The 72,089-nt window shown below is 33.7% G+C and overlaps 1 long non-coding RNA gene and 1 other non-coding gene across 2 annotated transcripts; one reads left to right on the forward strand and one right to left on the reverse strand.

Moving 5' to 3' along the window:
- Positions 1-14,882: 14,882 nt before the first annotated feature.
- Positions 14,883-18,920, reverse strand: LOC105785709 (uncharacterized). The gene is made up of 3 exons (XR_001131141.2): positions 18,339-18,920; positions 15,293-15,422; positions 14,883-15,191 (listed from the first exon to the last, which is right to left on the reverse strand). It is a non-coding gene; the product is annotated as an uncharacterized LOC105785709 (long non-coding RNA).
- Positions 18,921-27,241: 8,321 nt separating this feature from the next.
- On the forward strand, positions 27,242-27,348 carry LOC128032648 (small nucleolar RNA R71). Its single transcript, XR_008188898.1, has one exon. It is a non-coding gene; the product is annotated as a small nucleolar RNA R71 (small nucleolar RNA).
- The last annotated feature ends 44,741 nt before the right edge of the window (positions 27,349-72,089 follow it).

A 72,089-nucleotide genomic window follows, 5' to 3' on the forward strand; every position in this document is an offset into this window, starting at 1 on the left:
TAATGAAATTGATAAAGATTCATTATGATTAAAAATAATTCAATAATATAAATAGTACAAAATGTGAAATTTAATTCAATAATATAAAGAATAGATATATATTTGAAAAAAATTTGGGGTTTAAGAGGAACTAAAAATTCTGGGGGAAAGCAAAAGGAAATTTTTTTTGGAGGTTTGAAAGAAGTAAAAATTTTGGGAGGAAAGTAAAAAGAAACAGGTTTTGGGGGTTTTTAAGAAGTAAAAATTTTGGAGGGAAAATAAAAGGAAAAAAATTTGGGGGGTTTGAGGAAAAGTAAATTTTTTTGGGAAAATAAAAGGGTTTGAGATGGGAAGGGAAGTAAAAAGAGTTTGATATTTAGTTTATTCGAATTATTAAAATTCAAAAATTTAATTCGATTTGAACTCGAAATTCGAAAAAAAATCGAGTTGATTCGATTAACTCGGTTAATTCAATTCGAATAATTCGAAAGTCCACTTCATTTTTGATTTTTTTAAAAGATGAATCAAATTTTGTTCACCCTATTTACTTTGATATTGTGCTATAAGAAAAAAAGTAGTGTAGGTAATAAGGGAAGAACAGCCAAAGATACCAAAACTTTGGCTTTGTATCATTGAAAAAATATTAAGACATTGGCCAGACACTCCTAACTGGACATTAAAAGACGACTCAAAGTTATTATTGCTCATTGTCTGCTAATGTTTTATTATTATTATTATTATTATTATTATTATTATTATTATTATGAGTTTGGGGAAAATCCTTATGAGTCATAAAGGATTATGAAGTATAATTAAAGTTTTTGCTCATCTAATATCTATCTCAGCTTAATTAGGGCTGGTTTTGAGTGTGATGGAAAGGAAAAAGCACTGACAAGGTTTAGGTGTGGAGAAACAAATATTTGGCTTTCCACCCAAGTAATGGAGGTTGGTGTTCCACATGCATATATGACGGAATAACTCAGCTACACCAACTTAGTCTTAGAGGACGATCAGTTGGCCATAAACGTATATCAGTAGCATCTCCCTTGCCCTTGACTTAGGCATGTCTCCTTCCTTGGTAATTGTAGTCCATTAGCTCATTTTTGGAGATAAGCAAAATTTACGAGTTCATAGCACGCAGACATGTTAATTACAGCATTTAGAAGTTGGATTCAGGCATTCAAATTTTCAGGTCTGCTTCATTGTTTAGCTTTGAATTCGATTGTCCTCCTACTAAAGTGGGGACTGTGGGAGAGCATGATTTGTTTGTTTCTGGTGTGGGAGAATGTTAAACGCATGGGGTTAGTCATTCTTGGTAAAAGGTGAAGGATTAAGCTTCTTTTTCATTTTTAAATTCTCTATTATTATTATTATCGATAGCAATACATTATTATAAACAAAGCTCGCGTTGCATGAGCTGCATAGAAGAAACAATAAGGTTTAACCAAAGAAAAATTAATTTTTAATTGTTTCAAAATTAAATAAATTAAGGAGAGGAGGAGGAGGATTTGTGTTGAGGGGGGTCCACATGTTAGGAAGAAGAGTTGGAAGACAAGAAGACAAGTGGGGGCCCACACCTGGTTCCCCACCCAATCATCAAAGGTAGGGACCACTTGGTTTCCATGTTCCGTGTGTTGTTCCCATTCACCTAATCATCATCAATGTCGGCCCCACCCTACCACCCCACACGCACGCTTTTCCCATTTATTTTCTCAATTCCCTCTATATGTCATCATCCATCACATGACTTTATAATTAATTAATTAATTAATTCAATTGGTATGTATAATCGGTAAATTTTGTTGTTGAAGTTTCAAAAGATGGGGCAGGCCTTGCTTCCTTCATAGTCCATCTTTAAATGAAGTTCTCAAAATGTGATTACATTTGTTTACCACCACTATGATTCCATGTCTTTCCATATTTACCTTGGTTTTGAATTACTTTGTATTATTTAAAATATAAATTATTATTACTATTATTATTAAATATGATTTTAAATAAGTCAATCTGAATTCATGAAAATCGTGTTAAAGATCTGGTAATGTGCTTTTAGCTTACCCACTGGAAAGGTAATTTGACCTTAGGAGTCTGGGTTCAACAACTCAATTCAAGTTTTTTTTTTTTTTGGGGTGATGTTATTCAAAATGTAAATGATTGACAAGATGAGTCAAAAAAATTGAATGATTTTCCTTATTATTTATCTACACAAAGATATTTGATTCACCTAACGAAAAAAATTAAGGAGAAAGAAGCTTATTTCTTTGTCAAGAAATATTTTTTTTTAAAAATTGAAATTTGGTTTATGTTTGTTTGTCTCTCTCTCTCTCTCAACTTCTAATCCCATTCAAACCAAATATGTTCGTATCATTTTACATCTGATTTGAAAATCAATTAGATACAATAGAAGTGAGTAAAACTCAATTCAATTCAAAAAAATATTTTTTTTCTAATTTAGAGTTAATCGAATCGAGTTATTCAAGTAAACTCAAATAATTCGAATAACAGACTGGTGTAAATACCCTTTTGGTCCCTGTCAATTTTGAAAACAAGCAAACGGTCTCTCTCTCAACAAAAAATACAAAAAATTCCAAAATTTTCAAAATTCAAAATAATTTTAAAATTAAAATATTTATAAAAACTCCAAAATTTATATATATATATTTAAAGATTATAAAAGTTTTAAAAATCTAAAGAATATACAAAGTTAAAAATTTAAAAGTTTTTAAAAATAATAAATTTGGGATCTAAATAAATAAATAAATAATTCAAGTTTATCATACTAAAGTATCACTTTTTATTATTTTGCTTTGAAAAAGATTTGAAATGTATATGGTTTCAAATTTATGTTGTCTAACATGAAATTATTTATATTGTAGCAAGATTTTAATTTGACATGTTTAATTTTTTATTTAAACTTGAACAGTTTCACTCGATTCAACTCGACTTGATTTTCATTTCAGTCGATTTGAAATTTTTTCAAATCGAGTTAGAATGATAAAATAGGATTCGTCAACTTGATTAATTCGAATTTTTTTCACTTGATTCGATTGAATGCTCACCATTAAGATATAAGACGTTACATTCATTACTGAAGGAACTCAAATAAATATTTAAAACAAGCATCAAAGCTAAAAATAAATTAAGTGTGACAAGTCCAACTAAATGATGTTGTGAGTATTAAATAAAAATAAATGCACTCAAATGGGCTCACATATATTAATTCAAGATCAAATATGGTTAGACACAGAGCTAGGTTACGAATCATGGGTCAATCTTGCAAAACGCATGGTAATGCCTTGAGTCAGTGAAGTCATGCCACTGTATCGACAAATGCCTCCCCTATTTTCATGATTTTTGGGTTCAAATCTTGAAGTCTCGAGACAATCCCCTATATCTCGAGACAGTGGACCATATCTCGAGATCCTAGTCTAAGAGATCCTAGTCTAAATTTTCACTAATTTAGCTTCGATGTTTTATGTCTCAAGACTTGACACCTTATGTCTCAAGGCAAGTACCTAGAATTCATGAAATTCAAGCTTTTGTTCTTGAGGTCTCAAGATATTTTCTTGATGTCTCGAGACATTAGCCTAGAAACTCATAAATTTAGCAATGTGAGTCATATAATTGGACCCCTACAAGCACCTAAACACATACAACATGAATTCAAACCAATTTCAACACATTTGACATGCCAAATGAAAAATAAAACATACAATATCCAGACAATTAACATGATAGATCATGATTTCACTAGCCAAGTTAAAGTATAAGCTAAAAGTCATTCATTCAACAGAAAGAATTTGCGTTCAAATTTCAATTCAAAAGTATCCAAGGGTTCCAAAATATACTATACCATTTATACCAAATATATCAAAATTATATAGAAATGTACTCAAGACATGGAAATTTACCTAGAGACTTAGGTACATACCCAAAACTAGGTAAAAAAAGTAATTACCGTTGGATTTGGTGTCCTAAGTGTAGTATTTTTGTCTAAGTACACTTGTAATTTTTCGAACATATTGTTTAATAGTATTATTCATACTTTTTCTATTGTCCTCACATGGTATTTGCACGCAAAGCAAAATGGAAGCAAATGTTGCTCACTAGTTGTCTAATGTTTAACTAATATTAAGCAGTATTATATGATTGAATTGTAATACATAAAAACAACTTATATTAGTAGACGAACCTAAATATGTCCTTAGTCTAACCGGAAATGAGCAAATCGATTGAAAGACTAATATGTCGTCTATCAAGTCTATTTGGGGAGATGCTTTGTCTTGGACATCGAAGCAGATGACTCCCAAAAGATAGAGACATAGATGTCACTGACTGGACTGATAATACATCGGACTGAACCCAAGAAGAATAGATCGTGAATCCATTTATGGATTTATTCACTTGTGATGTTCATAGCATGGTATACCTAAATCCTGAGTGGATGACGGACTATGTATGCTTAACTCGTACATTTCTATGTAAGTAAAAAGCTTGAGTTTGAATCAATAAAGAACCGAAAGCTGGTGTATTAGGTGTACGACTTCTGCAGTATGTAGCGTCATTCACAACAATGGAATTTATATCCTGAGATATGGCTAAATGATATCTTTTCATTGGCATTACATGGTTGATGAAAAGTAAACATGGTCATGAGTCGTTCGTCTTTGTGATGGATGTCTTGATCATTATTTGATAGTAATTGACTTTACATGAAGGAAGATGTAATAGTTACCATGAGATAAAGTAAGATCATATTGGGAGAATGAATATTATCTTAAAAAGAATAAGGATATCCTATGAGGGTAACACACTTATGGCAAGGTCATTGGATGAGCACTAAGTAGTTGCTTTTGTAATGGTGTGTCGTTAGGGAAAGCTCAATCACGATATTATAGTAGAATAACTTCGTGACTAAATGAGTTTATAATTAATAGGCGATAAGTAGTAATTTAATTATAAATCATTTGAGCCCTAATTACATATGTCTACCCGGCTCCTCCGCTAGCTTGTTGAAACCAAAAATGAATTGGCGTGTTTGAATCAAAATGAACAGAATGAATAGAATTAAAGCAATGGAAAACATTCAAAAATGAATATGGTTTTCTTTAAAATGGAGAAATGAAATTATTTGGAAATGAATGTGGTTTTCTCAAAATGGAAATGAAAATTAAAACGAAAAATGATTCATTTGCAAATGTAGATGAATTAGTTAAAAATGATCGAGAGAATGAGTTTATGTTTTTGGGCTATTTGAAATCTCAAAAATGAAAATAAACCATTCGGTCATAGTGAATATGTTGAGTGGTAAAATATTAAACATATTTTTTCGAAAATTTTACCAAGGGTAAAATCATCATAATTTTATTGGGAGTAAATTTAGGATGAGAAAATTATTTAATATAGAATATTAAAGTTTATTTTGGAAAATAGAAATACAGAATCAGTTTGGATCAAATTAAAAAGTACTTGGTCAAAAAGTCCGGGAAGCACTCGTAATTGGACCCGATGTGAGAGAGGCCAAAAAACCCCTCATGGATATGAAGGGGGTGGCAACCCTAGTAGAAATACTAGGAGATGTTGTCCACCCTACACCTACTCTAAGCAGGAAGTTTTTCTATTTGAAATAAACCTCTACAACTCAACAAGGGTTCAACCTTCTTTTCCTATAAATAGATGGTACCAATAGAGCTATTAACACAACTTTGAAAGATTGTTACCCTATCAAAAAATAGAGAGAATTTATTCTCAAATATTAATTTTTTTTTTCAAAATAACAACTATACCAGTTTTCATTAAAGAAGAGAGAATTTTTGTTTTCACCCTAAAAAGGAAAAGAAAACTTTTTCTAGTCTTGTGTTTTGATTCAATTGGTTTGAGCCCAAACTTAAAGCAATTCGTGGTGCGAGAATAGCGAAGAAGATCGTTTGGTTGAAAGTAGGAAAACATCAAGAATTCGCTTATCCGAAAACACAAGTACAATTTCGATATAAGGTTTATTGTTATAAATATCACAAACGATTTGCTTTTCATAATTTTAATTTTTTGATGTGCTATAAAACCTTTTCAAATAGAATTTTTTCCAACAATTAGTATCTGAGCACCAGGTTGTGCTATGTTTATAGTGTAAGTCGATACCAAATCTCTCTCTTTATCTTGTTTGATTAATATTAGATAAGATATGACATACTTGTAATTATTCGCATGTTTAGGAGAATGTATGTGAATGAATGTACATATTTATTTTATTGTTATGGATGCTAAAGTAATTTTGCCAAATTTGTGATTCCTAGAAATTTATTTCTAATTTAATTTGTTTTTCGGGCATAAATATTTTAGACCGTGGACTATCATTTCCACGTATGATTTTAATTTTATTATTTTAGAACAAAATATGTGAGCCGGAAACAGACGTAGGAATTTTTGTAAAATTATTTTTCAACAAAACATAAGAACCGAGATAACACAACACGAAGGGTAGCCAATGGTGGTTCAACAGTAGGAGGTTACTAGTGGTCCAACGGTGGCCGACGATGGTTTGACAATGGCCGGCTATAAACCAATTTTTCTTAGTGATGGCCGACGATGGTTGGTGACAGCTTGATGGTGGCCAAAGGTGGCTGGTGGTGGCCGATGGTAGTGATGACACATAAAAATGGTGAAAAGACAATAGAAACACGAACCAGCACTACAACAGAAGTTCGTGGTGGTAAAATTAAAGACCCGATGTATGCTTTGAGGTGAATTTTGTAATTTTATAATTTTATTACTTTTCTAGGATGGAATCATGGAAAATTTGGCTGGTCAGAGTCATTTAAATTTTATGTTTTTATATTTATGAGATAAGCATGATGATATTATATGATTATGAATGTATGTTCATGCATATATAAGATAAGCATGCCATATAGATTAGTTAAGAATGCCACATGTACTTATCATGCATATACTGATCATTCATGATTGAAACTAGACTTAAAAACCTTGCATATTTTTTAAAATATTGAGTGGGAGAAGGTCCCTAAACAAGACTTACAACCTCCATCAATGGTCTCTTGTGATGGCATGTCTTGCACTACTCTATGGTAGGATTTCCATGTGGATCTCACTGAGGAGATTCCTTGAAAGTAAAAAGAACTATCTTCCATTCATATGATAATTGGACTGACCTATATGGTAGGTATTGTCATATGAAACATCTAGAAATTTTATCTTCGAAGAGGATAACTAGTCAAAGCATGTTACACGATGTGATTTTCCCACGACGACTCATTTGTTGTGCATGATGCAATAAGTGTTGAGTTGATGGTCATACATTCAAGATTTTCTAGTTAAGTAACTCCCCACAAAGCTCTACTTAAGTTAGAATGATGGCCAAATGTTACACGATTATTAGTATGTGCGAATGCCTAAGGAATTAGGTTCATGTACTAATTGGATGGAAATCCATGTTCTTACTAGTTGATCATGATCACCCCATGGTGTCTTGATTCAATGGGTGTGGGAATCATCATTGCAACGACTTACAAATCTTTCCAAGGTTTAATGTAAGGCGCATGAATCATCTTAATGCATATCATAATGTTGCAAAAAATGTTCAAACATTAGTTTATACAAAGATATTAATAATTGAATGTTTTGTTTTAGTTCGAAAATGACTCCCACTCCTTTATTGAACATACTCAATGAAAACAAGCTAAACGAAAATAAATATACGAGATGGAAAAGAAACCTATTAATTGTCCTAAGCTGTGAGAAACTTAAAATGGTTCATGACAATAAGTGTCGCCCATCATCGTCTTGGGATACACAGAGAACCCCATTGGGTAACCACCATCCTTTAATTCATTTCAGATGGTGCCATGGCCATGGGCTTTTCCTTCAGAGTTTCACTTCAGAGTTCGTGTCTAAAGTCTCGACGGACCCCTTTTAGACAAATCCACGGATAACAGACACATATTAACTTTACAAACCTTTTATGCATCGAAAGAAACTAAACACAATCATCTGGATTTATTAATATCCAAACAACATAACACACATCTTATATCATACATTCTAGACGCTCAGATATAACCATACTTCATTCTACATTACTCATACATCATCCATCTCATATTACATCTTTCATGATCTCAACATCACCATTCAATAAATTTTCCTCATATATCATGGTATGAACAGTACCCATGCAAGATTCAGAATAGAGACTCACTTGACCCCCTTGGACAGCAGCTTGAACTCCATATTCAACTTTCAACAAGTAACTACAGCCACCACTGCTTATAAAACATGGGAACACCATTAAAGCTCATTCAAATACTATAGATCATCATCATATTAAGCATAAATGACCCCATGAAAAGCTTTATTTCTTCATTTTACCATTCAATCACATAAAATAGGCTTACTCTATTAGAGGTTAACATGTAAGACTATAATGGTTACCTAGGATATGAAACAACCTTATCAATGAACTCAGATCCTTAATTTCAGCTTAATAAGAGAGAACTATACTCATCTTTAAGGAAATCACAACAATATATTTATTTTCTTAAAATGGAAGAAAAAAGAGAGAGAAACTCCCTTTTTTCTCAAGTCCATATCAAAATATATATTTATGACCCATGTTCTCATAGTGGAACCTAACATGCGTGAAATCTTTATTGAATTGTGTTTTCCAAGGGTTTACAACTTTCAAGAAACCTAATTGAGTACCCAGATTTAGATCCAGTCGATTCTTAACCAACTTACCTTGTAACTTAACTTGTATAGTGCTACAGATAAAAGAGCACACTACCCCTTAGGCATGAACTTATTCCATAATACCTTTTTACTTGTCTGGCATCCTACTAAAAAAAATAGAAATTTGATATCAAACCACTATTATCTTACACGTATATAATGGAATACACTCGCTCTATGTGCCAAAAAGATGTACTTGGGCGAATACCACCTCGCCAAACAAGCTATTTTAGGACTACATGCCAAACCTTTTACTTGTCAAAACTAGGATACTTGTTAAGAGTGGATGGAATACTTGGCTAACAAATGAAAAGAGATTCGAGGAGACGAGAGTGATCTACTGTAATTCGGTGTTGCAGATTAAACTAATTTTCGTACTTTAGAAGCTTGAAAGCAAGCATTTCCATTTGGTTTTACTTATGTTTTCGTAAGTTTTCATTAATTTAATAAAATGTGCAAATTGAATCTTTTATTGACCTTAGAGGCTGAATGAGTCTTGGTGTGTTGCGATATCAACTCTGGACGAGAATTAAACACAAGCCAAGGGCGTTTTGGTTTGCACAATATTACTTATTTTAGAATTTCACTTTTAAATTTCAGTTTAGTTTTCTTTCTTCTTAGATTTTATGTTTATTTTTAGTTTGTTCTTGTTTTACCTCGAGAGATCTGATTTGTGGAGATAATCAAACTCTATAGATTATTTTCATCTTTAATACAAATAAGGCATTTTCTTAAACTCTACAATTCAATTCATTTATAATGTTTTCTCTTTACACCAATTCCATATTGTTTATGAAATTCACGAGGAACTAATACTTCTATAGGGGATTAGCAAGTGGAGGTATGACCTATTAACTATTTTGTAGGGTTGCTCAACGGATCAATTGTTTGGGAAAGGAATAACTTAAAACCCTAGGCCTGAAAACCCCAGGAAGTCATCAAGGTGGGAATTAACCCAAAATTGGTATGGCCTATCCGTGAACACCTTCACCCCAAGTCGATTTGGACTGTGAGGTCAGAAGATAAGTAGTCCTTACTGACTTATTATTTGAGTGGAAGATCGAAAGATCTTGTTGAGATAGCGACTAGTTAAATGATGAGGAACTCGAAGCAAAAGTTATTGAGAATTACCGAAGCGAGCTAATCTTCCATAATCAGATTTTATTTATTCTAAATTTTGATCTCTTGAATTTTTATTTCCTTATGTTATTTTATTATCATAAAAATCTTTAAAATTTCCTTTTATTTTACTATCGTACTATAACTAAATCAAAGTACTAATTAGATGTTTTGGTGTTTAGGTTAAAATTGACCTAGTACTAGCCTCCCTTAGGTACTATCTTCGAAGTACTCACCCACTCCGTTGTAACTATATTACAAATGGACCTGTATACTTGCGGATACCACCTTATTGATATATCTGTCACTGTAGTATTCACACTCTGGACATTTGTACGTCTGGAGGCAATCAGGGAGATCTTAGAGATAACAACTTATCGTTGGGGACTGGGAACAGGACAAATGTCACAACTGAAGTAGTGGGAGATGTACATATTTATTTTGATAATTTTAGGAAGATTATTTTAATAGACGTTTTCTGTGTACCAAGTTTCAAGAGAAACTTAATTTCAGTTGTATGTTTATATAAAGACGGCTTGACCGTAAATTTGAATAATGATTTTGCAATATTTAGAAATTGCAATCTTACCTATAATAGATGGATGTCAAATAATCTCTATCTTATCAAACCAAAGATGTACACATTGCTTGAGACTAAAATATCGAATAAAAGACTTAAAACTTCTCACTCTAATGAGCTGTTCCTTTGACATTTGAGACTTAGTCATATTAACAGAGAAAGAATCACTAGACTTGTGAAAGATGACATCTTAAGTTCGCTTAAAAAAATTTGATCTTCCATAATGTGAATCTTTGTTGAAAGTTAAGATGACTAAGCGATCTTTTAATGCAAAAGGAACGAGGACTGTAAAACCCCTAGAACTTCTGCACACTGACGTATGTGGCCTTATAAGCTTCAGTGCAAGAGGAGGTTATGAGTATTATGTAATCTTTATTGATGACTATTCCAGATATGGGTATGTATACCTGTAACGCTCGGGTTTGTACAAGTGTACGCAGTCGTTATGAAGTAATAAGTAAGTATCGAGTTATTATCTCCACAGGGATTGTGCTTGTGCTAAGCCATTTAACTTGTAAAATTATATTAAAAATTTGAAAAAAAAACTAAAAACACAATATAATTGAGAAGTGGTGTCTAAATTAAATTAAATGTAATGATCCCTAATGCAAGTTTTCCAAAGTATGTAGACTATATGAATGAAGTAGATTTTAGCAAAATTAAACACAATTTGCAACAATTATAACATAAATAAACTAGGACAATTACTTTAATTAAACTCAATTTATTATCATCATGCTTAATAATATTCGGAAAAATATTCCATCGCAACTCGATCTTTCATGAGTTTGGAAACAAAATTAGGTCCTTTCGGAATCTTTTACTTAGTAAATACGCATTTTACTGATCATTATTTACTAAGGGTTTCTTAGCATTCGTGTGAGGTAACAGGGGCGTGTTAGGTTTGAAACAATTTAAGCACACAAATCTAAAAATTATCCAGATAACACAGCCTGGTTAGGGTTGTTATGCAACCTACAATTTAATCGGGTTAGGATCTAAATTGAGCATGCACATTTCAATTATGCGTCCATTAGCCATCGTCTGGTTAGGATCGCTCAGCTAATTCTGGTGCATTTCAATCACATATGAATGAAATACATACTTGATTTTAATTAAAAACATGATCGATTGAGGCACAAACATTATAAGCATGAATAAAATAAATATTATTTATTTAAAATAATCATCCTAGCTTAAATAAAATTAAGCTATCATTGTTGTAAACAAGAACAAAGAACACATAGCAAACATCTTTATATTAAATTAAAGAAAAGAAAGATTAAACCCAATTTAGAGTGGCTGTCACCCAAGATTCTGACTGTCGAGGCTCCTTCGCTCTTTTACTTTGCTCCTTTGCTGATGGCTCTCAAAGGTGGCCGACCAAGGGCTCTTTAAGAGGCTAATTTGCTAAAATCCTTTATGCAAGGATGGTGATAGGCGTGAGAGCTAAGAGAGTTGAGAGAATTGAGAGAGGAGAGAATAATGAGAAGTGAGGGATGATGGGATGAGGGATGATTGAAGAATGAATGAGAGGGTCTTATTTATAGGTGAGGAGAGGGGGATAGTTTACTAAAAATAGGGGTGTTCATCCTTTGAAGAATCTCCCATGGTTGGCTGGCCATAAATCAAGCAAATCAAGCTGATTTTTCCTTGATTTTTGGTCAGTTTTGATGCCACAAAAATTCAGGAGTAAGACCCGGTCAAGTGCAAATCTTCAGGTAAATCTCTAATTTCTTCAATTCTTCGAGGACCTTGTATAATTAAACCAAAAGTTAATTTATAATCAGCCATGTGCAGTCAAAAATTGGGTTGACTTGGTCCCCACTTGGACAGTTTTGCAATTAGAAGAAAATCCTTAGACCTGTCAAAAATAGCCGATAGTTTAGAGGACCAATAAATTAATTTAACAACTTTAATTAATCAATTTACTTAATTAATTAAACCTAATTTTTATTAATGAAATATTTAAAATGAATTATTAAAATATAACATTATATTTTATTATTTAATTTAATCATGCATGGCCCATTTCATAGCTTAAAAATATAATATGCTTAAATTAATATAAAATAAGCCATTTTATGCATGAAAACTATATAATAAAACATAAAATCACATTTTAATAATTTCTATGTCCTAATTTCATATTTTCACATATTTCATTAATTTATTAAACAATTACTTGGTTTTAACAACAATTTTAAGTAAAAAGGTGATGAATTATATAGGAAAAATCCTATATATTTTTTCGTTTACACACCCCCAAAGTTAAATCATTGCTCGTCCCGTATGATGTTCATATGCAACACAAGGTCTTGCTAAGGCAAATTTTGCTAACAGTGTAAACATCATCAATCTTCGTCTCATAATCATGCATCAATAAATTCATGCTCATAGATCTTCTTCATTAACAAGTAACTCGTATACAAACATTTTAAAAGTTTTATTCTAAGTTTCAAGATATGCCAACATGAATCATAGTTTGCCTGTATGTCATAGCCATAGATAATATTCTTCATTCAACACAATTTCTCATCAATCAAGCAAAACAATCATATCTATGATCTTCATATGTTGAACTTAATACTTTCTCTCCACTAATGTAGGTGACATAATCATCAAATCAATAGGTCTTTTACAAGGTTGTAATGGGGCTAGGTAAAAGGTAGGGATTTTAAGAGATGGGACATTTCGGTTTCAAAAATCTTAACTTTTAACTTTGTCTTGGATTTCTCAAAATTCAACCTTTTTCTTCAAGTGAACCTTTGGAACACCCCCAAACTTATTTTGAACTCAAGCTCATACATTTTTCCTTTTTGAAGACAAAGAGAACTTTTCTTCGCTTTTTTTTAAGCATGAGCACATACATATTTATGAAAAATTTCCTCAAATGTTGATTCCCAAGACACTTAAGTTAAGATAGGTGCACAAAATTAGGATAATTTAAAAAAAAATGGTAATTGGCTTATAATGTAGGTTCATTGCAAACACAGGCCTTAAAGCTCAAAATTATGGTTTCAAGGGTCTAATATAGTAAGGTGGGCTTGAAAATGCTCAAACGATCCAAAGAAAAATGGTGTCTAGAAATATAAACCTTCATGTATGCCTGATCTCTAGAGAAACTAAGTTTTCATGGCAAACATTACCTAAGACCAAGATCATAAAAACATTCCATTCTTCACGATAACATACAATCACTCAGATAAAATCGTCATTACACTTGCATACAAGCTATCTTATTAAAAAGAATTTCTCTAATAATTCATTTATTAAAACATTCTTATGAAAGAAACGATTGAAACATACTTGAAAATTTTAAAATTTGAGCAATTTATTTGCCTTACCCCCCTTAAAAATAAGTAATGTCCTCATTGAAAGAAAAAAGTAATGAATGAAAACTGAACACTGGGTAGGGTTGTAAAGAAAGAGAGGTGAGTCATTAAGACTGCTTAAATACCAAGTCTTTCCTAATAACCCAATCCTAGACATGTTCATTCCCATTACTACATCACTTAGTCTTATTCTTATAAAGAAGTATTTATTCATGCTTGCTATGTTTTATTTTGCAAAGATTAAATCCTAATTACTAAAGAAATAAATTCCTAAAGTCCTAAAAAAATAATTAAATAAATAACAAGAAGAATCCCCCATTTTATTTTTCTAACTCATTCCCCTTGTCTTCTTTAGTTCCATCTCCACTTGTATCGTCAGTATCTTCTGTCCATGTCTCAAAGATAGCATCTGGGAACTCAAGAACAAAAGTGTTAGAGATATCACCACACTAAAACAGGCTTTTAGCGGTGGTTTTTTTGCCTTTAGCGACACTTTTTAACGCCGCTAAAAGTATTTATGGCACTTTCAGTAGCGCCGCAAAAAATGCCGCTAATGACACCATCGCTAACTTTTGCGGCGTTTTTAGAAATAAACACCGCTATAGAACAAGATCTTTAGCGGCGCTTTTCACACAAATGCCGCTACAAAACAAGACCTTTAACGACGTTTTTCCCACAAACGCCGCTAAAGATCATGACTTTTAGCGGCGCTTTTCCCAAAAACGCCACTATAGAACAAGACCTTTAGCGGCGCTTTTCCCACAAACGCCGCTAAAGATCATGACTTTTAGCGGTACTTTTCCCAAAAATGCCGCTATAGGTCATGACTTTTAGCGGCGTTTTTCCTACAAACGCCGCTATAGGTCATGACTTTTAGTGGTGCTTTTTCCACAAACGCCGCTATAGATCATCACTTTTAGCGATGCTTTCCCACAAACGCCACTATAGAATAGACCTTTAGCTGCGCTCTTCCCACAAACGCCGCTAAAAACATATCTTTAAAAAAATATATTTTTTAAATAATATTTATTTCTATGATAAATATTATATTATGTTTTAAGGATAAATAAAAAATATTATTTAAATTAAATTTTCTACAAAAATTTTAACTTTAAAACTAAATATAAAAATTAATGAATTTAAATTTAGAATTTAAAATAATAAATTAATAACACAATTAAAATCCAAAAGTTAGAACTCTTAAGTAAAAATAAAAATTTAGAATCAAAACTAAAATAAATAATACATATGCAACGTAATAAAACATAAAATGCATTTTCTTAATCAAGTAAATCTTGGTAATAAAAGATATAATACATTTACTTAATCAAGGAAATCTTGTACATCATTGAAGTCACACCATCAAATTTGTACCCATCAAACTTATACTCCTCCAGCCACCATCTTGCATTTGAAAGAAGATACCTCAGTACCTAAAGCAACAATTAAGAAATAATATTTACAATTGGAAGGGAGGAAGCCAAAATCTTTAAACGAGCTATTCATTAAGAAATGTTTAGGTAGAATTACATACTTCTCAGCTTCCATAATTAAAAAGACGAGAATCCCAAACCGAGTGGTGACCCCTTGACCCCGTGTGAAAGTAATGACCATCAGTTCCATCAAACATGTTCAACCCATCTAACATATTATTGAAAGCATGGCTGTATTCATAAGACATCATTCAGATACACAGGTAGATAAGAAAATAAAATTAGCAACTTAACTTAACTATAGAATAAAAATGAACGGGGAAATAGCAAACAAATGCTTTCACAACAAGCTGGTCGTGAACAATCATACTAGAAATTTTATAGTATTCTAGTCATTTATATATTCTCAATTAATTACGACTTTGCTTCTCTCTTTAGATTTATTTTTAGAAACCTTTTAGGAAGCAAAAATCAACTAGAGAAACGAAGGAGTAAAAGTGACAACCAATAAGAGCCTAAATTCTCATGGCCATATTTGCATCAAATCTCTTTGGAAAAATGAGCATAAAGCCAAAGCGGAAAAGAATAAGAGTTCAAGTTCTCATTTCTGTATAAACAATCCAGAAATTTTGTTTGCACAAAAATCTAACAACAAACATAGAAGAGTTTAAGTTTTCATTTTATTTACAAAACAATCGGGAAAATGTTTTCACAAAAGTATAACATCAAATATAGCTGAAGGGCATGTTTCTAGGAATTATATTCTCCTGTAGACATAACTATATAGTGAAGATGAAACAATTATAAAGAAAATTATAGCTTTAGTACCTTTAATATCTAATGAGCCTTGCAAATGGTTGGCGTACAAAGACGCAGGAAAATTATAGCTTTAGTACCTTTAATGTCTAATGTTTCATAATTGCCCAAACATAAACATGAGATTTTAAGATGTTTCTTTTTATGTATAATAATGATTTGGACTCAAGAAAAAGTGAACACTCAATCAATAGACAATAATTTAAAGTTTCTAATATTAGTATTTATTTGTAATAATTATATTTAGTTATATTAAATAAAATTATTGATAAATTTTATTTTATTTAATAATGATGATGTATAATATTATTATTTATTAATGATAACTGAGACCCATGCATCCATATATTATAACCTAAAAATCAAGCATTAATTTAGTTTTCTATGTTAAAAGATAGAACTTGTTTTAAAAGGTATTAATTTGAAATAAGATAATTGACTAATATTTTATATTAACTTCTTTACTTGTATTTAATATTTTTAGTCATTCTTCAAAACAAGGTTAGTTTTCCAAAATTTAAGATTTTATTTTACTTTTCAATAATTTAATTATGTTTATTAACTCTTATAAATTAAATCTTGTAATTGGATAAAGATTGGGATTGATACCCACTCCACTAAAACAAATATGAAAATATGGAAAGAACATAGGAAAATATGTAGAAATAGAACAACGATGAAACTGTGAAGATAAATATAAAGAAAGAAAACAACAAATCACAGTTAATTGGTCTCTTATATTAGAAAATAGAAACTAAAATATTTAATCCAGCACAGTTCCAGTTTAAGCAACTCAGTAAATGCATTGGACCTAAACGTGTTACTTGAGCATAAAACATACAGGCATAGTAAACTGAATCCTCCTCTTCTACATGCCTCTATTAGGAAAAAGGTAATTTTTGGTTTGACATATCACATATAATGAGAGAATAAACATTTATCATTTTGCGGATGTCTAAAAACCGTAGGGAACAGGGATTTAGATTTATACCTGCCTATAATTTGTTTCTTTTGAAGTAACATGTAGCAAACAATTAGTCTATATGAATAAAAGAAATAAGAGTATATAATAAAAAGGCCGAACAAAGCAAAGCGAAGAGCATGTGGAATTTGGATTATTATAAGCTCACTCAATCATCTCTACTTCACAATCCAAACTCAAACAAAATGCAAATCTCTACTGTTCTGAAACGCCATATATGTCTACAATTTTCTTATATATATATATATATCAGTCAAAGTGTCTTGACCATGTAATCGCCACCCTAAATTACCCGCAAAATAAATCACTACCATAAGAAGCGTGACATAACTCAAGCAAGCAAGTTGTAAACATGAAAAAATGATATAAACCCACGCATCAAAGTATCATAATACCACTGTCTTATGCTGAACAGACCCTGGGTTAGTTTTTTAATAGACCTTACACACAAATCATGCATTTGGGGTGACACTCGCAGTCAGTAGAGGCCAAAAAAACTGAGAACTATTATGTATTCCAGTTTTGTGTTAGAGAAGAAGTGGGTATGAGCCTTTCAAATGCATGATTTAAAACATGGCGAAGTATTTAAAATGCATAACCACCTAAGAGCACGATCCACAAACACAATAGCAAAAAATAGAGCATTTCCAAAGGAACAGGATGCCCAACAGATAAAGATTTATGATGTCCATGCCACACAAATGGAAAGCAAATCATATAAAATCACAAATATTACAAAAAAGGAAAAGCAATTGCTGTAACTTGGACAATAAAAACAAGACACTTAAGATAGTTGAATGGTTCATGAAATTGGTTACAATGAAGTATATGAAACCAATATGGGAATCAATCTTTGATACAAGTGGAACATCCGAAGGATACAACAAACAATTTGATGAGCCAAATTCCAGAGAAAGCAAAATCCAGAAACAACCCGAAGCAGTAATTTCCATGTTAAGTCTCTAGCTTCAACATATAATACTTAAAACTGAACTTGAGAAATCTTTATACCAACTAGAGATCATTGATGGAAAGAAACAATTATATGAGCCAAAATCTAGGGAAAGTGAAATCCAGAAACAACCAGAGGAAGTAGTTTCCATGTTAGATCCAGCTCCAGCATACAACAATCAAAACTAAACTAAAAAAGGAAACAATTATATAAAAAACTTAGCCTTTTAGTATAAAGCTAAAATAAGTAAATAACTAACATACCCAAAAGGTTCTTTGTTTCTATTTAGCTGAATTGCCAGATTTGCATCAAACTCAACAAGCCATTTTGCACTATCAATCCTATTCAACAAAATCAAGGGGGTTGAACCCTAAAAAGAGAAGAAAAGAGGGTTTACCAACAAGAAGAACAAGTCGTTTAGCAGGAGGAGAGAAGCGATATGAGACAAGATCCAGGCCATGAACAAAGGGGGTCGTGAAGTAGATGTCGAAAATGCTTAACATGTAAACGGCATTGAGGATGACACCAAGTATAACCAGTCATGTTTCTCTTCTTTTAACCCATTGTCGTCTCCTGGGTATGCTTGATTTGCCTAGCTTCGAATCTCGGTTACCCAATATCCCATCTATATCCACCTTTTTTGTTACTTTGGTTTCTCTGTTGTAACCCAAAATTACTTGGTCTCACCTCTCTATAAACTATTGCAAGAAAACCTCAAAGTGAAGAAGAAATTGGGAGAGACGCAGTTTAGGGTTTGTATTTGGTTGAAAAATGACAACTTTTTAACTATAAGAGAAGAAGAATCTGTACCCTTTGAGGAGATGTAGAGGGCTGCCAATTTGGGGAAATTGGGGGGAAAAATAAAGGGAATCGGGGTATGGAAGAAATGGTTTGGGAAAAATAAAATGGGGAAAAAAGAAAGATTTTTGGGGATGGGGGGAATCGATTTTGGGAAAAAGAAGGGGAAAAAAAGAATATTTCATTTGCAATTTTGGGATAAAAAAAATATAAACACAAAACGACGTTGTTTTGAAAAATATTAGTGGCGTTTGGAAGAAAAAAACCGCTATTGCTCTTTTTTACGGCGTTTTTCCATAAACGCCGCTATTTTTTACCTTTTATTTTTTTTACAATTTTTTTATTAAATTATTGTATCTTTTATATAAATTTTAAATAAATTATTTTTGGAAATTTTAAGTAATATTTAAAAGAATTAGATAAAATTATAATTTTTAGTTTTGTATTCCATTTTATTTGTTATAATTTGGTCTTATCCAAAATAGATAGTTACTTATCCATATCAATCATTACTTTTTTATTTATTTATCAATTTTTTATAATCTAATATTTAAATATATCAAATGGTTTAGATTAAATATTTTAAATATAAAATCATCAATTGATTGTATAAAATTTCATCATTTAATAAATCTCAAGTAAACCTTAAATCCTAATCCATTTAATATATATAAAGTTTATCTATTATCTCTTAAATAATTTAAACTATAATCATAATGTTAATATAATAAAATTAATATTATCTCTTTTACAATTATATAAGAAATTATTTAATATATAAATTAAAAAACACTAATTAATCTAAACCCTAAACCCTTAACCCCTATCCCCTAAACCCTAAATCATAAACCCTAACCCTGAAGTACTCTTAACCCTTAAACCTTAAACCCTAACCCTTAAACCCCTAAAACCTAAATCCCTAACTATTAACCCCTAACATTTAACACCTAAACCCCTAAACCTTAAATCCAAGCCCTAAAACCATAATCCCTAAATCCATATTGATCCCTAAATTAACCTTAAAATAGTAACTCCTAAACCGACTTTAAATCTTAAATTAATCATATAACCTAAACAAAAACCCTAAACTATAGTGATAATTAATTTAATATTTTAAAATTAATACTATATCTTTTACGATTATATAAGAAATTTCTTAATATATAAATTAAAACACAACCAAGAATTATGTACCCAAAAACTTTATTTTAAATAATAGTATTTTTATTTTTCCATGTGTTTATTTCAAATTATTTCTACGTGTCACTATTTTTTTAAGATTTTAAATATTCAATTAGAAATAAATTGAATTTTATTTAATTAATATAAATAAACCAATTAAGATAAAATACTTTTTGCGGCGTTTTCTAAAAACGCCGCTAAAGACTGAGCATTAGCGACGCTTTTTCAAAAACGCCGCTAAAGACCAGAGCATTAGCGGCGCTTCTTCAAAATCGCTGCTAAAGACCAGAGCATTAGCGGCACTTTTCCAAAAACGTCACTAAAGACCAGAGCATTAGTGGCGCTTTTCCAAAAACGCCGCTAAAGACTAGAGAATTAGCGGCGCATTTCCAAAAACGCCACTAAAGACCCGAGCATTAGCGACGCTTCTTGAAAAACGCCGCTAAATCCCCGAAAAATCCAAAAAAAGACATTGTTGGGCTTAGGTTTTTTGTGGAGATTTTTGGGAAACGCCGCTAATGCTCATTTTTAGCAGCATCTTTAAAAAAGCTAATACTCTATCTTTAGCGGCGTTTTTTTAAAAGCACCGGTAATGCTTGATTTTTAGCGGTGTTTTTTTATATAAACGCCACTAAAGATGTTGCTAAAAGCCTGTTTTGGTGTAGTGTATTCTTAAAAGTATTTCGAATTGAATCATCCTTAATTTTTGCATATTTCCAGTAAGTTTGTTGTTGATTGTGCATGAACTTGCACATATCCATCAAAATTGACAGCTCTGATTTCTTTAAAGTACTTGCAGGAGTCGGTATTGGAGTTTTAAATTCTATTCAATACTTAGCTTGACTAGTTCTTCTTCTAGCTCAACCCTTGGTTCAGAGTTTTTAGCTTCTTTAGCTAGTTGAGGACTATTTGGTTCCTTATCAGATTCTCCTTCTTCAGTGTCTGTAACTGAATCAGCTTCAGTTTTAGTTTTATTTGTTGACTCTTCAATTTCTCGCTCTGTTGGTTCCTCTTGCTCGCCTTGGTTCAGCTCATGCACTCTCTCTACTAAGCTTTCAAGATCATGACTTGTAATGCACCCTTGAACGTACTACTCTTCAGATTGCTTGTGTTTTAACACGGGCCCTTAAGCAAAGTGAAGTAATTAATGATGGGAAATAAGCACTTCCTGTCTTTTTTTTAGCACAATCATGAATCTCCTTGAGGATAATTTTCCCAACATTAATGGACTTTTCTGTCAAAATTGCATATAATAAGAGCATTCGTTCCATCGAGATGGTGGAACTATGTGACATAGGCATAAAACTATAGCGAACAAAATAGAACATACCTTCGCTATTGGTTTTAAGAATTCTTTTCGACAAGAATGGCTTCCATTCTTTCTTATAATCTAATGGGATCCTGAATTTGGCACAATATCAAGCACTTGTTGAAGAAAATCCCAGTTGATATTGTTCATCATTTGGTAATACTCATCTTCCTCAACATCAGGTAAATTAAACAAATCATTGATGGATTTAGAAGTAAGAGGTACCATTTTTTTTCAAACAATGACTTCAGTAGCATCTTGTGTAGTCAAACTAGCATAGAATTCTCGAACTAGTTCATCATCGGGGAGTGAACGAGCATCACAAAATCATTCCCACTTGAGAGCATTTATTATCTTTCTAATTGGCACAGGGACACAAATCACATCATTGCTCTTCAGGTTAAAACCTTTTTCCAGCATCATAGGTTAATGCTTGAAGATTGAATCAAAATGCTCTTTCACTTCTTCATCGATTAAAATTGGATTTTTAGGAGTAGTCTTTGATGATCTAGTTCTCTTGCGAGACATGGTTTTTTCCCAAAAATTCGGCAAAGTTTTTGCTTGCAGAGGCAGAAGAGAAATCAACAAGAGAGGGTGGAACTTGCTTCGGAAAAGCTTGAGAAGGCGAAGGAGTTACGGCAGCGGCAGTAACTTGCGACAGCAATAGTACTGTGCAGCGGTGGCGTCGATGCTCCGGCGATTCTCTTGCTGTGACACTAAGTAGTTTCGGCAAAAGAAAAGAAAGAGGCTAGGGATTTCTTTCGAGATTTGAGGCTTGCAGCACAAAAAAAGAGATTTTAAGAAATTTTAGGATGTAAGCATATTGCTTTGAGGGATATGAAAATTAGTAGAATGAAGAGGGGTTTATATAGGGAAAAATTAGGGCAACATGTAGCAAAAAATTAGCTATATTAAAGTTACTTGGGTAGCAAGTAATGGGTGTAACGGCAAGGGTAAAAATTTTTTTTCCTCATTTTTTCTGACTTGGATCTCAAACTCAGACTGTATCTTAAAAGAAAACTAATTAGTACTTGGGCCAAACTTGACCCCCTTTATTAACATAAAAGTTTGAAATTAAACAAAATAAATTAAACTAGTAAAAACATTTTAAAACTTAATTAGAAAATTTCTTCTTAACAAATTACATTAAATTAATTCCTAGGAAAGGTTGGAGGGGTCACAACGGTCCCACTTGAGTTTCAATCTTCTTAGACAGAATGAATTAAATGTACTTAATTAAGAAAAAAAATTCTAATTATTTATTTATTTTCAAGACAAGTTTATGAAAAATCAAGGGTCTGTTAATTTGAATGAGGATTCAACTCGCTCAACTTCACCATCCCAATAGTGTTTGAGACGTTGATCATTGACTTTAAACGTACATCCATAATTGTTGTACAATTCAATAGCTCCATAAGGATAAACTCAGTGGATGGTATAAGGTCCTTTCCATCGAGATTTTAGCTTCCTAGGAAATAACTTCAGCCTTGAATTAAACAACAACACCTTCTGACCTTCTTTAAACTCGCGAGGTTGTATATAACTATCATGCCATCTCTTTGATATTTCTTTACACATTTTGGCATTCTCATAGGAAAACAACCTCAACTCATCAAGTTGTAACATCCTTCTCTCACCGGCTCGCTTAAGATCAAAGTTCAATTGCTTCAAAGCCCAGTGAGCTCTATTCTCCAATTCTAATGGCAAATGACATGCCTTTCCAAAGATTAACCGATAAGGAGTCATTCCTAACAGAGTCTTAAATGCTGTTCGATAGGCCCGTAATGTATCATCGAGCCTTCGAGACTAATCTTTTCTATTAGGGCGTACTACATTTTTAAGGATACCTTTGATTTCACAATTGACTCTTTCAACTTGTCCATTAGACTAGGGGTGATAGGCAATAGCAATCTTGTGCTTCACATCATATTTGTCAAGCAACCACTTAAGCCATTTGTTTACAAAGTGAGAACCTTCATCACTAATAATAGCTCTTGGTGTCCCAAATCGTGTAAACACATGCTTATGTAGGAATCGCATGACTACCTTAGCATCATTTGTAGGGTATGCTTTATCTTCAACCCACTTGGATACATAGTCCACAACAACTAAGATGTATTTGTTCCGATATGAAGAAGGAAACGGGCCTAAGAAGTCAATGCCCCATATGTCGAACAATTCAATATCCAAAATGTTTGTCAAGGCCATCTCATTCCTCCTTGATATATTTCCAGTCCTTTGGCATTTATCACAGTTCTTCACATAAGCATAAGCATCTTTAAATAGTGTAGGCCCAAAGAAACCTGCTTGCAAAATCTTTGTTGCAGTATGTGAACCACTAAAGTGTCCCCCACTTGGAGATGAATGTCAATGATATAAGATCTCAGCAATCTCACTTTCAGCTACACACTTTCGGACTATATTATCTGCACACTATTTAAACAAAAACGGATCCTCCCAAAAATAATACCGACTATCATGAAGGAATTTCTTCCTTTGCTGGTATGTCATTTCTCGAGGAATTATTCCATATGCAAGATAATTGGAATAATCAGCAAACCAGGGTATTTCATGAATGCACTTACCTCAAATAAATGCTCATCTGGGAAATTCTCATTGATAGGCACACCAGATTGGGTTACCTCATCTTGCTTCAATCTTGACAGATGATCAACTACTTAATTTTCAACACCTTTTTTGTCTTAGACCTCAAGGTCAAATTCTTGGAGTAAAAGTATCCAATGAATTAGCCTTGTTTTTGCATCTTTCTTCGTGAGCAAGTATTTAATGGCCGCATGGTCAGTAAATACTATAACTTTGGTACCTATAAGATATGAATGGAATTTGTCAAAAGCAAAAACTATAGCAAATAGTTCCTTTTCAATTACCATATAATTGAGTTGGGCTCTCGTCAAGGTTCTACTTGCATAGTAAATGGGGTGGAATACTTTATTTCTTCTTTGACCCATCACAAATCCAACAGCATAATCTCTTGCATCACACATCAACTTAAAGAGTGAGTTCGAATTAGGTGTAACAATTATTGGGGCCATAATTAACCGATTCTTTAGATTTTCAAAAGCTTTGAAACATGCTTTGTTGAAATTGAACACTGTATCTTTCTCTAACAACAAACACAGCAGCTTAGAAATTTTTGAGAAATACTTGACAAACCTTCGGTAAAAACCGGCATGGCCTAAGAAATTCTGACTCCTTTCACATTAATTGGGCTCGGTAATCTTTCAATTACATCCACCTTTGCTTTAACGACTTCAATTCCTTTCTTTGAGATCTTATGACCTAAGAAAACCCCTTCCTTGACCGAATTACTCAAACAGATATCACAAGTGTTACCAAAAATAAAAAAATCATCCATGAAAACCTCAACAAAATTTTCGACCATATCAGTAAATATTGCCATCATGCATCGTTGAAAAGTTGCAGGTGCACTGCATAAACCAAAAGGCATTCGCCTAAAAGCAAACGTACCATATGGACAAGTAAGGTTGTTTTATGTTGGTCCTCCGGGGCTACAACTATTTGGTTATATCCCGAATAGCCATCTAAAAAATAATAGAATTCATTACCTGCCAGACGATCTAACATCTGATCCATAAAAGGCAACGAAAAATGGTCCTTCCGAGTGACTTTGTTCAACTTTCTGTAATCAATATAGATTCTCCAACCGAAAACAGTTCTTGTTGGAATTAAGTCATTACGCTCATTTTAAACAATCGTGATTCCACCTTTCTTCGGTACACATTGCACCGGACTTACCCACGAACTATCTGAAATATGATAGATAATTCCTACATCTAACCAGTTGATCACTTTCTTTCTCACAAATTCTTTCTTAATAGGATTGAGCCTTCTTTTCCTATCAATTCGAGCTCTTTCACCTTCTTCTAAAATAATTTTGTTCATGCAAAATGAAGGGCTTATACCTCGAATATCAACTATGGTCCAACCAATTGCTTTCTTAAATTTCTTCAGAACAACAACTAGTTGCTCCTCTTGATCTTTCGTTAGTTTTGCTGAAGTAACACAGGCAAAGTAGAATAATCACCTAAATACACATATTTCAAATGGGAATGAAGTACCTTTAGTTCAAGTTTTGGTGGTTCTTCGATTGACAACTTGGGTTGAACAAATTTTCTGACTTCCAACTCCAATGGTTCAAACTGTGTGGATTGAATATAATTTCTCAGATTGGCTTCCATCAAAGCCATGTTTTCTTCACTTCTTCATCCTCCAAAGGGTCAAGGTCTAAAGTTTTCTCCAATGGATCTTCTTCAAAATTACTTTCCAAAGAAACCAAGGTTTCTATCTCTTCCATAATTGAACACTCCTCTGTCGGGTCGGGAAATTTCATTGCTTTAAGAATGTTAAAAGTTACCTGATCGTCTTGAACTCGCATGGTGAGTTCACCTTTCTGCACATCAATTAATGTTCTTCCCGTGGCTAGGAAAGGTCTCCCAAGGATAATTGTTACTTCCTTATCTGCTTCAAAATCTAAAATAATGAAATCAGCAGGAAAAATAAATTTATCGACTCTGACCAAAACATCCTCGATCTTTCCTTCGGGATATGCTAAAGATCGATCCGCTAGCTGAAGCGTCACAATTGTAGGTCTTACTTCACCTATTAAAATAGGCTTAGGCATAAAGTTGATACTCTCTTCTAAGTCACACAAAGCTTTACCACAGTAAGATTCACCAATGTTATAGGGTATAGTAAAGCTTCCTGGGTCTTTCAATTTCGGTGTCAGTTTGTTTTACAGGAATGCACTGCACTCTTTTGTCAAAGCAACATTCTCATCCTCATTCAGTCATTTCTTCTTGGACAGTATATCCTTCATAAACTTCACATAATTTGACATTTGTTCTAAAGCCTCCACCAATGGAATATTGATGTGTAACTGCTTCAGAACATCCAAAAACTTCTTAAATTACACCTCCTGTTTCTGCTTGTGTTGCTGCAATCTTTGCGGATATGGAGGTGATGGAACTTTCGGTTGAACCAGACAACTTTTCTGAGTAGGTAATTCTACATCCAAAGAAGATGTTAAAATATCTGAATTCACTAGGTCAGTGTTTACCTTGTCAGGCTTTGCAGATTCTGATTCCTTTGGTGTAGGAACTTCAATAGCTGATTGACTTTCCTTCTTTTCAACATGCTCATCTTCGACATCAATCAATCGGGGTTCCAGAGTCTTTCCACTGTGCAATGCCACTGCCTTGATATGCTCTTTACCCAAATTTCTTGGATTCTCAGTATCGCTCAGTAAGGTTCCTTGCGGTCTATTACGAAGCTCCGTAGCTAACTGACCAATTTGGTTTTCCAAATTTTTCAGTATTGTTGCTTGGCTTTGGATCAAAGCGTCATTCTTTGCCATATACGCTTTCAACAAGTTCTCTAAACTATTTGATGCCTCAGCTTAAGGTGGTTTTGGAGCTTGCTAATTAAACCCTTGAGATTGGTTGGTTTTTTGCTGCAATGAGTTGTTGCTTGGTCCATTTCCTTGGTTGCTCCAAGAAAAGTTAGGATGATTATGCCATGAAGGATTGTAGAAGTTGGACTGGAGTCCTTGTCCACTCCTATTTTGATATTGGTTCTCCACATAATACACTGACTCAGAATTTGATGGACAATTCTCAAATGAATGACCTTCCCCACAGTACACACATGAAACTAATTCAAACGGACTTGGTGGCTGAGGTGCAAAATTATTAGTACTATTAGCAGTTAACTGTTTTAACATAGAGGAAATAAACGATATCTGAGTTGATAATGAAGTGAGAGAGTCAACTTTATGAACTCCAGCTACTCGTCTTTCTGAAGCTGTTTGATTTGTTGGCCATTGATAGTTATTACTCGCGATCCTCTTGATGATCTCATAAGCCTCATTATAAAACTTAGACAAAAGTGCACCATTCGCGGAAGCATCAACCATCAATCTTGTATGTGCATTGAGACCATTATAGAATGTCTCCAACTAGATCGAATGAGGAATTCCATGACGAGGAAACTTACGAAGTAACTCCTTGAATCGCTCCCAAGCCTCATACAAAGACTCGTCATCCGATTGCTGGAAATTTGTGATCTCGTTCCTCAACTTAGCATTTTTGCTAGGTTGAAAATGCTTAACCAAAAATCTCTCTGCTAATTCTTGCCATGTAGATATGGAACTTGGTGGCAATGAATTGAGCCATGCTCGTGCTCGATCTCGCAACGAGTATGGAAACAACTTCAACCTCAGTGCTTATTCAGTCACACCGATTATCTTGAATGAATCACTCACCTCCATAAACAATAGAAGGTGGAGATGTGGATCTTCCGTGGCATACCACTAAATTGGCCCACCGTTTGTAGCATTTGAAACATCATTGGTTTTAATTCAAACTGGGTTGCCTCAATATCTAGCCTTCTAATTCCTGGATTTAACTCACTGAAAAGTGGCACAGCATATTGTCTGATGCATCGGTCCCTATCATCGGGAATGAGGATGGGATTTGGTACATAATCGGCTTCATTACCTTGGTCTTGATTCTAATTTCTAAGGTCCATCTTGACTTGTCTTTGAGCTATTCGTTCACATTTTTTTGTCTGAAAGTTCGCTCAATTTTAGGGTCTACAGGGAGTAAATCGATAATTCGATCTATGCTCATAAACACCTAAACAGAAAATCACAAGAATTAAAAAGAATAAGTTAGTAATGTTAAAAATAAATCAAATTGAAAATAAATAATTTCACGAAAAAATGACTATGGCAACAGTTGACATATCAAAACTTACCACTAAGTTCACATATCAAAGTCACACTCAAAATACCAAATTGGCTATTTAACATCTATCATCACTAAACACTAGCACCATTAGCCATATATGTCAACTACATCCCATGTACCAAAATGACCATATCCAAGCATATTAAAGAAAATATCATAGTATGCATTTTTAATTACCATTCCAACTTTCATCATTCAAGCACCATAAACACCATAATATAAACCATTATAAGGCCACATATACATGCCAACATAACAACAATTCCATCACTCAAAATACCATATTTACAAACCAAACATAATGGCTATATTATCAACCACAAGCACCTATACATGCATATTTAACCAATTATCACTTAACTTGTTTCCATGCCAAAAACAGAACATAATTTATACATAACAACCATACCATTTTGGCCATTTAAAGATACATTGAAACATACCAATTTTGGTCATTTCAAAACATACACCAATTTAACCATATTAACTACAACAAACAAGATAACAATAGTACCTTAAGTACCTAAAATCCAAGGCAACATTTCATGCCATAATCATCAACCAAAATGAAATATATATACCAAACTCATCAATTAAGCATTATACATAGTCCACCTGTACATGCTATTATAACCATGACCAAAGCATTAAAATTTACCGATAAAATCAATGGATAGTGTGAAGGATCTCCAACTAGCTTCCAACCCGATAAAGCTTTCGATAATCTGAAAAGTAAGAGAAAAAAATCACATATGCAATGAGTGCTTAGTAAGCTCCTAAAAACCATAAGCATAATATTACATTTCAAAATGAACATTATAAGTTAAATATAAACCTATACCAATGCCTCAAGATTTATCAAACCATAATTACTAATCGGTAAATGAGTAAATTCATTAATGTCACATATATTTGTAATTTATAACATTAAGGAATTTTATGGGACGTAGTGTATAACCATAAAACATTTTATAAGACTATACACCTTTCAATTTACTTACTTTCCTTTCCATTCCCAATGCTTATCATAAGCCTCAACTACATTATCAGTTCTCAATACAGTGTATTTATCCCTGACATAGATAGATTTATTTAAAGCATAAGCAATTTACTAACATATGAATACATCATTTATCTCATTAAACCTTTTTATAACCTCATAGTACATCCTAATTACGTACTTACCATACCATTCCATGTTCTTACCCATTTAATATACATAGTACAAGCATAATCATAAACACCAATCATATCCACAAGCTTGGCATAAGCTTAAGCACATCAACAACAATTCAAGTTAGTGATCATACGCATAACTTTAACAAATTCATCACATGATATACTAGTTTTCATGAACACATCATATAAACTTTCATACTTTCATGAACATGATATGCATACTTAAATCATCAACATTTCATACCTTTTAATACTTTCATGTCGTTACAAATTGGAACATCTATCGCTCCCTCTCTTTGTATACCCGTTGAACCACTAGAATAATATCAGATATGCGAGAACCTCACACACTGTGTGCTAACATATGGTCGAAACAATTTCTTTCTATTTTCTCATCTAGATGCTCTCTCTTGAGCTATAAATGAGTCTGCTCACACAAGCTATCCATCGGAACATAGCTACACGATGCTGCTTGCACAAGCTGTCAAGTAACTGCAACACATGCCTGAAAGTCAAACACTGATAGGACGTTCAAGACCAGCACTCAAAACACAGTAACCCCAATAACATGTCATTTGTATCTTATATATTCCTATGGTTCAAACGAGGCTCGATAGTCGTCTACGTCGTTGAATTTTCATCGTTTCTTTACTCGATAAATTGTATAATTAACATATATACTGATTAATTTTCAATAAAATCATATAATAACATTCAATTTAGTCAACATTATACACAGTACATTTCATACGAACTTACCTTGCTATTTTGCATAAATGTCAAAGTATAGGGGCATTTTGGTAATTTTCCATTCTCCTCGATTTTCCACTCGATCTTGATCTAAATTAATAAATTCATTCAATTTATTAATTTATACAGAAAAAAATGTATTTATTCATTTTAATATTTTTACAAAATTGCCCCTAAATTTTTAATTTTATTCAATTTAGTCCTTAGACCCAAAACATGCAAATTAACCATTTTTACCCAAAATTGAGCCTAGACGAATACTCATGGTATCCAAAACTGCCCATTCATGAAACAATTTCATATTAAATCCTTGCATTTTTTACTATTTTAACAATTTAGTCCCTAATAAAAAAATTCATCAAAAATCACTTAATAAAATATGTTTAAATAACAACTAATATCTCAATTTCATCATTTAACATCTAAAACCACAAGGTTCAACAATGGAAACATTCAAAATCTTTAACAGTTTCAAAATCGAAGGTACGGGCTAGTTGGACCTAGTTGCAATGATCTCAAAAACATAAAAATTATTAGAAATAGAGCCAAAATCACATACCATGCTAGCTTCAAGCTTGCCAAAAATTGAATGTATAAAAATGGCTTCCTTCCCTTAACAATTCGGTGAAGAGGACAAGTAAAAAGATGATAAAAGCTTTTAGTTTTATTTTATTTAATTAAATTATCAAATTACCATTTTAACCTTGTTTAATAATTAAATAAAACATCAAATTAACTAAAACCTTGAATGGTCTAAGTACAATTTAAGTCCCTTTTCCTTTATTTAATTAACCATTTAATCACTCAAATCAAAGAGTGATCAAATTTTACTTCTTTTACAATTTAGTCCTTTTAATTAATTAACCATCAAAACATTAAAATTTTAAACAAAACTTCAATACCACCTTAATAACACTCTGCAAATATTTATAAATATATTTAAGGCTCGGTTTACAGAAATGAGGTCCCAATACCTTATTTTCTAAAACTACTTGACCTTTGGGTCATACCACTTGAACATAGTAAATCACTTATATAACATAAATTATCAAATCAATAACCTTTTTAAAACCATATTTGACTCGTAAATATTAAATAATAATATGTATGAACTTGTCAGATTTGGTGGCCCCGAAACCACTATTTTCGACACTATTGAAAAATGGGCTGTTACAGCTTGAGGATAAACAATGACTTAAGTGTGGGGGTGTTTGCTCTGTTGTAATTCGATGGAGCAGATTAAACTAGTTTTTGTACTTGAGGAGCTTGAATATAGCCAATTTTAGTATGTTTTATTTAAGTTTTCGTAGTTTAGTTTAAATTAAATGAAAAGAGCATTTTGAGTCTTTTTTTGAGCTTAGGGGACGATTGAGGCCTAAAGGCAAGCTAACATATTTAGTGACTTTGCAGGAGACCATTCAAAGGCATAGGAACCAAAAAGTGTTGCTATGTTGCAACATGGGGAGATTGATGTCGCAACACAGTGAACAGAATGCCAGAAACACTATACTGCCTTGGATGTCGCGACATAACCAAGGGATGTCGTGACACACCCTTGAAGCTACCCCTAAACCATGCATACTACCTTTGATATTGTGAAACAGGGACTAAGGTGTTGCAACATCAGTCCTGTATGGGAAGCACTTACCAACCATGGGTGTTTTAGTTTGCACAATGGAAATTAAACATGAGAACGTTAGTAGACTTAAGGTTGAGGATGATAACAATCCTAACTATATAAATAGGCACTTAAAGCACTTTTTTAAGGACAACTTTCACATTCTAAGTTTTTTTTGTAATTTAGTTTTTTTCGGAGAACGTGAGTTGTAATTGTGATAAAACTATTGTGGATTATGTGCTTCAATCAATACAATTCAGGATTCTCGTAAACCTTTCTCTTGATTATTCATGCTTATCTTTATTATCATGATTATTGTGTTCATGAGGTCCACAACGAACTAATCTTTTTATGGGGGATTAATGAGTGGAGGTGTGATTAATTAATTGCTATATATGGTTTTCTTAGCAGGTCAACTATTTGGGAGAGGAAGAACACAAACCCTAGGCTTGACGACCCTAAGAATTTATTTAGGTGGGAATTAACCCAAAATTGGTATGGCCTACCCATAAACACCTTATCCTCGAATCGGTCTGGGCTGTGAGGCTGAGAGATAAGTAGTTCTTGCCGACTCATTAGTTTAATTGAAGATCGAGAGGTACTGTTAGGGTAGTGACTAGTTGATTGGATAGAAACCCAAAATAGGAATTAGTTATGATCACCAAAGTGATCTAATCACCCATGCTTAGATTTGATTAAGTTAGAATTTATGTTTCGAAAGTTCACTTTCCTTTTGCTATTTTTATTTCATTATTTATAAAAACTCCAAAATACTTTTTTTATGTTTTTTCGTACTATAATTTATTTAAAACTACTAATTAGTTCTATTTGTGTTTAGGTTGACATTAATTTAGTACTTGCCTCCCTTGGGTATGATCCTGACTCGCATACTTGTGGACACTGCCTTAATTCCATATCTTTTAGTTGCAGTATTCATACTTAGGACATTGGTATGTACGGAGGCGGTTAGTAGATGGTTCGACTGGTTCACAACATACATAAACATGTACACAAATTACTGAAAAAATGGAACACACACTAGCACTTAACTGAACCTAGCATTTTGGACAATCAAACCTAGTAGGACAAAGACTTACCCTAGTTGTTACGAACTTGATTCCGAATAGAGACTTGACAACAGAATAATCGATGAGAGAATTTTCATGGAAAAAAAGGGCTTACTTATAGGAACTAAGTGTCTTAGCATTCTTAGGATACCTTATTTGACTTAGGAAAGCCTAGTCAGTTTAGAAGAAGGTTATGTGCACGAAAAGTATCCTAGATACGCAATATCTTAATTTCCTAATTTAAGTGTTACTCGACTTTGACTGGCGAACCATAACTCACCAAACCAACTGGAAAACCCTAGCTCGCCAAACCAACTAGTGAACTGTAACCCGTAGGTTTGTACAAGTGTACACAGTCGTTATCAAGTAATAAGTAAGTATCGAGTTACCGTCTCCACAGGGATTGTATTTGTGCTAAGTCACTTAATTTGTAAATTATATTAACAATTTGGTAAATAAAAACACAATATAGTTGAGAAGTGGTGATTAAAATATATTAAACTAAATGCAATGATCCCTAATGCAAATTATCCTAAGTATGAAACTATATGAATGAAATAGATTTTAGAAAATTAAACATAATTTGCAACAATTATAACATAAATAAACTAGGAAAATTACTTTAATTAAACTCAATTTATTATCAACATGCTTAATAACATCCGAAAAAACATCCATGGCAACTCGATCTTTCATGAGTTTGGAAACCACATTAGGTCCTTTCGGAATCCTTTACATAGTAAATATAGATTTTACTGATCCTTATTTACTAAGGGTTTCTTAGCATTCGTATGAAGTAACAGAGACGTGTCAGGTTTGAAACAATTTAATCACACAAATCTAAAAACTATGCAGATAACAGAGCTTGGTTAGAGTTGTTTTGCAACCTACAATTTAATTGGGTTAGGATCTAAATTGAGCAAGCAGATTTCAATTATGCGTCCATTAGCCGTCGTCTGATTAGGATCGCCCAGCTAATTTTGGTGCATTTCAATGACGTATGAATGAAATACATACTTGATTTTAATTGAAAACATGATTGATTGAGGCACAAACTTTATAAACATGAATCAAATAAATATTATTTAATCAAAACAATCATCCTAACTTAAATAAAATTAAGCTAACATTGTTGTAAACAAGACAAAGAACACATAGCAAACATTTTTATATTAAATTAAAGGAAATAAAGATTAAACCCAATTCAAAGTGGCTGTCACCCAAGACTCTGACTGACGAGACTCCTTTGTTTCTTTGCTTTGCTCCTTTGCTGTTAGTTCTCCAAGGTGGCCGACCAAGGGTTTTTTAAGAGGCTTAATTGCTAAAATCTCTATGAAGAGATGATGCTAAGCGTGGGAATGGAAAAGGCTAAGAGAATTTGGAGAAAGGAGGGAATGATGCTTGATGGATGATTGAGGGATGATTGAGGGATGATGATTGAAGGAATGAGAGGGTCTTATTTATAGGTGAGGAGAGGGAGATAGTTGGCTAAAAATAGGAGTTTTCATCTTTGGAAGCATCTTCCATGGGTGGCTGGCCATAAATTGAGAAAGTTGAGCTAATTTTTCCTAGATTTTTGGTCAATTTGAGTGCAACAACAACTCAGGACTGAGACTCGGTCAAGTGCAAATCTTCAGGTAAATCTCTAATTTCTTCAACTCTTCAAGGACCTTGTGCAATTAAACCAAAGAGTGGTTTATGGACAGCCATGTGCAGCCGAATTTTGGGTTGACTTGGTCTCCAATTTGGATGGTTTTGTAATCCAACAAAGGTATCAAACCTGTCCAGAATAAATCAACAAGTTAGAGGACCAAATAATAAAATTTATCCAATTCAATTAATTAATTAATTAAAAACTGAAATTATTAATTAAATATTTTAAAATGAATTATTAAATATAATTTTATATTTTATTATTTAATTTAATCATGCATGGCCCACTTTATGTCTTAAAAATATAATATATTCAAATTAATACAAAATAAGCCATTTATTTCATGAAAACTATATAATAAAACATAAAACCACATTTTAATAATTTCTATGTCCTAATTTCATATTTTCACATATTTCATTAATTTATTAAACAATTACTTGGTTTTAATAATGGATTTAAGTAAAAGGTGATAAATTACATAGGAAAAATCCTATATATTTTTCCGTTTACATGAACCCAACTTGCAATGAATCTGGTAAACACCCTTACTACAACTTTTGGCGTACACTGCTTCACCATCTCACTAGCATACTTCTTATTGATATTCTTTTGGGGTACACTACTTGACTGTCTCTCTAGCATACTTCTTAATGATATTTTTTTCGACGAAACATCAATTCACCAATACATTGGCAAACACTCACTTGCAAGGCCAAACCTTCTAGACCCAATCTCGGGATGTTACAAATCTCCCCCACTTAAGGCATTTCGTACTCAAAAACTGTTGAGGATTTGTTGCTTCATTGCTTCTTCTGTTTCCCAAGTAGTGTCACTAGTCTTCTGGTTTTGCCACAACACTTTGACCAAAGGAATCTTCTTGCTTCACAGGGCTTTCACCTTACGAGCCACAACCTTTATTGGTTCTTTCTCATAAGTTAAATCAAGTCGTACTTCAATGCCATCTACTTATACTACATGGGATGGGTCTGCATGACACTCCGTCAGCATGGATACATGAAACACATCGTAAACGCAATCAAGTTCATGGGGTAACTTGAGTCAATATGTTACATGGTGATACCTTAAGAAACACATGTTCGCTCACTTGGGCTTATCTTTCCTTTACGCTCAAACCTTAGGACTTTCTTCCATGGTGATACCTTAAGATACACATGTTTGCTCACTTGGTACTCAATATCTCACCTTTTAAATCAGTGTGTAACACCCCTAACCTCTCTCCATCGTCAGATTAAGGTTACGGAGTATTACAACACAGATTTAATCAAATGACATCATAAAACCATTCAATTATTAATTTAAATATCAATATTCAATCCATACATTAGACATAGCATATATACAGTTATAGGCTTTATATTGAGCTTAGAATACCTTAAAAATAGTTTGGAAACAATCAAAGACTAATTTGAAACAAAATAGAAAAACATGGAATATTTTGAAAATTTTGAAAACAGGGGTCACACGGTCGTGTGGCAGAGCCCAGGCCGTGTGGCTCAAGAAAATGGCTGTGTTGCAAACTGTTTGCCCGCCCGTGTGAAAAATGAAATAGGGTCACATGGTTGTGTTTCAGATCGTGTACAATTCAAAATAGGGTCACACAACCATTTCTTCGGGCCGTGTATCAACCTGTGGCCATGTGGGACAAAACTGCACCAAAATTAAATATCTAGACGGCCGTGTTACAGCCCGTGTCCCATGCCATATGCACCTAAAATAGCTTTCAAAACAAGGCAAAACATTACCCATTTCTTAGGTGCCAAGCCAAACTGAAATCAATCAATCACATGCCTTCAAAATAAATTTAAACAAGCTTAAAACATACTAAAACATTCAACCAAAGTGCCTAACCAATATGCCCCCATTGACACCATAATTCATACTCGAAGCTTATTCACATCAAATATCACAAGTCCTTACCTTAAACACAAGCCAAATTTACCAATTCATCCATTCCATTCACATACAGTGCTACCATAACCTTTTTAGTCACAAGAAGCATACAAAAATGACCAAAACATATATATATGGACATTTACTAGCCATAATCAAAGACATGTACACAAGTAAGCTAAAACCAAGCTTAAACAACATCACGCAAGTATAAGATGTACCACTTGTAGTAACTATTCAAAACATATACAAGTTTTGAATAGTAAACATATCAAAATCTACCGAATGATGGTTGGATAGTGTGATCTTCAAGTTGATCCAATCTTCCAAATCTCCAAAATGATATTTACAAGGAAATAGGAAAATGACACGAGTAAGCTTTTACGAACTTTGTAAGTTTACAAGTTGAAATGTTAAAACTTACCGAATAAACATAGAAAATTGTATAATAATAATGTTGATAAACATCCCTCCAGAAACACGCCTGGGCACGAAGTGCCAAGCCTGTAGTCTTTACATCTGCCCCCTAATAACATGCTAGAGTCACTCTAAATATAACACGATAGTTCGCAACAAATGCTGGACTCCAGTATATTCAGTGGATAGTAACAAGTCAATAATCATCAACTCATCACAAGCCAATCTCGTACAATGCGAAATATAACCTATTAGCATGCCAATTGTATCTTATCCTATGTTCATTCGGGCTCGATACAAGTAATCGCATAATATTTTACAAATCAATTACATTTCTCACATTGAATTAACTTTACTATTGTATTATATATACAAAAATTTAACAAATCATAATTCACAAGTCGATATAATATTACAAATTATTCTAACTTAAATCTTATGAACTTACCAGGTTAAAGTGTAGAGATAGCAAAATTAGGGGACTAATCAACAACTTTTCTTTTTTCCAAGATTATCTACTTGTTCTTGATCTATAAAGTAGTTTATTTCAATTTATTAGCTTCAAATTCATATAATATTCAATATAATACATATTTCTTCCTATTTACAATTCTTTTTACAATGGTCATAAACTTTTACACTTTAATCAATTTAGTCCCTAAGATCAAAACATGATTATTTTCACAATAAATCCATTTACCCATGTGTTGAATTCATTACCACCCAAAAGCAGTCCTTCCATACTGAGATTTTCCAAGAAAACCATGTCTAATTTAATTCAATTTCAATTGAATCCATAAACATGAAAACTAATAAAAAAATCACTTTACAAACTAGTTCAAACTCATATCTAGCTTCAAACCAAAGCATTAACATCAAGAAAACTTTAAAAACATCAATGGAAAGTTTTCAAAACTCTTCCAGTTTCACAAAATAGTCCCTAAACTAGCTCGGTTTCATTACAACGATCTGAAAAACGTAAAATTCAAGCAAAACACACATCAAATACACTTACATGCAAGGAAAATAGAAAAACCAAAGCTTTCTTCTCCCTAAAAATAGTGTTTGGCTATGAAAATGAATGAAAGAAGATGATGGATGTCACTTTGTTTTATTTTATTATTTTAACTTATGATTAATTAATAATAATATTATAAAAAACCAAAATTTAGTTTAGTTCCTCCACCAACCGTCCATATTAATTAGTTATGGTCTAATTGCAACATAAATACTCCAACTTAAACTATTTAGGTCATTTAAGTAAGAAAAAAAACAATAGCAAGCAAATTTCCAACATTTACAATTTCTAAACCAAATTTTAATATGACACTAATGACCTCACAAATATTAAGTAAGTAATATTTATGGACTCACACATCAGGATTGTGGACACAAAACTACTTTTTTCGACACCACTGGAAAGCGGATTGTTACACAGCATATGACTTTTGTCTATCTAGGGGAACTTTTAACCTTTCACAAATCAGGTCCAACGATTCGCTTTCCATCCAATTTAGCCAAAGATAGAGGTGTTCGACACCTCTTTCCATACAATGCTTCAAATAATGGCATATGGATTCTTGCTTGGTAACTATTGTTATATGCAAACTCTACCAAAGATAAATAATGTTCCTAGCTTCCTGTGAACTGCAATACATAACTTCGCAGCATATCTTGTAACACTTGTATCACTCTTTTGGATTGACCATCTGTTTGATGGTGGTAAGCAGTACTGAAATTAAACTTCGAACCCAAAGCTTCTTGCAAACTCTTCCTGAATCTCGAAGTGAATTGAGGATCTTGATTGGAAGTAATGGACACTAGCATGCCTTGAAGTCTCACTAGCTTAACAATGTAAATTTCTGCGAGCCTTTGCAATATGTAGCTTGTGCGAACATCTAAGGAATGTGCACTTTTACTAAGGTGATCCACAATCACCCAAACAACAACTTTCTTTGTCAGAGTCAAGGGCAGACCTAACACAAAATCCATGGTGATTCTTTCTAATTTCCATTCTGGAATTCTAAATGTTGAAGTAGTCCCAAAGGATACTGATGTTCTGCTTTCACTTTCTGACAAGTTAGACACTTCACCAAAAAGTCTGTAACAACTCGCTTCAATCCTAGCCACCAATACAGTTCGCGGAGGTCATGGTACATCTTCTTATTTATTGGGTGCATTGCATAAAGACTATTGTGGGCATCGCTAAGAATAAATTGTTGCAACTCCTCTTCATTTAGCATGGAAATTCTTCTACGAAAATAGTGTACCCCTTCTTCATTTAATGTGAAGTCCCCTCATACTCATTGTTCCACTTGGCGAACCCTATTCGCCAACTCTTCATCTAAGGCTTGCTTTTCTTTCATTTTTTTGTGACAATGTTGGTCTCACTCGCAGTTTCACGAGCAACCCCCATCATTTGTCACACTTAGCTGCATGAACAGAGCTTTAAACTCACTTACGGACTTTCTGCTTAGTGCTTCAGCTACAATATTAGCATTTTCAGGGTGATACTCTATCATACAATCGTAATCCTTCAACAGATCTATCCATATTCTATGTCCTAGGTTCAACTTCTTCTTTGTGAGCAAGTACTTGAGACTTTTATGGTCTGTATATATGGTACACTTCTCACTAGACAAGTAGTGTCACCAATTTTTAAGTGCAAACACAACTGCTGCTAACTTTAAATCGTGGGTTGGGCAGTTTCGCTCATGAACCTTCAGTTGCTTAGAAGCATAAGCGACCGCCTTTCCTTCTTGCAGTCTTTCTTCTGTCCATACGAACTCTTTTTTCTTCTAGAGTAACTTTGTTAAGGGTGCCGCTATAGTGGTGACCCCACAACAAACCTGCAATAGTACCCTGAGAGCCCTAAGAAGCTTCGTATTTCAGTAACACTTCTTGGCGATCTCCATTCTTAAAATGGCTTCAATTTTATTTAGGTCTACTCGAATCCCTTTAGCTTTTAACTCTTTAAACCATCTAAATTTATGAATATAATATCTTTGATTCATTTTACACAATTTACCTAAAGTTTTACATTTTATTTAATTCAGTCCTTAAAGCTTAAACTATTATATATTTCAAATTCAAGCTTTGATTTTCAATCCAATTACAAATGCATCACTGTACAGCCTTATAAAAACATAAATTTCAAAAATTTCATGATAAGTTTTACATTATTACAATTTGCTCCTTATATACAAAACTAACAAAATCTACTTAACAAATTAGTCCTTATTCACAACTAAGCTCACAAACATACCATTAAACATAAAAAATTTCTATTTTCATTAATGGAAACATTTTAAAACTTCAAAAATTTTGAAGATAGAGATATGAGTTAGCTGGATCTAGTTGGAACGATATCAAAAACATAAAAATTACGAAAAGCAGGCTTCAAAAGGACTTACATGCATGAATACAAGATTGGTTGAACCTTAGAACATTCAAAAATGGGGTTTCAGTTTGGATTTCGGCGGTGAAGTAAAAATGATGATGATGGTTTTCTAATTTTTTATGTTTTTATTTTTTATTATTACTATTTTAATTTAATTAAAATAAAATTTTAATTATAAAATCCAAATAAACCATATACTAAACAACCACTAACTATAAATGGGGCAATTTTCCACATAAAACCTTAAGAATTTATTAATTAAACCTTTTAACTAATAAAATTCAATAGTGATTAACTTTTACAATTTTTATGATTTAGTCCTTTTTCCTTAATTAACTATCAAATCATCAAAATTACCAAACCAAAATTCAATCCACTTATACAACAACTCTATAAATATTCAAAAATAATATTTATGATCTCAGTTCATGAAAATGAGGTCTCAGCACCTCATTTTCCAAAACCATTGACTTTCAGTACGCACCACTTATACCTTGACAACTAATCAATTAGTAAAATCTATCTAATAAAAATTCACCATTATACTATATTTAACTCATAATTATTAATTAAATATATCTATGGACTCATTCATTGGATTTGTGGTCCTGAAACCACTGAAAAACTGTTCTTACAATATATAAATGTCATGTTACTCATCCGGGCTAAACCTTTAAAACGACATCAGGTTACCAGTCCAGGTTAAATTTGTGTCATATGTATCTTCGAGTTCGCAAAAAATGTTGGATCTCGGTAACATCTGTAACCAATCTGGTACAAGTGTGCGCAAAATCCTATTGGCATGCTAATTGTATCCTAACCTTTACTAAGTTCAAACGAGAATCTATTACACAAATTAACATTTCTTTATAATTTAGTCAAAATCTCACCTTTCATACCAATTTATCACTAATTAATTTACAATCAATTATATATGTACAAATCAAACACATGATTATTTAAACAAAAAAATACCATATGATTTTACTTAGTCAAAATAGAAAGCAAGTTGAATCTTTTACACATTATTATTTCAACTTTTCCTTGATTATCTCCAGTTTGATCCAATCTTGATTTATTCAATTTTTTGGGGATCAACCCGATTAAGCAACGGACAAGTAAAAATAGTGGAAAAAATTGAGAAATTGAACAAACAAATTTAACGTGGAAAACCCCTTAAAGAGGATAAAAATCACGGGTGAAGATAATTTTACTATAATGGCAAAAGAACGAAGAGTGCAAAAGATGGAGATAAAAACTAAATCCAAAAACACAAAGAACCCCCAAAACGTAAACACAAAATTCCAAAAGTGTTATGAGTTCTAATATTTTAATGGGAGTTATTTTCTAAGGTTGTAAAAGAGCCTATTTATAGGCTAAATTCGTAGGTCAAATAAACTATGCTAATAAATGCTAAACATATTATACATAAATACTAAATCTTCTAGAATAAAAATATATTTTGTGTGACTTGGCTTGCAAGCAATATATTTTTTATTTAACAGGAATTTCGGTTACACAACTCTAACAGTCTCCACCTGGACACGAATTCTCACAATGCCATCTTTGCAGAAGCCTGCCACGGGCCTATCTTGAACTACGCAGGGAATTAATTGAGTCAAATGTGTGCTTAGAAGTTGGAACACTTCTACCCTTCGACTTGTACATTGCCAAATCAAAACTAACCCAGGTCTGATTTTCATGAACACAGTGCCCTAACTTTTCAGAACCTTCATTCAAAAGAGAACTTCGCTTCAACGAAACAGTCATATCCAAAAGAGAACCTCTATTCAACGAAGCAACCATACCTTTTTCGCTTCTATGACCAAGTTGTCTCAACTTCAAACGAGTTGACTTCGACTTTGTAACGGATAAGGGACGTCCAGTTTCACGAGTCACGGTAGAACCTGCCAGAATAAAAAGACTATCGATTCTTTTACCTTTTAACAAAACGAGATCCCCACGAGACACCTTAATATCGCTCGAATCAATGTTGATTCTACAATCTTTCGAGTCTAAAATACTCAAGGAGATGAGATTCTTTCGTAAATCAGGTACATACCTGACATCTCAGAGTGTCCTAATCGTCCCATTGTGTATCCTAATTTTAATAGTACAAATATCAGTTACCTTACTGGATGAATCGTTTCCCATGTGCACAACTCCACTTTCAACCAAACTGTGTGTGGAGAACCATTCTCTATTGGGACACCTGTGAAACGAACATTCCGAATCTAGGATCCACTCAGATGTAAGCTCAGAGCTATCAATTGTTGACACTAACAAGAAATCATCATCTCTTTCATCGACCAAATTAACACCAACTACATCTTCCTCGTTACTCTCAGTAGCCTTTTTATTTCGTAGTTTATAATAATCTACTTTGACATGACGTAACTTCCTACAATAATGACACCTTTTGACTCACTTTTTTGATGCTACCAAAATAAAAGCTTACCTATCTACCTTGCTATTCAAACCAAACTCATTATCAAGTTTGTATTTAGTCAAGAAATGACCCTTCATATCCTCGAACAGTAGTTTGTCTCTACCATAAATCAAGGTCACCTTGAAGGACTTGTATGAAAAGGGTAAGGAGCACAATAATAGCATAGCCTGATCTTTATCATCAATCTTAACCTCGTCAATCTTAACCTCAACATTCTTTAAATCATTCAAAAGAGTAATAAATTTACTAAGGTGATCTCTAAGAAGCTGACATTCATTCATACGAAATGAAAATAGACGTTGTTTCAACACTAAACAGTTAGCCAGAGACTTAGTCGCATAAAGAGTTTCTAACCATTTCCACAAGGTGGATGAGGTTTTCTCCATCAATACCTCCTGCAATACCCTGTGAGGCACAATTGGATTGGAGATAGAGCCTTTTCATCAATCTCTTCCCATTCTGTCTGATCTAGATTCTCAGGTTTTTTCCCGTTAACGATCTTTTTTAGGCCGGCTTGAACTAGAATTGCCATCATTCGATCTTGCCATAGATTAAAATTTGTGATACCATCGAACTTTTCAGTATCAAACCTTGTTATTACCATATCTAAACGGGCTGATCTATGAAAATTGAGCTAGCTCTGATGCCACTTGTTAGGGATCGACCCAATTAAGCAATTGATATGTGATAAATTGGTGTAGCAGATTAAATTAGTTTTCTAATTTAAGGAGCTTGAGTACAAACATATTTGTTATGTTTTAGTTAAATTTCTTTAGTCTTATTTACATTCAATAAAATGTGCACATCGAGTCTTTTATTAACCTTAAGGACCAAACAAGGCCTAAGGGAGAGCTAACGTACTTCGTGAGTGTGCAGGAGAGCATTAGAAGGCATTTTGGGCTAATACTGGACGCTATGTCGCAACATGGGAGATCCAATGTCACAACGTAGAGAGAAGAAAAGAGAAAGTGAGAAGCTACCTTCAATATCGCGATATAGGCTGAAGATGTTGTAGCATACCTCTAAAGATGGTTGTAGAGGAGCATACTGGTTGTTATGTCGCGACATCTACTCTGTAATGGGACCAAAAACACGAACTAGGGGTGTTTTGTTCTGAACAATCGAACTTAGAGCTCAGGAATGTTAGCTAACCTAGGGTTAAGGATGACAGCCACCTAAAGGCTATAAATAGAGTCCTTAAACACAAACTATGGGGATGATTCCATTAGCTCAGATTCTTTTCTTTGGTTTTATAATTGTTTTCTTGTTTCTCTTAGGTTTTCATAGTTTAGTTTATTTGTTCTTTAGAGAGATACGATTGTAAAACAAGATCAACTTTTAAGGATTCGTACTATTCAATATTAATGATGCTTTCTTAAACTCTCTATTCCACTTCATTCCCCATGATTAATTATTCCATTCATTCTATGTTGTTTATTAGATCCATGAAGAACTAATCCTTCTATGGGGGATTAGTGAGTGGAGGCATGATCTCTTAACTATTTTGTGAGGTTACTCAACTAGTCAACTGTTTTGAAAAGGAAGAAGGTGAAACAAACCCAAGGCCTGACAACCCTAAGAAGTCATTAAGGTGAGAATTCACCCAAAATTGGTATTGCCTAGTCGGGAACACCTTTACCCCAAGCCAGTCTGGACAGTGAGATCTGAAGATAAATAGTTCTTGCTGACTCTTTATGTTAGTGGAAGATCAGAAAATCCTACTAGGGTAGCGACTAATTAGTTTACAATGAACCTGTGACGACAGTTAATTGGGATTATTGAAGTGAACTGATCACCCATCCTCATATTTGGTTCACTTTATTTATCTTTATCTCTCGCAACTTTAGTTTCTTTTTATGTTATTTTATTTTATTATTTTACAAACCCTAAACATATTTCTTATTTTACTCTCGTACCATAACTTTCTTAAAGTATTAATTAGATCTCTAATTGTTGAGGTAAAGATTGATTAAGTACTCGCCTCCCTTGGGTACGATCCTCGGAGTAATCACCTACTTTATTGTAAAATCTATATGACAACTCGACCTTATACTTGTGGATACAACCTCATAACTCTCTATTCTATTGCAATATTCACACTCTGGATATTAGTACGTTCGAAGGTGGTCAAGTTGATGGCGCCGTTGCCGGGGAGGTAGCGTTATTAGATTAATTTTAGTTTTTGCTCTTAAAAGACTAATTAGGAAATTTTTTAGTTATTGATACGATTTTTTTTATTTTAGTATTATGAATCTTTCTATTCTAGGTTTCGTGTATGACTCTTAGTAGAGGCACATCTATTGTAACATAAAAAGATCTTGAAAGAATAATCCGAAGAAATCTTTGACAGCAGCAGCAAAAAATGCAAGATCCACCACCACTAGCTGAAGTTAACTTACCATATAATAATCCATTGTTTCATGGAGCTGATGTTAGCGCCTTAGGAGACCCAAACTAGCACCGTAGTTACTTTCGAACACCCCGTTGGCGTAAAATGAGAGGACTCTAAGAGATTATGCCCTACCAAGCTTAGACATGGTTCAGGTAAGTATAGAAATGTTGGCAATTTCAACTAATAGTTTCGAGATTAAACTAACAATGATACAAATGATTCAGAATAATCTACAGTTTAGGGGCACCATGACAAATGACTCTAATCAGCATTTGAAATGGTTTCTTCAACTCTCTGATACTTTTAAGTATAATAGGGTCACTGACGATGTTATTCGTCTTCGATTGTTCCCTTTTTCTTTGATTGATAACACTTTTTCTTGGTTAGACTTGCAGGCACTTGGACCTATCACGACATGGGACGAACTCACTCGAAAGTTCTTACAAAAGTTTTAGCAAAGTAGTTCAGCTAAGAAGAGAGATTGCGGTCTTTAAACATATTGAGGAGAAAGTTTTTATGAGGCATAAAAATGCTTCAAAATGTTGATTCAAAAATTTTCGCACCATGAATTTCTTGAATGGATGAGACTGTAGGTATTTTACAATGAGTTGGATGCAAACGCATGATCTGGACTAGACGGAGCAGCAGCAGGAGCCCCTATGAATAGGGTGTATGAGCATACGTACGAAATTATTAGAAATATGACATTAAACTCCTGTCTGCGGCCAACCAAATGTTTCACATATGGCTAGAAAATTGTTATGGTCAAAGCTAATCAAGAGGATGACAAGTATCAGCAGATAGTAGATAGATTAAATTGTATTGAATCAGCTTCTACACCATGTATGTATGGAGGAGACAAACCACTCTTCCACTATATCAACAATCATACCGAGGATGTGAATTACATTGGGAACATGGGTGGAAACCCTTATTTGAATATATATATAATCCCGGCTGGAGGGATCACCAAAACTTGAGATGGGGAGGAAACCAATGAGGTAACAATTCAAATCAAGTTAGAAATACCAATTACCATCCTTCTTATTTGCAGAAACCCCAAGATAGTACCAACCCAAGTGACCATACTGCATGTGGTTAACGTTAGGATAGAATTGAGGAAATGATGCAGTTAATGAGAACATGTGTCAAGTAGGTGTAGTCTAAGTGCACCAACTCAAAAAGAACAATGACTAAGTTCGAGGATTAAATGAGCCAATTGATGAGCATGATGGGTGATACCAAAAGGCAAATTGGCTGAGGTATTCCCTGTAACATGAAAGATAATCCCGGAGAGAAGGAAAAGAGCATGTGAAAGCTATAGCACTCCGATTGGGCAAGGTACCGAGTAGCCCAGAAATACCTACCTCAGAGGTAACTGTGGATAATATTGATGAGCCGCGAGACATTTCTATAGAAGTAGAAGATGGACCTCAACTAGAAGAAGAGAAGGAACCAACAATTGAGACAAGAAAAGAGACATCTAAAGATGCCAAAATCACAGAAGTCTCAATCCCAACAAGATTAGAAGAAAGACAGGAGTAGGATAAGGATGAATTTGTACGTTCCTGTTTAAAACTTTAAATGCTAACCTACCTTTAATTGAGCTAATAGAGAAGGTTTCCAAATACGCAAAATTTTTAAACGAGATGATGGCAAGGCTTAAGAAAATCAAGGTTGGAGAACAAGTTAATTTAAGTGCTTTTTGTAGTGTAATTATTTTAAGGAAAGTACCTCATAAGTGGATGGACCCTATAAGTTTCACTATTCCCATAAAAACAAGGAGCATTCATTTTAATAGAGCTCTATTTGATTTAGGAGCCATTATCAATTTAATGCCCTTTTTAGTTTTTGGAAAACTCGGGTTAGGAAATCTTAAAACAGCTCAAATAACATTACAATTAGCTAACAGGTCTTCAATACATCCAAAGGGTGTACTAGATGATGTGCTAGTCTAGGTGAGAAGTTTTATTATGCTAGCAGATTCTGTAGTACTTGATTTGGAGGAAGATCAGAAGATACCGATCTTACTAAGAAGAGCTTTCTTGGCCACTTCTAATCCACCATTAATTTAGAAAAAGAAAAGAGCTAACAATGAAAATAAATGGTGAGACTAAAATCTTCAAATATGGTTATCAACTGAATGAGGAAGAATGGAAGATATTAGAGGAGCATTGCAAAAAGTTATTTGTATTTAACGTTCCTGAGTCAAAGGGAATGATTCCACTTATGAATGAAGAAAAAGTAAACAGGGCCAAAGAGCGAGACAAGAGGGCAAAGGTGAAGTAACGCGATGGTTGGTGGACTAATACTGATAGAATAAAGAAATCGTCCATGGGTGAATCGACAATATTACTAGATTCATCTGGCAATATAACATAAAATATGTGAATTGCTACATGAATGTTTTTGTAAATTATTGTATATTTAACTAACCCCATAACTTAAATTCTAAATTTTATTTGTTGTATGCTCAAATTTTAGATTGAAAAATCCTTGAGGTGGAATTTTGGACAGAACTGGATTCATTGTTGCGACACTACACAAAAGAGTCGCGACATAGCAGAAAATCCCTAAGAATCTCCAAATTGACAAATTTTTCGCGACATGGAACCCCTGTATCACAACATCGGTAGCCTGATAGGGATGTCACGACACAGAACTCCTGTATCGTGACATCACTATAAATTTTTTCATGATTGACCCATCTACTTTGCAACCCAACAGATTAAACACTAACTTTACCCAATTTTTTAACCCTTGAAACCTTATTTTACAACCCAAAACTATATCTATTACTAATTAAAACACCCTTTAACCCTTATTCCCTCAAACTCTCAAAACTATTAAATCTCTTAAACCCTAAACCCAAATTTCCTTAAATTCCCTTTCATAAACTTGGTGCTACAAGGAATAAGGACATCACAAGCAAGCAAGGAATTCGAACAAACCTCAACTATACATTCAAGGTTAAGGGTTCCTAAACTTAATTTTTTTACTATTCCATTGAATTCGTTACTTAGATTGAAATACAATGCCTCTTAGGAAAATTAGGCAAACCATGGAAACAGAGCCATCGATGGTTCAAACTCCCTCTAATTTTTCAAATCTGAATGTTGAAACGCATTTAATTGAACTTTAAGGAAATACATTCAATCAGGAGAGGGGATTTAATCCATCGATGATCTAGTGTAAAGAAATATGGCCTTTGGTAAGGTATAATTGATGGGAATGTTTTTGGAAGATCCCAAAGGATAATTCCATGTCCCCTGTTGTACAAGAATTCTATGCATCTTTACGAGACCACGAGTCTATAAATACTGAAGGTCATATATGGGATACAATACTTGTGCGAGGGAAAGAGGTACGAGTAACCCACGAATAATTTGTGATTTATATAATGCTCTATATTATGAGAATGATTTCATTGATGAAACTGACTTAGAATGTTTTAGAGACATAGATATGGATAGTATTATAAACTTTTTAAGTGAAGGAATGGGTGAATGGAAGTATAGCGCAGGTCTAGTATCCCAATATAAGCTATTATGTTCCCTATGCTAAGATGTCGATTCAATTATTTTGCACATGAATTGTACCATTTTTAAATGTTTCTAATGTTAATGCCTTTATAGTAGTTTTACTCTATGCTATTTTATAGAAAAACCAAGTATGTGTTGGCAAATGGATTCACCATAACATGGGAAGATGTATTAGTCGCCAGAAGGTGGAAGTATTCTTTCACCATCTCGTGACAATGTTGTGCAAAAAGGTGGGTGTACCTATGACATCCACTTAGAAATCGTTGCAACCATCTTGAAGTATTATTGGTGATACCTTGTTTTAACAATAAATTGAGCTGAGGGCCAAACAAATAAAAGATAGGAACAAGCGACAACAAGAAACGACAACTACACCCACATCGTTAGAAAGGTTGGCAAATGTTCAACAAGACGTTGGTGAGAGTAGTCATCCAAAACTAGATTGGATGATTCAGTGGATGTAGGAATCGAGACCAATTTTCCAAGAATTTGCAAGGCAAGACAACATCCGGGTCCCAAATGTACACCTGATATGTTTGGGCTGACGAGTATGGAACTTTTAAAGACTTATATTAATTTTTGGATGATTTGAACTTTGTAGGAGTAGGATTAATAATTAGATTTTTAGTTTTATTGCATTGTGTTTAACCTTTCTATGTAGGAACCTAACATGACAGAAACAATTCAAGCTTTACACGATCAAAGGAGGAAGCACCCACCAATAGGATTTAGGGCAGTCACGATCAATCAGGTAACTTCTTTCCTTATCTTTTAATGCGCTACACATTAAGGACAATGTTTCAACTAAAGTGTGGAGGGGTAACATAAGTTGTTTTTAAATTTTTGTTGATTTTTCATTCTCTTTTGGTATGCTTAAGCTTGTAGAAATACAAGTGAGTGGTTAGAAGCATGTACATAGGTTGCTTATGTTTATGAATAAGTTGGACATGATGATAAGAGATTTTAAATTTTTTTATTAGATTACTAAAGTTTTATAGGTACATGGTAAATAGGTATCAAGCTATCATTTGTACCAAGTGATATTGAAAATACAAGGGAACGAGCATGGTAGCATGAATGATAAATGGTTGAATTTTTTATTGTTTGGGTGTTGAGATATTTAGGGATGACCTAAGGAATTATTTGGAACAAATCCAGAGTCAAAAAGCTATCCTATTTTACTCTACCTTTAGTACCAATTTTGAGCCTTTTTGAAACTTCCTGATGAACCACATTACAAACCTTGAACTTGAAAATGTTAATTTGTACATGGCCTTTTTCTTTGGTCCTGTATCGCACAATTATAAACATCTGGCCATACGTATTGAGGGTTAAGTAGATACATCATGGCGTAGTTTGTAAAACTAGAGTGAAATATGAAAGATTGGTGTGATATAGGAACTATAAGTTTTCCTGAAGGTCCGAAACAAAAGAAAAATCCAAGGAGAAAATTGGTATGAGTAGAAAAGTCTTAAACTAGTGCAAACCATTCATAAGTGAGATGTACTAGAAAAGAGAATAGTTACAAAGTCACAAAAAAAATAAAAACTCATTCATTAGTGCAAAAAAACTCATAAGGCTAGCAATAGTTGTTATGTTATGCTATGAATTCCTATATTCAGAGATACAAGAAAGGTGAGAGAAGTATAAATAAGGTGGTGAGCAGGAAAGGGTCATTAATGTGGAGAATAGGGATCAGTACGATGTGTAACAGCTCATTTTTTAGTGGTGGCAAAAATAGTGGTTTCGGGGCCACCAAATTCGATGAGTAAGTTCATAAATATTATATTTAATATTTATGAGTTAATTGTGACTTTGAAAAGGTTTTTGATATCGTGATTTTTGTTTTATAAGCGATTTATTAAGTTCAAGTGGTTTTAGAAAATGAGGAATCGAGACCTTGTTTCTATAAATCGAGCCATAAATATTTTTAAAAATATTTACGGAGTGTCATTAAGGTGATATTAAAGTTTCGTTGAAAAATTTTAACGTTTCGATAGTTAATTAAGCAAAAAAGACTAAATCGTAAATGTTAAAAAAGTCAATTGCTATTAGTTTATAGGAGTTAATTGATTAAAAAAATTATAATTGGATGGTCTTATTGAGTAAGTTATCCATCCGAAAGATAATGGGACGGCTGGATGCTTAAATTTATTTTTATTATAATGTTTTATATGTTATTATTATATGATAAAGATAAAATAATGAATAAAAAAAGGTTAATAAAATTAAAACATAAGCCATCATCTTCTTTAACACCGAATGGCCATGGAAAGAAAGAAATGGAAAAGCTTCAAGCTTTGACCTAGCTTTGGACGATGCATGTAAGTCCGTTATAGCCTCGTCATGAATAATTTTTATGTTTTTTATATTGTTGCAACTAGGTCCACCTATCCCGTACCTTCGATTTTGAAACTGTTAAAGATTTTGAATGTTTCCATTGATGAATATTGTGTTTTTTTTATGTTAAATGATGAATTTGGAATGTTTATTGATAATTAGAAGTATTTTGTTAAGTTATTTTTGATGAATTTATCGATTAGGGATTAAATTATTAAATTAATAAAAGTACAAGGATTTAATGTGAAATTATTGCACAAATGTGCTATTTTGGATACCATGAACATTTGGCTAAGCTAAATTTTTGTAAAATGGTTAATTTGCATGTTTTGGGCTTAGGGACTAAATTGAATAAAAGTAAAACTTTAGGGGCAATTTTATAAAATGTAAAATTTATCAAATTGCATGAAATATATTGTTTTACTGCCTAATTTGATAAATTGAATGAAATTATTAATTTAGATCAAGATCGGATGGAAAATCGAGTAAAATAGAAAATTACCAAAATTTCCCTAAACTTTGATATTTCTGCAATTTAGCCAGGTAAGTTCGTATGAACGGTATTCTATATAATTTTGAATAAATTGAATGTTAATATGTGGTTATATCATGATTAAATTTATATATATATATGTTAGTATGCAGTTTATCGTGTTATGAAATGACGTAAATCTAACGACGTACGACGATTACCGAGCCCCGTTTGAACCTTAGGAATATGTAGGATACAAATGACATGTCATTAGGGTTAACATGATTTGGGTGCTAGTCCTGAACATCCTACCAATGGCTATGGTCCGACATGTGTTGCGGATACTCCACAGCTCGTGTGAGCAGCATCGTGTAGCTATGTTTTGACCCACAACTCGTGGGAAAATATCGATTTACAGCTCGTGTGAGCATACCGATTCACAACTCGTGTGAGCATACATGTACAGGATTTGACGGATGACAGTTATATGAGTTTGCACACTATGTGTGAGCTATTCCAGGTATCCAACAGTATTCTAAATGGTTCAACAGTTAATATTCAGAAAGGAAATGGTAAAATTTTGACACGATATAAAACTTGAACACATTTGAATGTCATTGAGATAGTGGATCATGGTATAATGAAAGTTGAAATGGATGATATATGCATATGAAACATGTTTGAATGTTGTGATCATCCATGATTATATTGCTTATGTTATATGCTTATATGGCTAACATGTTTGGTGTAAATGCTTAAGCTTTGGCCAAGTTTTGGTTGGATTATACCATGTTAAAATTATAAGTTATGCATTGAAATGGTAAGTGCTCAAATGGAAATATGATTGTGTTCATGAAAGAGTGGTAAGGTTTAAATTATGTAATTCCTTCTGAAATGGTTTATCATGTGGTTAATTCCCAAAAAGGAGCTATGTTTAAATGCACTACTTTGTGGTTATGATTGAATGATATGCTTATGTCTTGTGTGTTATGCATATGAAACGGGTGTGGAAAGGTAATGAAATAGTAAGTTCATACCTGAAGTGTAGAATGATGAAAAAGGGAATGATGAATTGAATTGATGTTGTTATTTGAGCTAATGAGAGTAAATGCAATGGAAAGTAATGAAATGCAAATGAAAATAAGAAAATTTGAAAGGGTTTAAAGTTATTTAAAATCCTACTATACTAGGGATGATATGTGTAAGTGATAGTATGGATTTATTCACTTTGTGAGCTGTTGAATATGGCTTCATGAATCTTACGGTATCGGTATAGGATTATTCTTGATATGTATAAATTTCATATTTGAAATGGATTGATATGACTAAAGTTTATACGAGCTTACTAAGCATTCATTACTTACGTATTTGTTTTTCCATTACTTTTCAAATTATCGGAAGCTCATAGGTTGGAAGCTAGTCGGAGATTTATCACACTATCCATCGGCTTTATCGGTACTTTCTGATGTTTTGATTTTGGTTATAATGGCATGTATAGGCATTTTTGGCTAATGTTTGGCCTATGTGTTTTGTTTCTTGAAATAACCATATGCTTTTGTTTGTGTTATGGTATCTTGGTTGTGATTATGGTATTTTGAATGTTGACAAAGGTTTGGTTTTTTGCATGTATATATATAGCCTTAAATTGGTTGATATCATAGCCTATTATGCTAAAAATGTTTAAGTTAGAATGATTGATTAAGTATGCATATTGTAAATGTCTTGTGGTTTATATGAATGTGGTAATTTGGTACATTTGCTATAACTGACATATGCGATCTTTGGTGCAAATTGTTGAATGGTATATTTGGTATGTTTTGTTAGGTAAAGTAAACGGTTTGTTGTTGATGCAAGCTTAATCAAAAGTTAGTTGAACATTTTGCTAATTTGAATATGTAAGGGTACATGTTTAGATGATGAGTTTGAGGTGCCATTGGGCATATTGGTTGTATGTTGTTATACCTTATTTGAATGGTTTTATTATGCATGGTTTTGGTGCATTTGTAAAGGCTTGTAATATGCGCAAAAGTGCTAGTAGGTACATGCTAGGCTGGGTATGAAAAATGACTTGAAAATGACCTATTTTTCGTCCACACGGAAAGAGACACGGGCGTGTGTCTCACTCGTCTGTAACACACGGCCAGGCGACACGGCCGTGTGTCCCTTGTAGCTTCCAAAGGGTTGTAAGTCAGGCTGTTACATGGCCTAGCACATGACTTGGCACACGGGCGTGTGAGGCCATTTCGAGGGGTACACGGCCTGGCACACGAGCGTGTGGTTTGGCCGTGTGACCCAAGTTAGTGAGTTACACGGGCTCAGACATGGGCTGGGACATGGCCATGTGTCCCTACTTCGAATGTCCATATGGCCTAAGACATGGGTGTGTCTCTCAACCGTGAGAGTCACACAGCCTGGTCACACGGCCATGTGACCCCTGCAGTTTGTAAATTTTCATTTTTTTCTAAAAATTGCTATATGTTTCTGATTTAGTCCCAACTTGTTTCTAATCTATTTTTAGGGCCTCGAGGGATCGTATAAGAGACAATACGTATGTTATTGATTGGTTTTGCTGTGATTAATGATATGAATTAAATGTTTTAAAATTTTTGATAATTTTGAAATGTTCGGTAATGCTCCGTAACCTTATTTGGTGTTTATAACCCTTTCATGCTTACTGTGTTTGAATTCCATACCTGTCTTAAGCCTCAGAACGTTACAAGCCGAAAAGCCCTATGTGACCTAAATATCCTTAAACATAAATGAAAATCATACTAAATATTAACATAAATGACTATTTGTATTCTAGTCCGATAATCAAAGTACTTCTATGATTTGTTGATGGATTCCTATAGGTGAGAACCGTAATACTTGTACATTTTGTAACATATTGAACTTAGATGTTTGTAATCAAAAGTGGTAAGTCAACTATTCATCATGTTGAAATTGTTAATAAGCATGAAATGCCTAACTCATATGTTCCGAAATCAATACCTATATTGTACTTGCTCAAGGGTCATCATTTTTATTTGTCATCTTTGTTTATGTTGCTTAAGGACAAGCAATGACTTAAGCGTGAGGGAGTTTGATCTGTCGTAATTCGGTGTAGCAAATTAAACTAGTTTTCACATTTAAGGAGCTTGAATACAAGCATTTTTGTTATGTTTTAGTTAAGTTTCTTTAGTCCTATTGACATTCAATAAAATGTTCCCATCAAGTCTTTTATTAACCTTAAGGATTGAACAAGGCCTAAGGGAGAGCTAACGTACGTCGTGAATGTTATGACATACCCTTGAAGATGGCTACAGAGGAGCATATTGGTTGCTATGTCACAACACAGTTCCTGGTGTATCACGACATCGACTCTTTGACGAGAATAAAACACGAAGTAGTGGCATTTTGGCCTACATAATTGAACTTAAAGCTGGGGAACATCAGCTAACCTAGGGTTAAAGACGACGACCACCTAAAGCCTATAAATAGACTCCTTTAGCACAAACTATGGGGATGATTCCGTTAGCTCAGATTCTTTTCTTAGGTTTTAGATTTGTTTTCTTGTTTCTCTTAGGTTTTCATAGTTCAATTTATTTGTTCTTTAGAGAGATATGATTGTAGAGCTCAGGATTCGTACTATTCAATATCAACCAGGCTTTCTTAAACTCTCTATTCCACTTCATTCCCCATGATTAATTATTCAATTCCTTCTATATTGTTTATTAGAGCAATGAGGAACTAATCCGTCTATGGGGGATTAGCGAGTGGAGGCATGATCTCTTAACTATTTTGTAGGGTTACTCAACGAATAACCTATTTGGAAAAGGAAGAATGTAAAACAAACCCTAGGCTTGATAACCTTGGGAAGTCATCAAGGTGGGAATTAACCCAAAATTGATATTGCCCATTCGTGAACACCTTTACCCCAAGCTAGTTTGGATTGTAAGGTCGAAATATAAGTAGTTCTTATTGAACCGTTATGTTAGTGGAAGATTGGAAGATCTTAGTAAGGTAGGGACTAGTTGGTTGACGAGGAACCCGAGACTATAGTTAATTGGGATTGCTGAAGCGAGTTGATCACCCATCCTTAGATTTGATTCACTTTATTTATCTCTATCTCTCGCAACTTTAATTTTTTTTTATGTTATGTTGTTTTATTATTTTACAAACCCTAAACATATTTCTTATTTTACTCTTGTACCATAACTGACTTAAAGTATTGATTAGATCTTTAATTGTTGAGGTTAATATTGATTTAGTACTCACCTCCCTTGGGTACGATCCTCGGAGTGCTCATCTACTTGTAAAAACTATATTACAACTCGACCCATTACTTGCAGATACCACCTCATAACTCTGTATTTTATTGTAGTATTCACACTCTGAACGTTAGTACATCCAGAGGCGGTCAACAATGAACAAGTAAAAATAGCGGAAGAAATTGAGAAATTGAACACACAAATTTAATGTGGAAAAACCCCTCCAAAGAGGATAAAAACCATGGGCAAAGATAATTTTACTACAATGGCAAAAGAACGAAAATTACAAAAGATGGAGATAAAAATTAAACCTTGAAAAAAAGAACTCTCAAAATGTAGACATAAAATTCTCCAAAAGTGTTATGAGTTATAATATTTTAATGGGTGTTTTTTCTAAAGTTGTAAAAGAGCCTACTTATAGGCAAAATTCGTAGGTCAAATAAATTATGCTAATAAGTGCTAAATATATTATATTGATAAATACTAAATTTTCTAAAATGAAAATATATTTTGTTTAACTTGATTAGTAAGCAATCTCATATATTATTTAACACTAATTTGGGCCACACAACTCTAACATAATTATTTTATAAAATACATCAACACCAAACATTTTTACACAATATCATGATATGAATGAACATATGAAACTTCATTTTAGGATACCCCAAAATTTTTGCATTTTATACTATTTATTCCCTAAGACCAAAGTAGTTGTAACTTTCAATTTTGACCTTCGCTTTTAAAACCAATTTCTATTACATCCCTTAAGGACCCTTTAGTATCTATTATTATTGAAATTTCACATTTTATTCACCTTATTCCTTTTGTACAAAATTAACAATTAAATATTATGATCTAGTTCTTTTTCACATGTAAGCTTAAAAGCTATTAATTTAACATCAATTTCTTCAAGAAATCAACAATGGAAATAATAAAAAACTTTAACAATTTTAAAAATTGTTACATGGGCTAGCTAAATCAAGCTTCCATGACCTCAAAAGTATAAAAATTACAAGAAAATGACTTAATTAAGCTTACCAATTAAGGACCGAAATGTTGAAGCTTCAAAAGGTTGTTCTTCCTTTCAACTTTTGGCAAAGATGAAGAAAGATGTCATCTTTTTCTTTATTTTGTCTTATAGTATAATTAAGGTATAATTAAACTAGTTTAATTATCATTAAAATTGTTTAATTAATATAAGCTAATCTTAAACAATTTTAGTGGGTTTTAACACCACCATCCACCAATACATATTCCAAAATGTTTTAATTTTCATTTTGGTCATTTGGCTAATTACAATTTAAGTTCTTAAGTCTTTGGCCAATTAACAACCTATAGCGATAAGATTTTTACAATTTAGCCCTTGTACCCAAATTAAGCAATTAAAAGGAAATATTGAAGGACCAAACTTAACATTATATTATACCAATTCTGCAAATATTTTAATTTAATATTTATGAACTCAATTTATGGAAATAGGGTTCTGAAACTGTCTTTTTTGGCACCACTAAAAATCGGGTTGTTACACATATAATCAAATCATAGATAATGACTTAGTTAAGTCACTCATCAATCTGCCAATAAAACATTTCGGTACATGGTCAAACTTAAATCTAACACAAGTGTTTTAACAAACTCATGGTAGACATAAAATATAAAAGAAAAGGGTTTGAGGAAATGCACATTAATAGATTAAAAACTGATCAAGCCCACAAGCTTGATCATCTGCATTGGAAGAGTTATTGACTAAAGAGAAGAAAATCTACAGAAAAATCTATTTGAAAGAAAAAAATAAAAGAAATCTTATCTAAAAGATGAAAAGTAAAAATATGTTAAACTCTAAAATTCTACTCCAAAAATACTTATAAAATAATATTTATAGTCTTTCTTAACTTAACCCAACAATGACAACTATGCCCTCCTTCAAAATCCAATTTGAAGCTTGTTAGACAACAAAATACCCTTCATAAATTTTGCCTTGTCAAAGTTGGTGTTGCAACACCCACTTATTAGTGTCCTGATAGCCTCAATAGGCCACACCTTTAATTCCTTTAATATTGTGATATTGGCTTTTGATGTCACAAGATTATCTTCAAGCACCATGAATTTTTCAACTTCAAGGGTTGTGGTTGGTGTTGCAACATCATTAGAATAATGTTGTGACCGCGAGTATTATTGTCGCAACATGAACACCTTGGTTTTGCGACCTTGGAGGCAGTCCCTTTAAATGTTGAATTTGTTGAAGTCCTACACTTTGCTTGATGGCAAAGGTATTGGTGTCGCAACATTGACTCCTCAATGTTGTGACTTTCGCTTGAATCAAAGCTCGTCTTGCCATTTTTTGTATCAACTAAGTACTTGAAACAAGCTCAAATCAAAGATTAAGTCCCTAATGGCATAAACTTTTCATTTTATTCCGAAAAGCATAAAAACATGATACAAACTAAAATTAAAGATAAAATCTATTAACTCTGGAAACATAATAAAAGACACTATAAAGTACTTGGAAAATAAGCTCTTTAAGTATTTAAAGAGCTTAATTTGATGTATATAAGTACTGTAGACCACTAGACACATGCATTGACGGAGATATTTGCAAAGTGTATCTAGTCACTCTCATCTTAACCATAGACATCTGCCTCTTGCTCTTGAGCCCGAGCTTGCAGCTGTTGAAGAACTTGCCGAGGGCAAAGATTACCCTATTTGGACAAACATAATTGCAACCTGGATATGAGTTTCCTGGTATACCAATACCCCAAGGTAGATCTTACCATTCGAAATTGTGCAGTGACAGTTTTGTGTCGCAATTACAAGGCCATTTTGATTGTCTGGAGGTGATCAATTCAAGTTTTCATTATCAGCAATAAGAATAATAAATAATGGATAAGTTGTTTAGCTCTGCAACCAAGTAGTCCACACCTCCCGGCCAAACTTTTGGGAAATATAATTGTCAAAACCATTTTCATTTTGAAAAACGGAGTCGACTTTTAAAACAAAAATAGAGTCGCCACCAATCTTTTTTCGAGGTGTGATCGGGTCACCTTGAAATTAATCATTTTAATAAAACATTTTGATTTATTAAAATAATGATTTTGGTCTAAAAAATTCGAGAAAACGGGCTTGGAAGTTGGTTACGCACGAGGAAGATTAGCACCCTCGTAATGCCCAAAAATTGGTACCTAATTGATTAATTAGCGTCCTAATGTTGAAAATTTGAAAAGATTTTAAAATACGATCCTCTTTAAAAACCTGAAAAAATCAAATTTGATGTTAAGACCTCCTTGTCCCAAAGTAATAAGATGTCACATCCAGTAAGCTAGGATACGACATTTGAACCCCCGAAACTAAGCTTGTCCCTTGCATTAAAGTTTAAAAAGGATATTCGGTTATTTGGATAAAAAAAAATCGAAACCTAGTAAGTTAGGGCACGATTTTCTCAAAGCTCCAAAGTACCGAATATTGCCTTATTTTTAACATTTTTCTTTTTAAAATTGGGGAAAATTGACGCAATATTAAAATGATACGTAAAAACTTTGATAAAAAACGGTAATATGAAAATATAAATAAACATTTTATAAAACACATAATGGAAATTATTTAAATACTAGCTTCAATAATCAAAGACCAATGAATTTAAAACAAAGAGTATAAAATCAAAAATATAAGGCAAAATAAAATGTAAACAAATTTAAAAATAATGAATTTGAAAATGAATAATAAGGAAAAAGAAATTTGAAATCAAAAATATACAAATCAATAAATAAATTATACATATAAATAAAAAGTATGTAATATATGTATAAGTTTGGAATAAATAATATATAAAAATGAAAATAGGTAATATATAAAGTAATAATATATAAATGAGTCTAAAATAAATATTGTGTAATAAGGAATTTAGAACAAGTTATACACAAAAATATTAAAATAAATGGTATATAAAATAGATAGTATAAAAAATTTGCAATTGATAATATGTGGAAAAAATTTAAAGCAAATAATCAAAAATTTAAAATGGATGATTTATAACACGAGTTTTTAAAAATAAACAACATGTGTGACATAATATTAAAAACAAATAAAGTATATAATTAATAGAAGAAAATAAAAGAATGATAAGTGTTGAAACCATTTTTTATGAAAACGTGATCGACTTGGATTTTAAAAAATGAAAACGAGTATGGGAGTCGCCACAAATCCTTTTTGATGGGGTGTGATCGGGCCAACTCAAAAAATGGTTGTTTTTAATAAACGATTTGATTTTATCAAAACAACGATTTTGGTCCACGAAATTCAGAAAACGAGTTTGGGAGTCGGTTACGTACGAAGAAGGATAAGCACCCTCGTAACGCCCAAAATTGGTACCTAGTTGATTAATTCGTGTCTTAACGTCGAAGAGTTGAAAAAATACGATCCTTTGTGAAAATTTTTTAGACAGAGGCATATTTTCACATTAATCGGGAAAGAGAATTACGTCCTGTAAGTTAGGACACAATGTCTAAAATTCCCAATACGAGAATGAATGCCGAAAAATTTACTTATTTGAGAGATATTCGATTAGCTCGGGTTTAGAAAAGAAATCACGTACCGTAAGTTAGAACATGATCTTTTGTTAAATTCCGAGATAGTAAAAATTTTGTTTGAAAAGATCTGTATATTTAGATTTATCGGGAAAATCGAAACCCCGTAAGTTAGGATACGACTTTTCCAAATTCAAAATACGAAATGCTATTTATTTAAAACAAATTTTGATATGTCGAGTAAAAATGAAAAACGATGTTGTAGTGAAATGCGAAAATAAATTACATTATTGGTATGCATAACAAAACAATGATGAATACGATGATACAAGCATAAATAGCACGAGCGACAGTAAATAGAAGATAAATAAAGAGACAAATCAACTATGTAAGATAGTAAATAAATAAACGAGTCGAATCAAAATGTTTGTGAAATAAAATGGGCATAAAGAAAACAAACATCATGCGCAACAATGAAACAATAAAGGAAATAAATAAAATTATAAAAATATATAATATATATGTATGTATATATACATAAAAATATGAAGAATGTATGTAGGTATATATACGTATATATGTATGTAAAAATGCGAAATATAAAAATATATATTTATAATAAATAAAGAATATGTACGTATATATATATTATAAAAATGTAAGCATGTATATATATATATTTTGAAGTCATAAAATATGTAAAAACATATATATAAATATATAAAACATAAAATATACGTGACGTATGTATATTATAAAAAAATTGTGTTTGTACATGTCTATATACATTATAAAAGATGTGTATGTATATATATATAAAACTTGGAATCAAAAGATATACATGAATACATGGCGATAATAAAATAATAATAATAATAATAATAATAATAATAATACAATATTAATGATGTTATGTAAAAGTAATAACAATATTAAAATAGTTAATATAGAAATAGGATAACTAAAATAACTGTAATACCCAATTTATGCCCGGTCCGCATGCATAAAATAATAAAATTAAATAAAAAATTAAATGTCCAGTTTTGTTACAATAGCAGATCCAATTAATTTACCCAAACCCAAAATACAACACCAGCCCAAGCCCAAATCTCGACCCAATACAAACCTAACCCACTAATGCCCATTAGTCAACCCTAGCCCGACGGCCCAACACCAAACAACACTAAGCAACCCTAGGCAACAAACTAACAGTAGCCGCCACTCTCTATTCGCATGTGCGCCACGAACCACGCTCCGAGCCACTCCTCACACGCGTCACCGTACGCCCTCCGTACGCCTTCCGTATGCCTGCAACACACAAAGCAACAAAAGACAGACACAAACCAATAGCAAACAATAGCAGCGGAATAAAAAAAAGAGGAACGGATTGTTTTGAGGGGTCGATTTTTATTTCTATTTTCTTTGGTGAATCTGGCTATAAAAAAGAGCCATCAGGAATATTGTAAAGGGGTTACCCTCACACACAGAGAGAATAGGCAGATTGTACCAAAAAAGAATCAATACAAAAAAAGGTTCTTTTTTCTCTTGTCGATTCCATTCTTTTTCCGATCGTTCTTCTTTTTTTTTTGTTTTTGTTTTGTTATTAATACATATATATAAGCATATATCTATATAAAATAAAAGAGAGAAGAGGGTAGGGATTTACCTGCTTGCCGCCGATTAAGTCCTCGTTCATTTCGTTGTGATCGGAGTTCGAGCAAGGACGGTGAGGCGAGGACCGACGGAGCCTCCGAGCGGCGCAAACGCTGGGGTTAAAAGCCTAGCAGAGAGTTGAAGCTTTTTTTATTTTTTTATTTTATTCTGGTGGATACAAATGATTTTTTTAAGCAGAAACTTGGTTTAAATAATAACGCAATACGACGTCGTTTTGAGGTAAGGGCACCAGTGCTAAAACGGTGCCGTTTGGTCCCTTGACCCGCGCAGTGACCTGACCCAAGGGAAGGATCCGCGCGTTTCATATCATTGGTTTATTTGCGCAATAAGTCCCTATGTGTTTGGCGAATTTGCAATTTGATTTTCTTCGTTTTTTTATTTGTACGGCATATTTGATTTAGATTTCATTTCGATCCTTATTTAAAACGGCATCGTTCTCAGTATTTAGATTTGAGCATTCAAACCTTGCGTCTAATTATTATTTTAGTCCCGTTGAGTTTAATCAATCTCCAATTTAGTCTGAATTTGAGTATTTTATCCTTTTAATTTGGTATTTAATTAGTTTGTCTAGCACATTTTTTTAATATGATAAATCTTGTTTGGATATATTATTTTGAAAAGATTAACATTAGCTCAACATTTAACTTTAAATAGTATTTTTAAATCTACTATTATTATAATTTAAAACATAACAAGTTATTATTTTAATTTGTTATTAATATATTTTGAATCTATTGTATATATTTATTTAATTTTGGTTTTACCCTTTTTATTATTTCTATTTTTTTAAATTCCAATTTTAAAGTCATTGATACTATTATAATTATTGATTATCATTTTCAAACTTATTTCAAAATACTATTATACAATGTTGTTATCATTTTATTTCAAGTCCATTTTGAGATCATGTATAAATCTTTTCGGACGTTTGACATAGGATTCATTAGGCGTAATTCCTCTTTCATTATTTTGTGTATATTTTAGAAAATTGTACATTAATTTCTTTAATGTTTGGTTGTCAATATTGACATTTGTATAGTATTATTAAAACAATTGTTGCTATTCTTATTTGTATTTACTTATCGCTTGTTTGTTACTTCTTAGTATGTGTTTGAATTATCATTTATTTTCTTTTTTTTACATTACACATTAATTATGCTACATTTGTTTTTCTTAAAATGTGTTTTCCTAAAGCATTACAAACATTCTATCTCATAATTTTCAAAAAGGCCTGGTGTTCATAGCTCTCGAGAGAATTGTACCCTAACTTACTAGGCTTCAATTCTTCTCGATGAATTTGAATAGCCAAGTGTTTATTTTGGTAAAACCATACAATTGTTAAAATAAAGTTCCTAAGATTACAAAAGGTTGGATCCTAACTTACTGGATGTGGCGTTTTGTCGTCTCGTTTTTTAAAATAAAGGCAATACCTGAAATTTGGAATCCTCGAGAGAATTGAGCCCTAAAGTATTGGGTTTTAAATTTTCTCGTTGAATCTAAATAATCAAGGATGTGCTTTAATCGAAGTAAATCAATAGCTCGTTCTCGAGAATTTGATACGTGGTGTCCTAACGCATTGGGTATGGCGTATTGTTTTCTTGAGACGAGGATTTTTCTAACAAATAAAAATAAAGGCAATATTCGATATTTGGGAATTTGATGAAATTGAACCCTAACTTACTGGGTTTTGATCTTCTCTTTTGGCCCAAATAATCAGATATCCTTCTCAAAATGCATAGTTTTTAAAAGTCAAATTTAACTTCAAAATAAAAGGATTGTATTTTAAAATCTTTTCAAAATCTCGACATTAAGATATTAGACAATCAATTCGGTACCAATTTTGGGCGTCACAAGGGCGCTAACCCTTCCTCGTGCGTAACCGACTCCCAAACCTGTTTTCTCAAAATTCGCAGACCTAAAATTATTCTCAAGGTGATCCGATCGCACCATAATAAAATATCGGTGGCAACTCCCATTTTCCTTTTTAAGTCTATCCCCTTTTTTTTCAAACTTAAAAATGGTTTCGACAGCTTGGCGACTCCACTGGGGACGATTTAGAGAGTCAAGCAGTAAAATTGATTGTTTTTGTCTTATTGTCGAAAATTAAAATTTGATTTGAAAAATTACGATCATTTCTTTGCACTTGTTTGCAGATTATTGTAAATTAAGCTGTATACTTTGGCATCATTTTGCATAAGACTGTTTAGTCTTGTCCTTTTAAGTGGGAGTGAAAAACTAGTCCTTCGTGATGTTTTCACCTCCGTGCAGGATAGTGGATCACTTCCGGAATACATCCGTACCTATGTCTTCGTGAGATTTTCATCTCCGTGTAGCCATAGGGAAATGTATTCCCCTGAACCGAACTCGGTCTGTATGAGCCTATAATGGGTGAGGATCGAGGAATCTACGGGTTCGAGAACCTTGACTTTAGAACCGAACCTCATATAGTGGACTTAAGAACTTAGCCTAGATAGAGCCACTCCAAACCCCTAGTGGTCACCTGATTAGGTACTTTTGTCTTCCTTGTTTACTTTTGTTTGGTACTAACCCCTCTCGTTGTGTTTTGATTGTAATTGCATTGCATTCGCATCTTAGGAAAGATATATTGATTCAAATCTGATTGCTAAATTAGAAAGCTTGTCATGGAATACGAATTCCTTGATAAAGTGGAAAACAATACGACTTCCCGAATATATTCTGAGAAACACGAGAATGGCGATGGAAGAGTTCGTGACCCTACTTCGTGGCCTGAGGACTCAAGGCGATTGTCTAAGAGCCTTCAACGTTCCAAAGAAGCTGACAAGCTTCATGAAGATGGGCAGGTGATGGATCGCGACCAAGACCAGGAAAGTGAGCTAGCAGTGACACCTATTGGAAATTGGTTAGATTATCTCAAATATGCGCATGAAGAAGAAGATAGATGTTGTTTCTTGGAATATGAGGGTGAGGTCGTACATGTATCTGTTTTATGTAAAGGAATTTGCTTTCTAGAAAAGTTTCCTAAATGTAATTGAATCAAAATCAATGTCTCTTTGGGAATACATTTCATGCATTCGCATTACATACATTAAAGTCCATTGAAAGGGTCTAATTGAGAAAATTTATTTCAGCTAATTTGAAAACCGAAAAAAGCTCACCCATTAAGCATCAATACGGTACTCGTCGAAAAACTAAGGAACTGGATCAAAGATTAGAGAAACTGGAGCAAATGCAAAAGGATATGAAAGAATAGTTACAAGTACAAATGCAAGAGCGGCTAGATAAAATTCAAGAAGACATAACGGAAAATTTGATCAAGGCTCAAAAAGATGCGATGGCTGAATTGAACCACCTACTGACTAAGGGTGTAAATAAGGGGAAGGGTCCTATAATGATGAAGGAGAAGACAAGGATAGACCTATCTATCCTCTAGGCTTTACGCCTCTGCATGTGCAGATTCAAACCGAGGTACCTCCGCGCAGATCCTCTGTTTCAATTGAGCCTCAGTGGTTTCAAACTGATGTTTTAATGCCGATGAAATTTCAGGCTGGATCAGGTTCTAATCCTAGAGATAACCCAGTGAATCGTGTTATTCCTGATTTCAATGAAATGGCTGAAAAAGAGAAGGCAAACATCGAACTGTCAAAACAATGGGAGGACAGGTGTAAATGGTTGGAGGAAAAATTCAAAGCCCTGGAAAACGCCGATAGTCACCATGGAATCGATGCGAAAGATCTGAGCTTGGTTCCAGACTTAGTACTCCCTCACAAGTTTAAGATGCCTGAATTTGAGAAATATAGTAGGACCAGTTGCCCAGAAGCCCATATCATCATGTTCTGTAGGAGAATGACTAGGTATATTAACAATGATCAGCTATTAATACATAGTTTTCAGGATAGCCTCATTGGGGCAGCGTCGAAATGGTACAATCAGTTGAGCCATACTGAGATTGGTTCATGGAGGGACCTAGCACAGGCATTCATCAAACAATACGGTCATGTAACGGATGTGGTGCCCGATAGAATCACCTTGCAAAATTTGGAAAAGAAATCGAGGGAAATTTTTAGGCAGTATGCACAGAGGTGGAGGGAGGTTGCACTCCAGGTTCAGCCACCCCTCTTGGAGAAAGAGACGACAATGCTCTTCATCAATACGCTGAAGGCCCCGTTCATTACGCATATGTTAGGAAGCGCAACAAAAAGCTTTTCTAACATAGTTATGAATGGTGAAATGATTGAGAATGCTATAAGAGCCGAAAAAATTGAGGCAGAAGAGAGTGATAAGAGGTCAACCCCAAGGAGAAGAGAAAATGAGGTGAACAACACAGGTTACTCAAGGTCAGTAAGTCATCCAGGTAAAGGGATCGCTAGTCAATAAGGTTCATCAAGACAAGAACTTTATGTGAAACAAGGCACTGGGAACCTCCAGTTCACACCAATTCCGATGTCGTATAAGGAGCTATATCAAAGCTTATTCAACGCGCGCATTGGTGCCCCTCTCTACACAGCCTCCACAGCCTCCGTACCCCAGATGGCACGACGCAAATCCATAATGCGAATATCATGCAGGAAATACGGGGCATTCCATAGAAAACAACATTGCCTTTAAAAAACTGATTGAAAGGCTTATCAGTATGGGCATCGTTAAATTTGATGATTCCTCTAGTGCGAAAAATCTGTTACCCAATCATAATTGATAATGGAGTGAATGCAATGCATGGAGAAGAGTCGGAGGTGTTCACATCGACGAAAAGCAACTGAAGAAGGGACATTGTTGGATAGCCGCCCTTATAAATTTGGGAGTGTTCTAAGCAATTCGACTGCGGAAGAAAGCCCTGTAGTTTTTAGAACTTATTTAGAGTAACCTTCAGAAAATTTTGATGTTTTTAGCCTAGAAATGATAGAAATTCCTTTGTAAAATAGGCTCATGTCTGAACGTCGTTATTTTAATGAAATACATCTTTGCAATTATTACTGAGCCAATATTTTCATTCTTTACAAACAATTCCAGATTCTTTCATTCTTTTGAATTTTCTTCTAAATTGTTATTCATTCATTCATAATCATATGGTACAAATAATTATTCATGACTCTGCTACAGCCTAGATTTTCCTTTTGAGCGAGGCATGTGTTCAGAGGGATCTCAAGGCTTTAAAAATGAAAAAGATTGTAGCTTATCTCCTGAATTGTAGAGGATGGTTGAACAAGAGGATAGATAGATCCTACCTTACATGGAATCATCAAAAATTGTGAGCTTGGTGAAGATTAGAATTGACCTGACCGCAAAAAATGAAGTGAGACCTCATTAAGTTACCTCTAGGGTTCAAAGATGTTTTTGTATGATCATACCAGGATATGCCGGATTAAGCGCTGATAAAGAAATCTGCACAATAGCACGATCTCAGAAATTTGCAGGAGGAACGATGCAATTCTTTGCCGGGGTAATGCCTTTCTCGTTGAGTCAGCATAGCTTTGCCCATTTGAAGCTGAGTTTCCATCCCTTCAAGATGTTTTCTGTCGTAGTTGCACCCCAAAAGGCTCTATGAAAGAAATGAAGGTTTTTCGCATACAAGATGAAAGTGAGAAATCTTATCTATAAAAACATTGATTCTGATCGAAAGGGTTCAGGTTCAAAAAAAAATCAAAATCAAAATCAAAATTAAAATCAAAAACAAAAAAGAAAAGAAAAAAGAAAAAGCAAAAAAGAGAAATCAATCAAAGTTAAAATAAAATATGAAAAGAGAAAAAGAAAAGAAAAGGAGAGGCCAAGGCGAAAACCCAAAAAGGGCGCTTTGTGACCAAATGTGGTTTTGAGTTGAAAACCCAAAAAGGGTGACTCAAATTTCGAGCAAAATGGGGCATAGAAATCACCTTTATCGAAGATTTTTAATGGGCATTGCTTCAGTATTGAGATCATTAATTCCTTCATCAAATGGATAGAGGCTACTGCATGCGTCAATGTCATCATATGCCGATATAGAATTCCAGAGAGGATGGTATTGGAAAATGCATTAAACTGGAATGACAACATGATAGTTGAGGGCTGTAATCAGTTCAAAAATCAGGCACCACGGTTTGTCACTGTATTACAAGACAAAAAAAGATGGAAAATGAAAATGAAAAATGAAAAAATGAAAAGTAAAATGGAGAGGCTAAGGGGAAAACCCTCAAAGGGCACCTTAGGCCAAAGGGGATTTGAGTTGAAAACTCGAAAAGGGCGGCTCAAATGTTGATTAAAGTGAGGCATGAGGCGATCAGAGTGATTTGAATTTCGATCATATTGGGGCATGTGGTGATCTTGCTATGCCTGAATCAACAGGAAAGGATAGGCGACATCTTTGGTTATTGACAGAGCGCTGTAGATCTCCTAAACACATGTTCAACTCAAAATGGTGTCTTCAGAAAGTTTGTACAGAAAAGATCAAGCTGTGATATCTGGGGCACCCAATTCTCATATTATTTGTTATTCTTGGAATACTTTTTCTTTTCCAAGATATATATTCCCAATTAATTCATTTGTCATCCTTCTTTACTATTATCGATAATTTGTTCTTTCGAGCTACGCTCAGAACCAACTTTATTCTTATCCATTGTTATGACCTTTTTGCAAACATGTAGCATTGGAATAATGATTAATGGACTAATAAAACTTTCGCAAAGGAAGTTTTGCATATTACTCTGAAAAGTTTCTACATAATATAGGAGCCTGAAGCAGGACTATTTTTTAGAACACACCAAATTTAAATGTTGGAAATTTGAGAAGGAATAGTCTAAATTTAGACTTTCTCTTTGGATTTTTGTTGTCAAATGCGTTGATTGACAAGACGCCATGTTGGTGACAAAGCTTACATAAACTAGCAAGCAATGATCATCAGGCAATAGGAAGAGGCTACCTTGGAGAAGAGAACCTTCATTTGCACATGAGTACGACACCCTGGGAATGGTGTAAGGAACCAGAACGATGTAGATTCTATATCCTAGAATTGGATAAGAGAGGATTGAGGAAAAGCCATATTTCTCCCCTTGGATTACAGTGGGAGAATGATGGTACAAATTTTGCCCCTCAATGGATTACAGTGGGGGGCAACCTGGCTAAATGTTTCTTCAGAAAAGTTAGTCTAGCAAGAAGGCGTTGTAGTGTGTCAGTCACAAAGCCTTAATAAACTTCGAGTAATGACAACCTAAACGGGATCATTTCTGAAAAAATAAAATTCTGCATTCATGCAAACACCATTCACACATGTCTAGTTAGGAGCATTTGATTCATTTTGATCATGCCATCCTAATCATTAGGCATAATTAGGTTCATTATACAGGTCATGTTCCCCAGAGAACAGATTAGCAGATCGAAAACAAAGCCTTGCCTCCATCGGTTGCAGTGGAGCTGGTTAAAGAAGCAGATCTTACCTTCCTGCATTGACAGCCAAGCAGATCGGAAACAAAGCCTAGCCTCCATCGGTTGTAGTGGAGCTGGTTAAAGATAGCAGATCTTGCCATCCTGCGTTAACAGCGAAGCAGATCAAAAACAAAGCTTTGCCTCCATCGGTTGCGGTGGAGCTGGTTAAAAGTAGCAGATCTTGCCCTTCTGCGTCGACAGTGAAGCAGATCGAAGATTACAAGTCCTATGTCCCTGACCAGCAGTGGAATAGGTTGAAAATTGCGGATCTTGTCTCCCTAAGCAGTAGCAGAGCAGATCGAAGACGGCGAATCTTATCTCTCTAGGAGTAGGGAAACAGATTTAAGCCACAAGTCCTATGTCCCTGACCAGCAGTGGAATAGGTTGAAGATTGCGGATCTTATCTTCCCCTGGAGTAGGGAAACAGATCGAAGACGGCGAATCTTATCTTCAAGTGTAAGGAAGCAGATTGAAGCTAATAATCCTATCTCCCTGAAGTTGTAGTGGAGCGGATTAAAGTAATAAATCTTATCTCTCTGAAGTTGCAGTAGAGTGGATCGCATCCGGTCTAATCTCCCTGACATTACAGCGGCGTAGATTGAAGTTAGTAATCCTATCTCCCTGATATTACAATGGAGCGAATTAAATAAAGGATCTTATCTCTTTAAAGTTACAGTAGAGTAGATCGCATCAGATTTAAGCCAGAAATCTTATCTCCCTAAGATTACAGCGGAGAAAATCGAAGCTAGTAATCCTATCTCCCTGAGATTACAGCGGAGCGGATTAAAATAAAGGATCTATCTCTCTAAAGTTACAGTACAGTAGATCGCATCAAATTGAAGCCAGAAATCTTATCTTCCTGAGATTACAGCGGAGCAGATTGAAGTTCGTAATCCTATCTCTCTGAGATTACAGTGGAGCAGATTAAAATAAAGGATCTATCTCTCTGAAGTTACAGTAGAGTAGATCGTATCAGATTGAAGCCAGAAATCTTATCTCCCTGAGATTACAGCGGATCAGATCGAAGCTAGTAATCCTATCTCCCTGAGATTACAGTGGAGCTGATTAAAATAAAGGATCTATCTCTCTGAAGGTACAGTAGAGTAGACTGCATCAGATTCAAGCCAGAAATCTGATCTCCTTGAGATTATAGCGGAGCAGATTGAAGCTAGTAATCCTATCTCCCTGAGATTACAGTGGAGCGGATTAAAATAAAGGTTCATATCTCTCGGGTTACAGAGAGTAGATCGCATCGATTGAAGCGTAAATCTTATCTCCCGAGATTACAATGAGCAGATCGAAGCTAGTAATCCTATCTCCCTGAGATTACAATGGAGCGGATTAAAATAAAGGATCTATCTCTCTGAAGTTACAGTAGAGTAGATCGCATCAGATTGAAGCCAGAAATCTTATCTCCCTGAGATTACAGCGGAGCAGATCGAAGCTAGTAATCCTATCTCTTTGAGATTATAGTGGAGCGGATTAAAATAAAGGATCGATCTCTCTGAAGTTACAGTAGAGTAGATCGGATCAGATTGAATCCAAAAATCTTATCTCCCTGAGATTAAAGTGGAGCAGATTAAAGCTAGTAATCCTATCTCCCTGAGATTACAGTGGAGCGTATTAAAATAAAGGATCTTATCTAACTGAAGTTACAGTAGAGTAGATCGCATCAGGTTGAAGCCAGAAATCTTATCTCCCTGAGATTACAATGGAGAAGATCGAAGCTAGTAATCCTATCTCCCTGAGATTACAATGGAGCGGATTAAAATAAAGGATCTATCTCTAAAGTTACAAAGAGAGTAGATCGCATCGATTGAAGCCGTAAATCTTATCTCCCGAGATTACAATGAGCAGATCGGTTAGCAATCCTATCTCCCGAGATTACAAGTGGAGCAGATTAAAATAAAGGATCTATCTCTCGGGTTACAGAGAGTAGATCGCATCGATTGAAGCCAAAATCTTATCTCCACGAGATTACAATGAGCAGATTGAAGCTAGCAATCCTATCTCCCTGAGATTACAGTGGAGCGGATTAAAATAAAGGATCTTATCTCTCTGAAGTTACAGTAGAGTAGATCACATCAGGTTTTATGTCCCTGAGATTACAGTGGAATAGACCTAAGAATTACGGATCTTATCTTCCCAAGCGGTGTAGTGGAACAGATTAAAGCCACAACGTGGAGTGGATCGAAGCACCAATTCCTATACCTCTGAAGATGCAGTAGGATGGAATGAAGCTACTTGAAGAACATGAGCACCAAAGTCCAAGCTCGACCGGGCAAAATTGGCCATTTTTACAGTCTTTGCTCCGTTCTTGTTACACGAGAACGAGCAAAGAGGGGCAGCTGTAATACCTAATTTATGCCCTGCCCGCCTGCATAAAATAATGAAATAAAATAAAAAATTAAATGTCCAGTTTTGTTACAATAGCAGATCCAATTAATTTACCCAAACCCAAAATACAACACCAGCCCAAGCCCAATTCTCGACCCAATACAAACCTAACCCACAAATGCCCATTAGTCAACCCTAGCCCGACGGCCCAACACCAAACAGCACTCAGCAACCCTAGGCAACAAACTAACAGTCGTCGCCGCTCTCCATTCGCATGTGCGCCATGAACCACGCTCTGAGCCACTCCTCACACGCGTCACCATACGGCCTCCGTATGCCTGCAACACACAAAGCAACAAAAGACAGACACAAACCAATAGCAAACAATAGCATCAGAATAAAAAAAGGAGGAACGGATTGTTTTGAGGGGTCGATTTTTATTTCTATTTTCTTCGGTGAATCTAGCTATAAAAAAGAGCCATTAGGAATATTGTAAAGGGGTTACCCTCACACACAGAGGGAATAGGCAGATTGTACCAAAAAAGAATCAATACAAAAAAAGGTTCTGTTTTCTCTTGTCGATTCCATTCTTTTTCCGATCGCTCTTTTTTTTGTTTTTGTTTTGTTATTAATACATATATATAAGCATAGATCTGTATAAAATAAAAGAGATAAGAGGGGAGGGATTTACCTGCTTGCAGCCGATTAGGTCCTTGTTT

The sequence above is a fragment of the Gossypium raimondii genome, chromosome 1 (genome assembly GCF_025698545.1).
Source record: "Gossypium raimondii isolate GPD5lz chromosome 1, ASM2569854v1, whole genome shotgun sequence".
Classification (NCBI taxonomy): domain Eukaryota; kingdom Viridiplantae; phylum Streptophyta; class Magnoliopsida; order Malvales; family Malvaceae; genus Gossypium; species Gossypium raimondii.